This window comes from Mustelus asterias, chromosome 15 (assembly GCF_964213995.1).
Source record: "Mustelus asterias chromosome 15, sMusAst1.hap1.1, whole genome shotgun sequence".
Lineage (NCBI taxonomy): Eukaryota > Metazoa > Chordata > Chondrichthyes > Carcharhiniformes > Triakidae > Mustelus > Mustelus asterias.
In genome coordinates this window covers 31,305,112-31,377,200 of record NC_135815.1, presented here as the reverse complement: position 1 = coordinate 31,377,200, position 72,089 = coordinate 31,305,112, and the positions used below count along the sequence as shown (strand labels likewise).

The 72,089-nt window shown below is 42.6% G+C and overlaps 2 protein-coding genes and 1 long non-coding RNA gene across 4 annotated transcripts; 1 reads left to right on the top strand and 2 right to left on the bottom strand.

Moving 5' to 3' along the window:
• Positions 1 to 29,396: 29,396 nt before the first annotated feature.
• cox7a2l (cytochrome c oxidase subunit 7A2 like) lies at positions 29,397 to 42,708 on the bottom strand. Its single transcript, XM_078229702.1, has 3 exons — positions 42,547 to 42,708; positions 34,032 to 34,169; positions 29,397 to 30,013 (listed from the first exon to the last, which is right to left on the bottom strand). Exons 1-3 carry the CDS (start codon positions 42,616 to 42,618, stop codon positions 29,870 to 29,872), a joined length of 354 nt encoding a protein of 117 aa, XP_078085828.1. The 5' UTR covers positions 42,619 to 42,708; the 3' UTR covers positions 29,397 to 29,869.
• Positions 42,709 to 42,770: 62 nt separating this feature from the next.
• LOC144504437 (uncharacterized) lies at positions 42,771 to 53,939 on the top strand. Its single transcript, XR_013499631.1, has 2 exons — positions 42,771 to 42,901; positions 47,005 to 53,939. It is a non-coding gene; the product is annotated as an uncharacterized LOC144504437 (long non-coding RNA).
• Positions 53,940 to 62,926: 8,987 nt separating this feature from the next.
• On the bottom strand, positions 62,927 to 68,187 carry kcng3 (potassium voltage-gated channel, subfamily G, member 3). 2 transcript variants are annotated; one of them, XM_078230540.1, is made up of 2 exons: positions 67,550 to 68,187; positions 62,927 to 64,078 (listed from the first exon to the last, which is right to left on the bottom strand). In XM_078230540.1, exons 1-2 carry the CDS (start codon positions 68,185 to 68,187, stop codon positions 63,433 to 63,435), a joined length of 1,284 nt encoding a protein of 427 aa, XP_078086666.1. In that variant the 3' UTR covers positions 62,927 to 63,432. The 2 variants fall into 2 exon arrangements, with proteins under 2 accessions (XP_078086666.1, XP_078086667.1); XM_078230541.1 differs by having other exon boundaries at positions 67,580 to 68,187.
• Between the last annotated feature and the right edge of the window lie 3,902 nt (positions 68,188 to 72,089).

Here is a 72,089-nt window from a genome sequence, read left to right as displayed (position 1 = left end):
CTACATTAATGGGGACGAAGTAGAAAGGGTCAAGAGCTTCATGTTTTCTCAGAAGACTAAGGAAATTTGGCATGTCAGCTATGACTCTCACCAACTTTTACAGATGCACCATAGAAAGCATTCTTTCTGGTTCTATCACAGCTTGGTATGGCTCCTGTTCTGCCCAAGACTGCAAGAAACTACAAAAGGTCGTGGATGTAGCCCAATCCATCACGCAAACCAGCCTCCCATCCATTGACTCTGTCAACACTTCCCGCTGCCTCGGCAAAGCAGCCAGAATAATTAAGGAGCCCACGCACCCCGGACATTCTCCCTTCCACCTTCTTCCTTCGGGAAAAAGATACAAAAGTCTGAAATCACGTATCAACCGACTCAAGAACAGCTTCTTCCCTGCTGCTGTCAGACTTTTGAATAGACTTACCTTGCGTTAAGTTGATCTTTCTCTATACCCTAGCTATGACTGTAACACTACATTCTGCACTCTCTCGTTTCCTTCTCTATGAATGGTATGTTTTGTCTGTATGGTGCGGAAGAAGCAATACTTTTCACTGTATGTTAATACATGTAACACAAATAAATCAAATCAAATCAAATCAGCAGTGAAACAAATAGCCAGATAATCTGTTTTTGTGATTTTCTTTTCGTTTATTCTTCCATGCGGTATGGGCGTCGTTGACAAGTCCAGCGTTTGTTGCCCATCCCTAACTGTCCTTGAACTGAGTCGCTTGCTTGGAAGTGGAAAGATTTAAAAGGGACCTGAGGGGTAATATTTTAACACAGAGGGTGGTTTGTATATAGAAGGAGGTGGTAGAGGCGGGTCCAATTACAACGCTTAAAACACATTTGGGCAGGTGCATGGATCGGAAAGGTTTAGAGAGACATGGGCCAAACGCAGGCAGATGGGACTAGTTCAGTTTCGGAAACCTGGTCAGCACGGACACGTTGGGCCGAAGGGCCTGTTTCCGTGCTGTATATCTCTATGACTCCATGATTCTATTTCAGAGGGCATTTAAGAGTCAACCACATTGTTGTGTGTCTGAAGTCACAGGTAGGCCAGACCAAATGAGGATGGCAGATTTCCTTCTCTAAAGGACATTAGTGAAGCAGATGGATTTTTCCGACAATTGATGGTAGATTCATTGCCACCATTGCTGAGGCTGGCTTTGAATTCCAGATTTTATTAATTGAATTATTTGAAATTCCACCCATTACAGTGGCAGAATTTGTTGGGTGGTGAAGTATTGTTGGCTTGGATACCAGGAGAACTCCTCTACTTTTCTTTGAGCAATGCCACAGGATCTTTTGCATCCACTTCAGAGGGCAGACATTCACTCAAAAAATACAGAGTAAGGAGGGATCCATTAAAGAAGAGAAATGAGAAGAAATTATACCTTTTGGTCAGATTTGTGAGAGGCAGAAAGGACCTGACACTAAAATTCTATCGAAGTTCCAATCTCTCTCACTGTATCTCCCTAAATTGGGAGTTCCTGCTGTTTATGTTTATTCAGAACCCACTATTGCACAGCAGCTGGTGTGCAGCCTCTACAGGGGTGGATATGGGCTCCATGGTGGATTTTGAGCCAGACAACTGGCCAAGATCCCAAAAGCTTAAATGAAATCTTATCACAGTGTGGCCCACTCCCTTACTCAGAGTTGGAATCAGAGTGAAACAATAGTAACTTCCTCCCTACTCCCTACAGCACACCAGAGACAGAGTTTCAAGGACATGGAGCAATGTCAGCAACTGTAAACCTCTATCCCGTTCTAATGAGGGCTCCTCTTACTGATCCCTTAATCTTTGGTAGAATCCGCACTAATGAGGGCACCATTAATTATGATTCAGTGATAAATGCCAAGGTCACAACATCAGGAAGTACAAAGGCACTGCCCTTGAAAAATTGAGAAAAAACAAGACTTCACTGCCCCATTGAAAGGCGTTTAGAAAATTGCAACATGCTAATATAGCCATTGCACTTTAAGAGGATTGGATGTTGTGAGGACGGTGGCACAGTGGTTAGCACTGCTGCCTCACAGCGCCAGGGACCCGGGTTCAATTCCGGTCTTGGGTCACCATCTGTGTGGGTTTGCACGTTCTCCCCGTGTCTGTGTGGGTTTCCTCCGGGCTCTCTTGTTTCCTCCCACAATCCAAAAATGTGCAGGTTAGGTTGATTGGCCATGCTAAATTGACTCTTAGTGTCAGGGGAATAGCAGGGTAAATATGTGGGGTTATGGGAATAGGGCCTGGGTGGGATTGTGGTCGGTGCAGACTCGATGGGCTGAATGGTCTCCTTCTGCAGTGTAGGGATTCTATGAATCTATGAGTACTGAGGGTGTGACAGAAGCTGATGAGCATGAGTACAATCATTAACAAAAAAATAAACAATGTTGGGCATTGTGTCGAGTGATTGTTTCTCTGAGCAAGAGAGCCTTTGAAAATAGGGACTGAGAATTAGAGAAAAGGGAGCAAAAAGAAGGAACAAAAACAATCCAGGGAACTATAGCCTGGCATCCATTCGAGGGAAATTACTTGTAGGTATCCAAAGGAAATTATGAATGAACCAGTAGGATTAGGGAACTGAAAGAGGAATCCAGCATTGTTTTGTGGGAGGGAGAGTTAACTCACCTCTTGGAGTTCATTGAAGTCACAGAATTCAAGGAGGCCATTCAGCCCATCGGTATCTGCACCGCTGTCTGAATGAGCAATTCAGTGCCTTTCTCCTACCTTCTCCCTGTAACCCTGCACATTCTTCCTTTTCAGATAACAGTCCAATTCCTTTTGAATGTCTCAATTGAACCTGCCTACACCATAGTCCAGACCTTAACTATTCGCTGCATGAAGGTATTTCCCCAATGCTGCTTTTGCTTGTTAAGGTTAAGTTTATTTATAAGAGTCACAAGTAGGCTTACATTAACACTGCAATGAAGTTACTGTGAAAATCCCCTCGTCACCTCACTCTGGCACCTGTTCGGGTACACTGAGGGAGAATTTAGCATGGCCAATACACTTAACCAGCACGTCTTTTGGACTGTGGGAGGAAACCGGAGCACCCAAAGGAAACCCCATGCAGACATGGAGAGAACATGCAGACTCCACACAGACAGTGACCCAAGGCGGGAATCAAACCCAGGTCCTTGGTGCTGTGAGGCAGCAGTGCTAACCACTGTGCCACCGTACCGCCCCTGCACCAATTACTTTAAATCTGTGCCATCTCATTTTCAATACTTTCATGAGTGGGAAATGTTTCACTCTATCTAAACACTTGGAGCAGGAAGAGCTTGGTGAACATTGTTTATTTAAATTTCTGCAAGGCCAGATAGGAAATTAGTTCACAGGTTGGAAGCTGTGGTATCCGTAGAGTGCTTCTGAAACAGGTGAAACAAATTGATTAGAATGAACCATAGTTCAAGAAAAGGATGGTTGTACATGGAACAATACCAGCAGGTAACAAGTGGACTATCTCAGGGATAGGTCGAGGTTTTTGCTGTACATAAACTCAAATTTACAGATGATGATCAATTGAAAAGGACACTGGGAAATGGGATTAGAATAGATCAGTATTTGATGGCCAGTGCAGATACGATGGGCCAAAGGGCCTCCTTCTATGCTGTAAAACTCTATGACCCTATTTTACCATTTTGATTCTAAGTTCTGGGCGGACTTGAAATTGGGAGTGTTTCAGATCTGACTTTTTGACCCGTTCTGAGGTGCCCCCATACGCACTCTGCCTGAAAAAATATCAGCAAGTCAAAATTGCACTGCACAAGCCTGTGGGCGGGGCTTAACACGCTCGAAACCCGGCAGCTCCAATCGGTGCCTCCAACTGCACATGCACAGAAAAAAAATGATAGAATGCTGCTCCCCTGCCGCATCCCTCCCAAGCCAGATAATGACTCCCCCTGTCCGCCACAAGCATTGTCCCACCCCCACAATATTACTGCTCCCCTTATCCCCCCCACAACCCCCGCCACCCAGACCGATCATGGGCCCCTCCCACCTTCCCTTAGGCCCCATGACTCCATTACAAATAACTGGATCAGTACAAAAGGACTTGGATTTGTTGGGGAGCTCGGCTACTGAGTGGCAGGTGTCATTTAGAGTGGAAAAATGTGGTTTTCTGACATTTGAAAAGGATACAGTGTCAGTATTAGCTAAATAATAATGTTCTACAGCAATGGCATGGGAGAAGAATTTAGCAATATAAACCCACAGATTATTGAAGCTACTGGCAAATTGTGCCACAGCTGTCAAGAGAACCAAAAGGATTTTGGGAAGGCAGCCAGAGAAATTTCAGGAAGCCATTCTGAGCTTGCACAGATTTCCACCAGGTTTCTGTCCAAACCAAAGTTAAAAATGACCCATAATATACTTTACCCAATCACAGATTCGAGGGCATAGCCCCAAATATGGAAGACGGAGGGTGAAAAGACAGTTCAGATGTCAATATTTTACACAGGGGGTGTTCCTTTCAGATCCTAAACATTTCCAGAAAAGGTAGGAAAAAGTGAGAGACAGTATCCTGCTGATTTCCTGAATAAGGGAGAAAGGGACCGAGGATGATGCATTTAATCTGGTACTGGCAGAGCGATTTGAGAAGAAACCAAGTCACTGTAATCAAAGCTTTTACGGGATGTCATATGTTGATAATTTGTTCATAACTACACATTAGCAGATTCTGTCTAATATCCAGGGCCATGACAGACAATTTGTCCGTCTTCAAGATCGGAGCTAGAAACTATAAGCCAACCAGCAGAATCTGTCAGCATGCAGGTCATTGATTTGTGGTTTCCACAACTGAAACGGAGCACCAAGGCTTTGCATCTGAAATCATAAAACATTTGTTCCCCCCCCACCTCCCCACAGATGCCGACGGACCAGTTGAGTATTTCCAACCTCCTAGTTGCACTGAATTACATTCGAAAACAAAACGCAAAAGTTAGTTTCTTAATAACTAAAAGGCAACAGGTGGCCGGCCTAAACAAGTCTGGAAGTAAATTAGATTTACTTCATTTGCTGTAAAGCACTTTTAGTACATTTCTAACACATTCGCTGCAAAAATGGTAAGAATACTCAACGTCAGGCAATGCAACCTTTTACTTTCCAACACGTTATTTATTATCCTGCATTTAGTGCATTCATTCAGCAATGAGTAATGGAATCAGCATCCAAAAGAACATTTGACAACCATGTGAACAGATCACACAAAACAGCTTATTTTATTGACCTGCATGTTCTATAGAAATCCATGCTGATCTGATATGTAATGGGCCTCCATTAAAACCATCTTTAAAACTGATATTGTACAGATTGCAAAGTTCAATTTAAAAATGCACGAAACTCAGAGTACGGTGTCCTGCACAAAAGAGATGAAGAGGGCGGAGCTGACCCAACTGCTTCAAACGTTCCCATTCTTAATACCGCACCATTGACTCCAGAGTTGCAATGACATTTTCAGAACACCAGTGCTAAACGAGCACTCTAACCTGTGTAAGATGTTATTGGTGCAGGCAATTATATCTCCAAGATGTGGTTCCGGTTTGTTTTATTGGCAAGCGGCTCTGAAGCACAGCTTGCCTTTCTGAAAATCCTCTTTCAAACTGTCTCTGCCTTTTCAATTCTGAAGGGAGACGACTCCTGACAATTAACCTCAGTCCAAAGGCTCCGAGTCAGAAGCCAGAAAGCGCACAATTAAGCACACATGGATGGAGCTCTGACATCTTGTCCTACACCACAGAAATGTAAACAGTGTTAACAGTGAGTCACCCCTCACATTGCTTTTCAAGTGTTATTGGTAGCATATCAATGCTCACATGTTAGGCACTCCAATTTAATGTAAGTAAAATTCAGGGCAGCAAGAAAGCTCATTCCTCGTCCCCACTTTAGTAATGATGTGGAGATGCCGGCGTTGGACTGGGGTGGGCACAGTAAGAAGTCTCACAACACCAGGTTAAAGTCCAAAGTTTATTTGGAACGACAAGCTTTCAGGATGTAGGAGCTGCGCTCTGAAAGCTTGTGATTCCAAATAAACCTGCTGGACTTTAACCTGGCGTTGTGAGACTTCTTACTCTGCTCACTTCAGTAACATTAAATTTTTTAACATTTTGAGTTTTATGTTCCACCTGAAAGACATCACCTCCAATCATACAACACTTCCTCTATAATGCATTGAAAGGTCAGGCCCCATTGTACTCAAGGTTTGAAATTGGACTTTTAGTTCGGTTGTTTCGGGGAGTTTTTTCTGCCAGTTTTCCCCCTTCCCCTTTCCTGAAGTCCTCCTTTATTGTGCATGGTTCTATTTGAATACCACTACCCTATCTAAAAGCTATGCGTGAGCCTAAATCGTGGATGTCAGCAGTCTATCTTAACCCAGCTTGATTCTGTCCTGATACCCACAGGTTTCCAGCAAGAGGTCACTGTAATTGATAGAGGGAACCCTCTGTCCAGTCTAATATTCCTGCTGCCAACAGCAGGATGTCCACTGTTGAGGCTAACTAGCTCAGTAAAGAGCAGGGAAGAAAGCTTAATTGGATCCTCTGTCCTGCATGGCTCACATATTACAAACTGAGTCACTGGGGGAACAATCTCCTTTGTTCTAATCATAAATCTCCTTGACAAATAAACAAGAAACGGGTGTCACTGAGAACGGTCAAAGTATGCGTTTGATTTTTGTTCCCAACAAAAATCAAAAGACTACAACTAAACAAGGCGTATGTAAAATGACAAGAGGAAAGAGTCTGAAATTTCATAGCATTTTATCATGTTTTTCAGAGACATCCAAAGGAATTACTTTGAAATGCTATCATATTTGTTATGTGGGCAAATGCAGCAACTATTTTGCATAAACTAGCGTACAACAAAATTGCAATGAAAGGCAAATTAAGGTGTTTTCAGTTCTGTCCATTGAGGATGAAATGTGATGCGATCAGAGCAGCAAAAAGCTAATTTCTCTTCCTAACTTAGTCACATTTAATCTCTAAACATTTAGTTTTATGTTCTGTCTGAAAAGGCAGCACTTCCAACCATACAGCACCTCCTTGATCATAGAATCTTTCTTCCCATGTCTGCGTGGGTTTCCTCCGGGTGCTCCGGTTTCCTCCCACAGTCCAAAGATGTGCAGGTTATGTCGATTGGCCATGCTAAATTGCCTCTTAATGTCAGGAGGACTAGCAGGGTTTATGGGATAGGGTCTGGGTGGGATTGTGGTCAGTGCAGGCTCGATGGGCAAAATGGCTTCCTTCTGGACTGTAGGGATTCTATGAGAATCATAGAATCATTACAGTGCAGAAGGAGGCCATTTGGCCCATCGAGCCTGCACTGACAACAATCACACCCAGGCCCTATCTTCGTAACCCCACATATTTACCCTACTAATCCACTGACACTAAGAAACAATTTAGCATGGACAATCAATCTAACCTGCACATCTTGGGACTGTGGGAGGAAACCGGAGCACCCGGAGGAAACCCACGCAGGCATGGGGAGAACGTGCAAATTCCAGACAGACAATGACCCAAGGCTAGAATTGAACCCTATTACCTGCCGCTGTGAGACAGCAGTGCTAACCACTGTGCCACCGTGCATTGAAATATCAGGTTCCATTGTAGTCAAGATCTGGAATTGGGCTTGAACTCACAACATTTTGAATCAGAGATAAGGCACCAAGTTAATCACCGTTTCCATTGTACACATGCAGGTTATTACTTGAAGGCTGATCACAGTTTGCACCTGCACTTCTGAAATGATGATTAAAAAGAGCTGATTTTTTGATTTTTGGTTTTCTCCATTCGTGTAACATTAATCTTTAACTCACAGCACCTTGTAAATCCTGCAACTCCTTTGATGATTTTGAAATGAAATTTCAAAATGATCCCGGAAAGACATCCTTAACAATAATTGCATATTTCTAATATTGAATATCAAAATTTAGTATTAGAGAAATGAAGAGAACTGTTGTAGGGAAAAATTAGCACAACCTATTATATTTTGCTTTGGTTTAATATTTCTGTCATAAGGTGTTAAAGTCCTTCAGCTTCAATGTGACAATCAAGTGTGACATTTAATCATACTATCGAGAGGAGCCTTTAAACTGCAAGGGGTTTTCTTTTTATTCCTCTGGCTTCTGGATCATGATTATCTCTGAAGATTCAAACCTTTTATCTTCATGCCTCTTTCTGAAAAACCCACTGAACAAACTTTTTGGCCTTTGTGGTTTACTTGCGGCAAAATGTTCATTCTGATAAGTTCAAAAGAACAAAAATGGAAAATGTCACAAAATGCTAATCTGTTAACGTTGTTAACAGAATCGAAGATAACCTTATGACATGTTGAGGGTTGATTGGGAGGAAGGAGACAGCGGCGATAGTGTACTCTGGTTCTAACAAGTGGTGTTCCCTTGGGATCTGTACTGAGTCTTCAAGTCTTCACTGTACATAGAATTAATGACTTGGATGAAGGAACGGAGGAGGATTGTATATCAAATTTTGCAATGGGCAGCAAGTTAGGAGACACAGTAAAATGGATAGTAAAACGGGGGCAGGAACTTACAAAGAGTAACCAGCAAGAATGTGAATGCTTGTTCAATTGAATTTTTCAGAATTGATATTGATAGGCTTTCGATAAGTAAGGATATCAAGGGATATGGCCTAAAGGCAGGTAGATGGAGTTGAATTCCACACGAGCAATGATCTGATTGAATGGAGAAATTGGCTTGAGGGACTAATTGAGGTATTTTTGTTCCTAGCTCTGTTGAACTGAAACCCCAAACCATATCGTGGTGACATCACCCTTTTAAGGGGCAATCCTTTGCACACTACATGATCGAGCCAGAGAGGGCCGCAAGGGAAGTCGGACCAATCAGGAGTGTGAGTGTGCATCCTGGGAGGAGAGGATCTTACTTTGGAGCCAGGCAAGAGAAGAGAGTTGACCTACATGTCAATTTTTTGTTTTATATATATACTTATAATTAGTTAATAAACCCTTTGTTGTTGGAGCCACATTGAGTCGCCTCCAGTTATTACGCTGGCGACAAGGAGAAACTATGTCAGTTGTTGGGAGATTGCAGTGCGCAGTTAGAGGGGGAGGATCATCAAAGCTAAGAAGAAACAGGTACAGATGCCTTTAGAACACCTTTAATTGGGAAGATAGAATCATTTCACCCAGAAGTTGAGAGTTGGGAACAATGTATCGATAGGGTATATTATTTCTTTGAGTTAATGAAATCGCTGTGGAGGAAAAACGAAAGGTGATACTACTCACAGTCTGTGGCCCACAAACTTACAGACGGTGAGGTTCCTAGCATCACCTGACACTCTAGACACAGAGGGCGGGATTTACGGCCTCGCACAAGTGAGACCGGAAATTCCCACCCGAGGTCAACAGACATTTCTGCTGTCTGCCCCTCGCCCACTCCGATTCCATGGCGGGCGAGGCGGTAGAATTCCGGTGAAAGTTTAAAGAAGGTTCCTCCAGAATATGTCCAGAACTCTGGCCCCGTTACACCAGCTTCTGATGAAGCATCAATGATGGAAATGGGGAGAGGCACAAAAAAAGGTATTTGCTAAAGTTGAACAAGCCTTGCACTCATCGACACTACTCATACATTTTGGTCCAACCGAACCATTGGCGGTACCTTGCAATCCATCACCATATGGAGTGGGGGCAGTCTTTTCCCACAAGATGTCAGACAGTATGGAGAGGCTAATTGCATTCACATCAAGAACCTTATCCGAGATTGAGAAGAAGTACTCTCAAATTGACAAGGAGAGTCTGGCAGCAATCCAATGCAGTGAAGAAGTTTCATCAATCTATACATGCGAGGCACTTCACTTTTGTATCCGATCACAAGCCTCTATTAGATTTGTTTCAAGATGACAAGCCAGTGACACCAATTGCCTCTGTGAGGGTACAGAGATAACTCTTGTTGTTGGCTGAGTTCAACTACTCCTTCCAGCACAGACCAGGGATGTGAATATCAAATGCAGATGCACTCAGCCGCCTCCCTCTGCTGCAGCCTCAACCGTCTCCACCTGTGCCACCATAGTGTTAGTGTTGCACCTGCCAGAGACATTGTTGGTTCAGCTGCCCACTTAAAGTCTTAGACCGAGAGGGATCCATTGCTCTCCAAAGTAAAGAGGATGGTGCTACAAAGTTGGTGCTATGACAAGTCGGAGCAAATCAGACCCTACCTGCAGTGTAGGAAGGAGATAAGGTGTGAGGATGGTGTGTTATTGTAGGAGGCTCATGTTATAATGCCACTCCCGAAGGGATGGCTTTTACTTACAGGAATTACACGATGTACATATACCCTGAGCAAAATAAGATGAAGGCGCTGGCCTGCAGCTATGTTTGGTGGCATCAATAAGAAGATTGAAGAAATGGTTAGCCAGTGGCTGAGTTCTTAAACCCAGCAGTCATTGCCACCACCAGCTAAAATGCATCTGTGGGAGTGGCCGGGCCAGCCATGGCCGCGTTCGCACATAGACTTCACTGGACCATTCATGGGATATATGTTCCTCACCCTGGTTGATGCACATTCAAGAAGGCTAGATGTCCACCTAATGAAGTCTACAATGGCCATAGCCACCATTGGCAGGTTGCGACAAATCTTTGCCATTCATGGCATCCCTAAGGTCTTAGTGTCAGACAATGGCACTGCATTTACAGCTGAGGGGTTCTACCAATTTGTCAAGTCAAATAGGATATGCCATGTTCATTCAGCTCCATATCACCCTCCTCGAATGGCTTGGCTCAGTAAGCCATACAAACATGTAAGGCTTCAATGAAAAAGTAAGCTCACAGGCCATTGAATTTACGTTTGGTAAGTTTCTCGTTATCACATAATACTACGTCAAATGCTATCACCTCGGTTACGCCAGTTGGATTATTAATGGGATGATGCCTATGAATCTGCTTGGATTTGTTTTTTTCAGATTTGTCGGGGAAGGTGCAGGCTAGGCAAGCTTCCCAGAACGAACATAATGACTCAAAGAAAAGGGACAGAGCATTCAAGGCTAGTGACCTAGTCACGGCGAGACATTTCATTGGTGGACTGGCCCAGGTGTCGGGAAGGATTGTAGAGAGAACACGACCAGTTTCATAGATGTTAGAAGTACAAGGTCACTGTGTGAAAAAAACATGTGGATCATTTGGGGAAGTGAACTGGGCCTTATCCAGGGACCAACAGGGCTTAGATGTGCCAGCTAAGGATATCTGCGGTTTCTGTTGATTCTAGACAACCCTTGGCTTCTGTAGCTGAGGAGGCAAAAACCACTGGGAGGATGTCGACTTTGAGCTGATGAGTTTGACTTTCTCTTCTGCAGGACCGGATTCATTGCTTGCTGAGGAACCCTGTGTTGAATTGAGGTGATCCACAGGAATCTTGAAGTCTCTGGATCGAATGACTTTGTGACTGGACTTCCTTTAATCTCCCCATGTGACATTGTGCCTATGTATAATGTTGTTTCTCTTTTGTTTTCAGTTATTGGTGAACTCAAAGGTTGGGGGGAGGTGTCTGGTAATGTTGTCCTTTTAAAGTGCGATCCTTTGCGGGCACGTGATTGGGCCGAACCCTATGTAAAAGTCATGAGGGAAGCCAGGCCAATATGAAGTCTAGCTGCGCATCCTGGGAGGATGAGAACTTTCAATGGGAGCCAGGGAGGAGAAGAGAGTGGACTGTGCAGAATTTCTGTCAGACCTTTATCTTGTATATATATTTATATTAGTTAATAAACCCTTTGTTGTTGGAGCCACATCAAGTCTCCTCCAGTTACTTGACCTATTTTCTCATAAAAGTTATTTTTCTTTCTAAATGAGTTATTTGCTGATTTAAAATGCAATCAAATTAGTGGCCCATTAGTTTCTGCAGTGGAATGCCTAATTAGAAAACCTTTTTAAAATTCACTTGCGGGACATGGACATGGTTGGCTAGGCCAGCATTTATTGCCCATCCCTAGTTAACCTTGAGAAAGTGGTGGTGAGCCGCCTTCTTGAATCACTGCAGTCCATGTGCTGTGGGTTGACCCACAATGCCGTTAGGGAGGGAATTCCAGGATTTTGACCCAGCGACTGCGACGGAGCTGCGATATATTTCCAAGTCAGGATGGTGAATGATTCGGAGAGAGGAACTTGCAGGTGGTGGTGCTCCCATGAATCTGCTGCCCTTGTCCTTCTTGATGGAAGTAGCCATGGGTTTGGAAGCTACTGTCTAAGGATCTTTGGCGAATTGCTGCAGTGCATCTTGTAGATAGTGCACACTGCTGCTACTGAACATCGGTGGTGGAAGGAATGGATGTTTGTAGAGTTTTGACTCCATGGCCCCAAATACACAAAGCTCAGTTAGTGAGTTACACTAGCCCTCAGCCAGGCTGTCAGATTAAATACCATGTGGAAATGGTTTGGGAGCAGAAGAACAGCATTTAATGGAGAAAAGAACAAAGTTGGAAACAGCAGGACACCGTGAAGTTTTTTTTAAAAGTGAAGTTACAAGCTATAACACAAGATTTATGGGTTAGGTTTTCACATCGTCTAAATTGAAATTAGTTGAATATCCCAAACTAATTTGCCAAGTGGAAGATTTCAAGTGGATACATAAAGAATGCAGAAAAAAGACCTTTCATAGAATCCCTACAGTGCAGAAGGAGGCCATTTAGCCCATTGAGTCTGCACCGACGACAATTCCACCTATGCCGTAACCCCACATATTTACCCCACTAATCCCTCTGACCTACGCATCCCGGGACACTAAGGGGCAATTTAGCATGGCCAATGCAGCTAACCCACACATCTTTGGACTGTGGGAGGAAACCGGAGCACCCGGAAGAAACCCACACAGACACGGGGAGAATGTGCAAACTCCACACAAACAGTGACGCAAGTCGGGAATTGAACCCAGGTCCCTGAAGCGGTGAGGTAGCAGTGCTAACCATTGTGACACTGTGCAGCCCAGGTGATACTGAGAAGTTGCAATCTCTAAATAATTTACAAATTCCTGATATCATGGGATGAATTAATTTTCAATTTCTCATAAGTTGCAAAGATGGTATTCTTCACAAGCCTATTAACATGACAAAATAAAAATACATTTTATTTACAATAAAAGTGCATTTTACCTTCTCCAGTCATGTGGGATGGCTGGTGTTAATTCTGGCTCTAAAAACGTCACCAAACATTGCAGTTAGAAGTTAACAGGGTCTCTAGCCCTGAGTACAGCTAGACCACTCAGCATCAACTCTTTTTCGGTGTGTGAGCAATTTATTTAAGGACATGTCCCCTTTATTTTATATGTGGTCACACAGTCACGGTAATTTAAAAAGGACTTGCATGGGGACTTCTGGCCCGCTGCTCTGCCAGCATAAAGGGAACATTGCTCGAGGCTAATATTGCTCCTAACAAATAATGTGCTGTAACTTGTTTAATTTGGAATTCTATTACCCAGAGTCTGACTATCTGGCCATTCACTGGAAATGTTAAGAGCAGTGCATTTCGCACTTAATAAAACTGAAAAACTATTACTCCAGCAATCCAGTCTGGGATTTGTTCCATTTGTCAAGGGAGAAGCATTTATCAAACTACAGTATTGGAGCTCCCCCACCCCCGGCCATATAATTCCCTCAACTAATGTCCCTATTTCAGTTAGTGCTGTGCTGATATGGATGGGGGTAATGGGAATAGCTCAAGCAGACCGAATGAAGTTACGCATATTTGCCCCTCAGGTGTTGAGATCCTACTCAGCCCTGTCCCGAAGAACTACATATTCAAATGGATTTGGGATTGTTTAAGGTCGACTACCTTTGCTATGTGCATTATACGAGGAAGACGGATATAGATCTATGTTGGCTGCTTGCGTCCGACTTCCAGACATGACCTAACATGGGGATGTCGTTGCTGCAAAGTTTCCCACACCTCAATTTTCTATATGACCTACATATTCCCAAGGGACTGGCATTGATGACATTTACTGATTCGTGTAGTCTTCAGTCCACAGATGCATAAACATGATGGATGCCTTGTGTTCAGCGGAAATGCTGTGCTCACTTTTCCAGTGGAACAGAACCAACAGCATGAGAGGGCACAGAACTTTAATCTGATGGCAGCCTTCCCAAAAATGCAGCTTTCATTGACGTTACACATACAGCTATCAGAGCTACCAACAAGAGCAGTGTGGACATATATAGAATCATAGAATCCTACAGTGCAGGAGGAGGCCATTCAGCCCATCGAATCCCACCCAGGTCCTATCCCTATATGAATAGGAAAAATATTTATTCCATCAACGTGCAGGTTGCATCAGGCCACAGAAACACAATAACATTAGTTAATGTGTTGCACCCTGCCTACAATCAGGATGCTTTAATTTTCTGACAGTCCATTGTGTGTCATCGCGATTTCAATGAGTAGGAGTAGGTTGCTGGGGAACTTAAAATACCTGCTGCATTCCTGGATAATGATACGACTGAAAAGCAAATGTTGGAAGCCAGACACAGCAAAGCAAACTCCTGCACTGAAAATCTAGTGGTATTGGCACATTGAGGCATCACGGGTGTTGTTACACCTCATTAGGTGCCCTCACATAAGACTGTTTCCTCATCAGCATTCCCACAAGGGAATTCCCAAACTTGATGCTTTTGAATTGCAGCAGAAGAAAATAAAACACAATAAAATGCAGAAGCATCACACTTCTCAGAAATGATAACAAATGCATGGAACAAGAGACAAGAGGGTGGTCCATATATGGAATGAGCTGCCAGAGAAATGGTTGTGGCAGGAACAACAGCAACATTTAAAAAGCATTTGGATAAGTACATGGATGGGAAAGGATTAGAGGGACGTGAGCCAAATGCAGGCAATTGGGACTAGCTGGGAGGGCACCATGGTCTGCATGGACCTGTTGGGCCGAAGGGCCTATTTCCGTGCTGTATTGCTCTGTGACTCTATGAAATCTGAACCGGGACAACAAAAGAAAAACTCTCATTTTAGGGTTTCTTGAATTCCTGACTCTTCCTTCAAGAATTCAGCAGACCAGCCCACAGGATTAATTGTTCACCCTTTCAATATGGGCACAAGCAGCATCAGAGCTGATGTGAATCCAAAAAGAAATCTGAAACACAGGGTGTTAACGTCCATATAATGTTCAAAGCCTCTGATGAGGATTGACTGGCCTTGCAGTGCATGTTCTTTCAACAGCCCTACATTTCTCTACAGAGATTGCTTGGCTCTTGCACATGGACCTAGTTTAATACTTTAAACTCAAATCTTGTTCACAGAGAAAAGCTGAACAGAGAACAGAACCACACTCATTTAACCTTGTTTATTGTCATACAGTGGGAAAAATAAATGGCAATCTCTCCAGGAAATAAATTTCTCCGGTTCAACACACAAGGATTGGGCAAGCATACTTCCCCTTTTCCAATGAACAGCCCCCAGGTGAGGTAATGTGTCCCTGAGCAATGTTATTAAAATTGTTTCAATTCATGAAGCTTGTCCCCCAATATGTTAAAAGTCATTTCCGTGTTGGAAGATGTCTAAAGCATAAGCGTGGTACGGTTCAGAGTATGTAACGTAAGTCACCTTACGGAAAGGTGTATGCTAAATGTCTAAAGACTAACTACATATTATATATAACATTGATGGTATAGCAATGCTGCAGTGGCCATAAAGACAACTCTAACTGACTGCCGCCTGACGTAGAATACCTGCAAGATTCAAGATTCATTACAAAGTTAAACAGCATTGTCTTAAATGCGTAACTGTTGGTTTAACACAGCACGGTGGTTAGCACTGCTGCCTCACAGCACCAAGGACCTGGGTTTGATTCCTGACTTGGGTCACTGTATGTGTGGAATTTGCATGTTCTCCCTGTGTCTGCGTGGGTTTCCTCCCACAGTCCAAAGATGTGTGGGTTAGGTTGATTGGTCATGCTAAATTGACCCTAGTTTCAGGGGGATTAGCAGGGTAAATATGTGGGGTTATGGAGATAGGGTGAGATTGTTGTTGGTGCAGACTCGATGGGCCGAATGGCCTCCTTCTGTACTATAGAGATTCCATGAACCAACTTTAAGGGGATTTTCTATACGAACAATCAACCAGAAAAGGAACAGCTGTATTATGTTTAATATGTCAGTCATTATTTTCCTTTCCAAGTGTAGGGTGGGTGTGGTAAATTGACACCACGAATAGGGTACTGGAATGCATTGTTTAAGTAATGATTTCCTTTATATAAATAAATAAGTTTAACAATAACTGTAACTCAGCAAAAAAGCAATAACAGTAATAACTATGAAAATAGGAGAACTAGTAAAACAGGTCTTGCTTGAAGAACACTCTCTTGCAGACTGAAAAGCCCTCCAAAACCTGCACATGCTCAGAACCTTCAACAGGCACCAATGAAACAATTACACATGAGAGAAGCCTTATAAGAACACCCAATACTCAAAAAGGCACTCTGTAAGAGTGGGTAAGGTGGGTGGGTAAGTCAAATGGGTAAGGAGAGAGGGTGGTAGGTGGATAGGGTGTTGAGGTTTGGGGTCAGGTAGTAGGTGAATAGTCAAAGGGAAGTGGGGAAGTCAGGGGTGGCGGGGTGGGGGTAGTTGGGTGGTTGAGGAGAAATTCAGGAGGTAGGGGGTGTAATCAGGTGGTCGGGGCTAGGAAGTCCAATTCTTCATTGCAAAGTTGAGGTAACATAGACAAGGCAGAATAGACAGTACATATGAAAAATTGACATTCATCAACAATGTTAGCACATTGGCCCTGATCCTCCAGCCTCAGTGCATCCCAAGATATGCTACAGGAATCTCGGAAGTCCAAAAGCAATTGGGAATTACTTGGGAAGTTTGATCTTCCAATATGCAATTCCTCTGTTCCCTGGGACCCTCTGAAAAAGTCTCCAACTTTGGTTTAATACATGGCTAAAGACAGAACTGACCCCCCAAACACACACTGAAGCCCCCTCCACCCAGTCTCCCCATTCAACCCCCGACTCCTTCTCCCGACGACCCGGAGTCCCTCCCAAACACTGACCCACCCCCAACCCCACTCTCCTAACTCAACCTGGCTTGCCCCTACTACCTGAAAAGCCCAACTCCTCCTCTGCCTCCCCCCTTTGACCTGACCTGCTTAGCCTTCACCACCTGACAACCCCCCAAAACACCTCCCTGATCCGTCCTCACCAGTCCAACCACCCCGACTCTCCTCCAACCTGGCCTGATCTCACCACTGTATCCTCTTTCCCACTTACCTTACCGTTCCTACCCACTTGCCCACTTACTTTACCCATCCGGCCCTCTCACCCGCCCTATCGCCAAGCCTATTTACCTTACCTACCAGGCCCCACTACACATTTACCTTCTCAAAAGAAGCTTTGGGACATTGAAACCCTATGGACCAGAATAAGGCAACTAGTGCCGGAAAAGGTGTTGCTTCAGTGCAGATCCTCATCACTGCTCCCTCCAAGGTTTCCTGTGCCACATGGGTTTGGAATCTACGATGGAAGACTGCCCCCAGAAATCAGAGGAAGGTAAAAGTGTGTTTTTATTCTGTTCAGGGTCCAGTCCTGAAGAGAAAGCATGGGCCATTATTTATAAACAGTCAGCAGGATCTTCCAGCCCCCTTGCGATATGTGTTTTCCAGCAGTGAAGGTGGCTCTCTAGTGACTGCAGGTGGGATCTTCCAGTCCCGCTGATGTCCGCGGCGTTTTGCATGGCTTACCCATCCCAATGCCGGGGTACCTTCAGCAGGACTAGAAGATCCCGCCAGCGGTAAGAGCTGGAAAATCCTGCCCCATGTCAACCGTGGTTCAGCAGTGTGATGCCATATCTGTGGTAATTATATACACATGTTTTGCATTTGCAGTGTATATATGTGACTGGGAAAATATAAACAGCTGCAAATTTTGACCCTGCTACAGAATGCAAACTACATTTCCATCCTGGCTATTTTGCTGTGGTCCCACACAATGGGTGGGACTTTTCTTCCTCTCTGTGGCGTGTTTCATGGCGGTGAGATGTGGCACGCCATTCACTCCTGCGCACCGCTCACTGCTGACAGGATCTTATAGTCAACAAAGTTTCCTGTTGAACGCACCCCTCGCTGCCGAGAACATGTGGCAGGGGTGCACCATTGGCAGGAACATAAGATTCTGCAGGCATGAATGGCAGCAAGATTTTGGTGTGTGTGGCCCCAGATTCAGGTTAGAAAATATGAACTATGTTTGTGAATGAGCTGTTGGAATAATTAAAAAGGGAAGAAGCAGCTAAAACTGCAAAGTCATTGGCCGGGATTTTATAGCCCTTCCCACAAAAGTTGTTGCAGAAGTCACCTAACCTGTAAATTTTCAAGTTTTCTAAGCCCCTGAAAATGTCTCAACAGTTTCCCTAATGGTCTCCACACCTGCGATCATCTGAATTCTCTGCGAAACAATGGGCCATCAGACTTCATGACTCCAGGAAGAACCAGGAGCAAAGAAGGACCAATGAAACTCATTATGAGAGGAGGGCGCTGAGGCTTCCCTATCTGTTTTGATGGCTTGATAGCTTTGACGATGGGAGATTGAAGCTCCTTCATTAATATTGCATTGTGTGCCCATAGCCAGCTGTCTCTTAATTGGAACCCCACTTTTAAAAAGCTATGGTTACAAACTTGCCTGTTTGTTACGGTAAAAAGGGGTCTGCAGAATGCACCAAAGACTGCAGAACGTAACATCACCTCTCTCTCACTCTGCTGTGCTGAAGTTCTGGACCCTATCTCCATTACACTTTGGAATACATCACACTGATGCATCCACTTTGGAAAAAAAGACGGATTACAGTTTAAATAAAACTGTCTCCGGAAAAACAACCAGCTTACATCACCTCAAACACCACTGACATTTCAAGGCCAAAGAATGTATTTCTTTTTCACCTTACTTACTTTAACTCTTATCATTTTCATCTCCTCCATCCTTTGACTTGTTCTATTTTGCAGGCTAGTATGTGTATGTTGTGAGGTTCAAGACATGTCTTTACCTTTTTAATAAGACTTATACTTCTACTTGAGTGAGTTTTTTTTAAACAATAAAACTAGCTCCTTGTTAACTCAAGGGATCTGACTGGCTTATTTCTTCATAAAGCTTTACACATGGTCAAGTACATATTGAATTGCAACATCACAATTTTCTAAAAGTTCAAACTCTGTTATAACCAACCTCAGGGGTGGAAAAGAGAGGACTTTATTCACCCATCTGGACTTGATGGTAACACTGTAAATTTTAATATTCACTGGAATCATCTGCCATGCTGTACAGACTCAGCTGATTGTACGAGATACTTACATCAGTATCTTCTCCCATAAACAACACAACTTATGTCTTCATATATAACATAACAAAATAGGGGATTGGTCAGGTTAATGTCTTGGCTTAGAAAATGTTGGCAACAACAAAGTTTATAGGTGGCAATGGAGATCTCGAAACCAGAGGAATTCATACCTTCACTGAGAAAGAAACTCCATGTATCAGCATCAGCCAACACTTGGGCGCTACAGTGGCACAGTGGTTAGCACTGTTGCCTCACAGCGCCAGGGACCGGGTTCGATTCTTGTCTTGGGTCAATGTGTGTGTGGAGTTTGCACATTCTCGCCATGTCTGTGTGGGTTTCCTCTGGGTGCTCCAGTTTCCTCCCACAGTCCAAAGATGTGCAGGTTAGGTGGATTAGCTATGCTAAATTCTCCCTTAGTGTGCCCGAACAGGCGCCGGAGTGTGGCGACTAGGGGATTTTCACAGTAACTTCATTATAGTGTGAATGTAAGCCTACTTGTGACTAATAAATGAATAAACTTCACAAGAGCAAAATAGTACTACAGTTGTTAAGATTTAAACATTAGCATCATTAAAATATGACAATATAAAAAATGTAAAGACTCCTCCTGCATCAGATATATAAATATTTTAAACACTGGATTGACATCATTCACACATGAATCTTGTCTTCATTATTTGTTATTTTCCTTTCATGTTTGTCACTTTTCTTCCTGTTGTTCTATCTTGAAGCTTCGTCAGCACCTTACCCAATTGGACATTCTCATGTGTGAGCTGAGAAAACAAGCAGGAACGTTTTTTTTATCATAAGAAGCATGAAGCCAAACCTGAACCTCTCAACTGATGCTCACATTTCAAACATCGGCTAGAGGATAATGATCGAGTGCAGGAACCCTTATTGATTTCACTCACCTTAACTCAGTCATGAAGGCCAATTGCAACATCTCTACTACCACTCTCAGTAGTTGAGTCAGAGACGATTGTATCCTTTAAGAACATATATGGTTTAGTTTGGATATTTATTATTGAAAGATTATTTGCCTTCAATCACAATAATGAAATATTGAAAATGAATCGAGGAGGAATATTGCCATCAGCGAGGGCAAACTGCACTCTGATCATAGCCTTGCCATTTTAAAAAAGTTCAATACAAAGAACTCAGGTTTACTTCGGAAGATTGTTTTTTTGGATGACCAATATAGTTTGGTAAATCTTAGCCATCCATCCAGAAAGATCCAAATAAGCTATAAAAGTTGAACATCCACAAACATCCTCAGGAATTTAATTGCACAGAACTCCTCTGCAAGTCCACGTTGACCATTTATTAAGCTACAGCTGCAGAGGTGTAACTCTAACCCATCTCCTCTTGACAATTTCCATTATGTTCCTTGCTTAGATATTAGACGAATGGCCCTGTAATTCCTTGGATCATATTTGACCTCTTTAGATATTGCTGCTATATTTGTCTCTAATCTCGAGGATTATCTCCAGTGCCCAGTAAGTCTTTCATAACTACATCAATGACTATAGCTAAACAAATTTCCTCCCTTGTCTCCCACAGAGACAAGGTATAATCTCAGCGACGAAACTCATATTATAGTCATGTTGTTCAGGACAGTGCAAGTGTAATTACTTTAATGCTCACTGTACACTAACAATATCTTGAATCACAAATGAATGGAGCACTGAACTAAGAACAGCAATCACCTGTTGAAGAAATATCCTATTTTAATACTTAAAAGGTAAATGGGCTGAAACAGTGATTTAGGAGGATGCTATGAAAATAATTGTGGAAGAAATGCCTGTAATCAGATAGTCTCCAATTACATTTTCTGTCACTGACTTTTGTTGATTTGAGAAAGTCAAACTCATCTCTCATTCTTTCACATTATAAGTTGCCCTTCAATTTGAGGGGAATTATTTTCTTTTGCAGTAACATTTCAATTGATGTGTAATTACTTGATATCATTTTGCCTTCAGAGTGTTTCAGCTTTCCGTACAATGGGATGGCTGAGACCTTGGTGGTTTCCATGGCAACTCTTTTGTAGTCAAGTTCACAGCGCTCTGTCTATAAATCCTTTCACGTGTGAGCATTTACTGCCCAAAGTAGACATATGCTCACTTGTAAAAAAAATATAACATTGACTTATGTAATAATAAAGTGCTCTCGTGTGCAAAGTAACTGCATACATACCGAAAGCAGAGCTAAGGCAACATCATAAGGCAATAAGCCCAGGAACAGAGAATAGACCGGGGCTTCAAACCTACCAAGTATGTCAAAGTGTAACAACGGGCGAAATGTGGATGCATCAAATATCGACCGACTTTTTAAGAACAAGGTTGTCAATTTTCACTGAATTTTAAAGTGTGGTTTTGTTTATTGGATGGAGAAGAAGGAAAAAAAGGTTCTGATGATCAAGGTGAGCTTTAACAACCTGTGGGACCAAAACATTTGTTCGTTAGTAGCAGCCAATGCCTGCATCAAAAAGTTAAGGGCTGAAAAACTAATTGTCAGATACAAAGCAACGCTCCCCTCATCATTTGCACCACGTTGGATGCCTTACCTGCGAACCTCAGAAGAGCACTAGCTACGAGCATTAATATTTATTTTCCTGGAGCTTTCTGTTCAATGAAAAAGCTCCAATTTAATTTATGCACTCAGTGCAATCCTTTAATTATTCTTACTAAGGAATTTGGAAGTTCAGAAGCTGCATTCTTTGCAGAATTTATAACCCCATCAATGTTAGTTCTCACTATGGGAGGCTCTTTGATAAACGAGGACAAGTAAGCCTAGGACATCAAATGCAAGCAAAATATTATTTAATCTTCCACTGAAGACACTCATTTGCAAACTGCTGGGGAACAGTCTCAGGGGAACACTCCACCTTGTAAAGAGTCGAAATACTTGGGCCCTGGTATTTAGGGGATGGAACACTTAGCCTGTTTTTTTTTGCGGGAGGGGCATTTCTGAAGGAGGGGAAGAAGGGAAACTGATCCAAGAAAAGTGGAGGTCTTACAAGAGGATTATTATCATTTTTTGAATGTAAAACTTCAGTTTCCTGCCTACTAGCCAGCCAGAATGACAGATTGACTGGCTGCCGGTGAGAAAAGCCTGTGGTTAAGGGCCCTATCCATAGAATAGAACCATAGGATCCTTAAAGTGCAGAATGCCATTTGGCCCATCACGTTTGTACCGACTCTCTGAAAGAGCATCTTACCCAGGCCCAGCCCACATCCCCGCCTGTCCCCATAACCCCGCACATTTACCATGGCCAATCCACCAAACCTGCAGACTTTGGAGTGTGGGAGGAAACCGAAGCACCTGAAGGAAATCCACTCAGACATGGGGAGAATGTGCAAACTCCACACAGACAGTCATCCAAGGTTGGAATCGAAGCTGGGTCCCTGGCACATACTCCTTGAAAAGAACAAAAGGTGTTGAATAAAAAGGGACCCTTAGGAACAGGTCTGGGCAATTGGCAAAGATAGTGGGACATCAAGGGTGAAGATCAGAAGAAAAAAATGCACAGCATCCATGGGAAGGGATATAGCAAAGGGATCTTTGTAAAAGATCACAGGGCATGGTGGGAGGTGGTAGTCACACCAACAATCAGGAAAGATTGCAGGGCGTAAGTTTTGGCATCACAGATTTGAAATGAGGGGTCAGCTAATTGAGCCAAAAAATTTGGCTGAGGTGTCAGGAGTGGGGATGGAGGTGGAGCAGAGCTTTAAAGATCACTTACCTGCTTTAGCCGGCTGTTCCTGCTTCCCTTTAGCTGCCAGATTTCCCCAGAGAAATATGGCCTCCAATTGCACTGAGAGAGCCTGATTTAAATATTATAATAAGCTGTCCCACCTCTTAAGAGTAGCGAACATGGCACGCAGCCAGCTGACATCAAAATGGCAACAAGAGCGATGAATTGGGAAGGCTTGTACTGTGTGATTTTTCATTTTTAACTCTCCATATACTCATGGGGGAATTAATAAATCCAACGCCCCATCCCAAGCTGTTAGCCAGTTTTGAGTGAGATATGGCAATCTAACCCAATCCAAAATCTATATGAGGACACAATTCTTCAGGCAAAACTGACTGGCTCGTAAACAGGGGCAAGGATATATTTTCTCCACTCTTCCAGGGATCTGAAACTGACGGTAACTGCCCCAGATAATGAAACACAGACAGAAATAGAACAGAAGTCTTTGGTGTCTGTTAATTTAATACCTGGGCATCCGGTCACTTTGCTAAGGCGGGAAAGTGATGTTTGTATGATAGTTCCTCACAAGTATCATGATGTAGTGTATAGCAGAAAACAAAATTGGAACATCATTCAATGAAAATAGTGGGGCAAATTTCCTTTCCTGCTATGTTGACATTAAGCATCAGCCAGATGGATGTGCGCAAAGCTGATTTGGTGAGAAATTTTTAACAATCTTTACTGAATCTTCCGGAGTTTCTGTTAATTTCAATTACACACAATCCTCTCTGCCAGATTTTCCTCGACTTTCCTCTAGACCTCATGAAAGACCCAATCTCTCTAGCTCTAAATCATTTAAATGATAAAATTCACATTGTAATGCATATAACAATAGGACACTCATTAGAGTGTATAAATCTGCCCTGCTGCATTTAATTAATGTTATTACAATTACGCAGCTCTTCAATGAGGCTATTCCCGATTCAGTCAAGGTTCTGTAAATACAAAGCTGAAAAAAAAAAATCACTTTTTAAGAGCTTCCACTTCACTGAAGGGGCTTCAAGCTAATCCACATACAACAACCTGCTTTGAAAACTCTGCTCACATTTTGACAGCTGTGACAAATTCCACCACAGCAACTGAGACAATCCACAACATTCTAAACAATCGACAACATTCTAAATAATCCACTGCATTCTAAAAGAAAGTCAATTCACCCTATCTCCCAATATCATCAAATCTTATAAAGTTATAAAATTGTAACAAGGTGTCTTTATTTGTGTACTCCAATCCTCTTGCAAAATGGGTCTAAATATCATTTACTTTCCTAATTACTTGCTATACCTGCATGCTAACTTCCTGTGGTCCTGGTATTCCTAATCGCCATCCATACTGCCTCTACTTCCTGATTTTCTGAGCCAAGATCTTTTCGCATTAATGTTTTTTCAGCCTTTTGTTGTCAAGGCTATCCCTACTCTTTTCCCATTTGGCTCCTCACAGAATAAAGGAAAAGTTGCTGCTGTGAAGCAGGCAGAAAAGAAGCGGAACTCTCTCAAGAACCGGTCTTCTCTGTTCTGTAAGGAATGATAGGGAAGAGAGCCAGCCAAACCATTTAATGGGGTTGTATACAAGGATCTCTGGTATTCTGGATCGTCCAGGAGAAGGGGAATTCATTGGGATGTTCTTTGCTGATTTTAATTGTACTGTACTTGGATAAGTCAAGCAGTATGGAATAATTTTTACAGATGCACCATATAAATCATCCTTTCCAGATGTATCAGAGCTTGGTATGGCTCCTGCTCTTACCAAGACCGCAAGAAACTATAAAGAGTTGTGAACATAGCCCAGTCCATCACACAAACCAGCCTTCCATCCATTGACTCCATCTACACTTTGCGCTGCCTCAGAAAAGCAGCTAGCATAATCAAGGACCCCACGCACCCCGGACATACTCTCTTCCAACTTTTTCTATCGGGAAAAAATACAAAAGTCTGAGATCACATACCAACTGACTCAAGAACAGGTTCTTCCCTGCTGCCATCAGACTTTTGAATGGACCCAACTGATATTATGCTGATCTTTCTCTACACCCTAGCTATGACTGTTACACTACATTCTGCACCCTCTCCTTTCCTTCTCGCCTATGTACTCCATGAATGGTATGTTTTGTCTGTATAGCGCACAAGAAACAACACTTTTCACCATATACCAATACATATGACAATAAATCAAATCAAATGCCAGAGGACACTGGAAGTTTCGACCTGGTGTTGGTAGAAGTGGTGAACTTTTACTGGAGAGCTGGAAGCGACATTGGACTTTCCCTTTAATGCTACATAACGTCAGTAGCTTGGGAAAAAGTAAAATAATTTTGGACGACATATTCTGGTTGTGCTTATTGGTCAATGCGAAACTTACCTTTTTCTTTAGTTTGATGTACCAGCTGCCTGTTAATTAATGTTTGATCTCTGTTGATTTTAGTTTGCTTGTTACAGTAAAAGTCTTAAAAAGTGAAATCTTGTCCTTTGGTTATTCTTGTTGGTGTTGTGGGGGATGCCATTCTTTTAAAAAGTTAATTTCTGTCAACGGGGGCTGTAACAGCTTAAATTGCTTCCATTCACAAAAGCACAATTAATCTGCACCTTGGAAGTATTTCTAATTTCCTTTCATACAAATAGTATGGTCTGATGGAAGGTCAATGACCTGAAATGTTGATTCTATCCTCTCTCCGCAGATGCTGATATTTCCAGCATCTTCAGCTATTTCAATTTTCCGGCATCCACGGTGTTTTGTTCAGTTAAACAGTGGAACAAAACTGTAGGAAGTGGAGAGCGCTAACGTTAATTGGGCCGGTATTGACATTTAATCTTATTCCTAGTTAGAACACTGTGACGGTCCTATTTTCCGGAGTCATAGAATCATACGGCAGGCAATGAAATGGAAAATACTGAATAATAAATATGGGAGAAAGTGTTACTGCTACCCAACAACTAAGCCACAAGCCTGCATTAGTGTATTATGAGGCAGGTCATATTTCTACACTTCCAGTATTCCAGCAGATCATTCTTGCATCGCTGCTGTTACAATTTTAATTGATTTGCTTTTTCAAAAAAAAAATTCCATCAGCCTCCAGTCAAGCAAACTATAACTTAATTTGTTTCAGCCTGAAATGATACCACTAGTCTCACTGTATATGTAATGTTAAAAGCTGAAGGGTCACTTATAATTATTCAACATTAATAATGTAACATCTCAACGCACTTCAAAGGTGAAGTCCAACAAGAAACAGCAGCACAAGTGATATTATGAGGGGTGAATGAAGGCCTGCTGTGAGAAATAAGTTTGAAAGGAAGAGCAGCAGAGATGAAGGGTTTAGGGAGGGCATTCCAAAGTGTGCTTCGCTTTAGTTGCAGAGCTTTCAGCCTTTGCCCCACAGGAAGATGTGAGGCAGAGAAATTGCAACGGAAAACAGAATAAGAGTCAAACACTTGATTTAAATCACCCACATTGCTACTCGAGCCCATTAATGCTGCCTTCAACTGCAAACTTTCCGCAACACCTTATTCTTCAGCATCTGAAGGCTCTAGCTCCCTATCCCATACCACGTCCCACACACCTGCCATCACCATAGATTCCCCACTCTCAAATTGCTGATTTCAGATTTCTCATACATATTTCCAAATCCCTTCATGGCAATGCCTGCCATACCTCCACAATCTTCTGCAGCCTGTCATCACTAATTGCAACCTCTCATCCTCCTACTGCTGTAGCTTCAATGTTTTCTCTAACCTAACTGGTGATACAATTTTTAACCTTCACAAAAAACAAACTGGAATTATGCACTGTTACCAACTCTCTCTGCCTTCTTGAAAGACTACCGCCGGAATTCTCCACAAAGTCGGAGCAGGCGAGGAGCGGACAATGGGAAGGTCGGTTGACTTCGGGCAGGATTTTCCAGTCTCATAATAAGAACATAAAAACTAGGAGCAGGAGTAGGCCATCTGGCCCCTCCAGCCTGCTCCGCCATTCAATAAGATCATGGCTGATCTTTTCATGGACTCAGCTCCACTTACCTGCCCGCTCACCATAACCCTTAATTCCTTTACTGTTCAAAACTCTATCCATCCTTGCTTTAAAAACATTCAATGAAGTCGCCTCAACTGCTTCACTGGGCGGGAATTCCACAGATTCACAACCATTTGAGTGAAGAAGTTCCTCCTCAACTCAGTCCTAAATCTGCTCCCCCTTATTTTGAGGCCATGCCCCCTAGTTCTAGTTTCACCTGCCAGTGGAAACAACTTCCCTGCTTCTATCTCATCTACTCCCTTCATAATCTTATATGTTTCTATAAGATCTCCCCTATTTCTTGGGTCGGGTGAGGCCGTAAAATCCCACCATACATCTTTAAGTATGCCCATGGTCACCACCGAAATCTTCTACAATGCTTATTCTACAATGCCCTTTGCCATTTTCCCACTGGAACGGTTTCACTACATTAAAAAGACATTATGATGCTGAGTTCGCTGTTGAAAGTATTATCTCAAAAGCCTTTACATGCAATTGAACCCGTACGTACAGTTGAGCATTTGATGTATCATCTGGATATGACGTTGAGAAATATTAACACTATTAAGAGTCCCATCTGAAACATTACGATAACTTTTAAGTTTTCAGTTGTTGATGTGCAATAGCTGCATTTTTATTTCAGCATAATATCCTCTGCCCCTATTGCATGCGATGGAAATTAGGATCTACATATAAAAGCAAAGGACCGAACTGTGAAAATATATGAAACCTTGCACACATACAAATACGAAAGGCTGCCTGGCTCAACGATAAAAAATAATTACTGCAGCAACAGATGCAGATACCTGTAAGCTGTTATACAGTGGAACTTTAAAGGGTAGTATGGATTTACATACAGAGATCATCAATTCAAAGTCATCTATCACACTAACAATCACTGTTCCCAATTGGTCAAGAATATTGGTAGTTTATTTCACACATTACAGGACTGAGTTTGTTACACATATATATCAAGATCTCAAGCTCTGAATCAGTGTCTTAGTCACCATGCATCTTGCTGTTACCATTTAGACTGAAAATGTCAAAATTTCTAATGTCAAATGCACATTTTTGAATCAGTCATAAAAGAATACTGGATGATGTTTTACAATAGCCAACTGTGTTCTTTTTATAAAGGACATTATTCCTAATGCTGAGGAGTGTTTAAGACATGGTCAGAAGGTAAAGAATGTGGTACACAAAAAGGAACTTACTGCTAATGGTGTTTTTTTCTTAATTTCATACTTAAACAATTTGCTTTAAAGAATCATAGAATTTTACAGCACAGAAAGAGGTTCTTTGGCTCACAGCGTCTGTGCCGGCCATCATGCACCTATCTATTCTAGTCCTGTTTTTGCAGCACTTGGCCAGTAGCCTTGCATTCTATGGTGTTTCAAGTGCACGACCAAATGCTTCTCAAACATAGAGAGTTCCCACATCTATCCCCCATTCAGGCAGTGAGTTCCAGATTCCCACCACCCCGTGGGTGAAAAAGATTTTCATCAAATCCCCTCCAAATCTCCTGCCCATTACCTTAAATCTACGTCCCCTGGTTATGGAGCTCTCGACCAAGGAGAAGAATTTCTCCCTATGTCCTTCGTAATTTTGTACAATTGTCCCCCCTTCAGCCTTCTCTGCTCCAAGGAGAACAACCCCAGTCTAACCAGCCTCTCTTCATAGCTGAAACACTGTAACCCTGGCAACATCCTGGTGAATCTCCTCTGCACCCTTTCTAATGCAATCACATCATTCCTTCGTGGGGGAAGAAAAAATAAGCTATTTTAATCTCCATTTTGTCCACCTCAGGTAAGTTCCCAAAGTTTGAATAAATGGTGAAACCTATTTTCTGAACTCAATCAACCATACTTCTGTCTAGCATCAAAACTGCAAAGACTGCATCTCTTTGTTGCGCGTAAACATTACTTGTGGTTATTGCCCCAAAATGAAAAGTAGATTATCAACCTTCAGCAAATGCATGGCTTTGACAAAATCTCAGCTACAACAAACAAATACTAAAGATGGACAGTTAACACCTCTAGTCAGGCCAAGCAGAGAAGTTGCAGGAAGATATTCTTAGCCACAGATTTTATTGCCCTTTTTTAAAAAAGGTAATGGTCAAAAATGTTATGGCATTTATCTCCACAACCAAGATAGTCAAGAGAAAAGTTTGCAATGCTGACATTTAAGCAAGTGTGGCCTTGCTAGCAGCAGTCATCTTAACAAAGTGCAACGTGACAGGCTCCAAGAGCAACATTTTTAAAAATTTGTGTAACTGGACAGATTAATTTGCTGTTTTGGTGACAATTGTGCACAAAGATTATATGCAAAAGATCTGAGGAAACATTACCAAAAATCATTGTCAGAGCTTTATTTTAGCAGCAGAGACACAATTGCAATTGCAGAAAGATTTACACCAGATCTTATGTTCATGATGGTGAATATGAGAGTTCCTCCTGGGTTCCTCACAGGTCCTGATGGTCTTTGGGGCAAGTGTAAGAACTTTCATATTCCACCATCTGCGGCACTGTGTTCTATTCATCCTACTCACTTCTAAATACATTTTCTTGAACACTTTGCATGATTCAATGTCAATTTCTAATTAACCTGATCGTTATTTTTTCAGCAGCGTCCCAGGCCCTGAAATTCTCACCAATAGTCACAGGATAAAACTGATTGAAACAAACCGCAGTCAATCTCACGTACAAACATTAGAGAAACTGCTGCACCAGGAAATAAAGCTGGAACGGCTTATAATTGTACAATGAGTTAGATGCCAGTTCTTGAGTTGAGGATTTCAGAAGTGCCAGTCACATCAACAGATTCTGCTCAGTTCTGCTTTTTGGGCTGGGCTGCCATAAAGAGTGCTACCAAGCAGTAAATGGCCCCTCCAACCGTCAATGCCATTGTGGTCCTATATAGTAGTCGATCAGGGACGCCTCGCTTTAGATGTACAGGCAAACCATCTGGCTTCTGGAGAGCAAAGATGATAAAGGCTTGAAATTAACAGAGTCCCCAACATGCACATGTACACAAATTAACACTACAATCACACTCATAGAAAATGTCCCTTACCAATGTTCCCTCAACATTGTGTGGCTGTTCAGTAATCTGGAAGCTCTCACACAGGCTGTGTGCAAGTTAGCCCCTTTTAACTTACCATGTACGTGCAGCCAGGCAAAAATATTTTAACATCCCACGCACAATAAAAAAAAATATTTAGAGAGAGCAGCGAACACATCCTTTGGGAGTAGCAATCAATGTACTACTGATGGTCCTGCCAACTTTTATAGTTAGACAAGCATGGGAGTATCACAGTCCAAATAAATATTGGAGAGGGGGATGGGGGGGGGGGGGGGGGGGGGGTGGTTTGGAGGCAGAGATTTCCAAATAAGTCTTTTAGATGATCCGATTTGAAAATAGATTAACTGAATTTCTGGGGTTTGATGTAGGTTTACAATCTGGAGACATCTAAAGTAAAGCCAATCTCTGTTGTCTCAGCTATAACTGTTCTAGTTGTTGAAGAATGAACAATTGCTTCTCTTTGCTATATGGTGACTGTTTTTTGGTTTAAATGTGCCTATAAAATGGTGCCGTTTGAGTAATAAATGGTCATAAATGTGGTCTCTTAATTTCAAAATGTGTGACACTGACAAATGGCAGGTGTTGTTAAGATGTGGAGATGCCGGCGTTGGACTGGGGTAAGCACAGTAAGAAGTCTCACAACACCAGGTTAAAGTCCAACAGGTTTATTTGGTAGCAAATACCATAAGCTTTCGGAGCAATGCTCCTTCACGACACACGACAGCGCAGAGTCGCTGAGCAGAAACTGATAGCCAAGTTCCGCACACATGAGGACGGTCTAAACCGGGATGTTGGATTTATGTCACATTATCAGTAACCCCCACAGCTTGCCTCCTGGACTTGCACAATTTCACAAGCTGTACTGTCTGGAGACAATACACATCTCTTTAACCTGTGTTGAATGCTCCCTCCACCCACATTGTCTGTACATTTAAGACCTGGCTGGCTGTAGAGATTTGCATTCTAATCAGTATTCTGTAATTTGATTTCTGTGTCTGTGCCCTGTTTGAGAACAGAGACCACTCCATCTGACGAAGGAGCATTGCTCCGAAAGCTTATGGTATTTGCTACCAAATAAACCTGTTGGGACTTTAACCTGGTGTTGTGAGACTTCTTAAGGTGTCGTTAATACAGAGAAGGACTGCATAAAATAAAGGAAGACACTAATAAACTTGCCGAAAGGACATGCCATTGGAAAATAAACTCTAATATAGATAAATTTAACATCGTACATTTTAGTCGGAAGGATAAGTATATACTCTTTGGAAAATAACAATCTAAATGAGGTAGAGAAGTAGAGGGATCTGGGATCCACATACAGTTTAAACATTCACAAATGGGGTTACGTGATGGGACCTCCCCCTTCACCTTTTTTGACCATCAGCGAGCGGAACGATACAGTGGAGAAAGCCACCATTGGGGCCAATCCCACCCGACGAAAACCGGAGTGGAAAATCCTCCCCAATCTTTCTAACACTTCCTCCTCAATTATAAATTGACATGAGGTAAAACCTTTTTTATATAACGAATAGTTAGGATTTGAAGCATATTGGCTGATAACAAGGTGCATGTACAAAGGGAATTAGATAAATACTTGGAGAAAATTTTTTTGCTGGGATATGGAAAAAGAGTAGGGAAGGAGTAATAACTGGATTGCTCCTTGAAAGAGCTAGAGCAGACTTGTTGGGCTGAATGGCCTCCTTCTGTGCTGTATATATCTATGAGCCTGAAAGCACAGATGAATATAATCACAAAAAGCAAGCATAGCACTAAGGTTTATTTCTCAAGGAATAGAATTGGAAACTAGAACCATCATGTTAAACTTGCATAGAACCGTGGTTAGACCACTGAGCATTTCTGGCCTCCATATTCTGGAAAGGATTTAGAGACATTGAAGGAGTGAGGTGTTATACCAATTAGGAAAACAAATAGGTCTGAGGTATTTTCTCTCGAAAAGATTGAAGAGTGATCTCATAGAGGTCTTTAAGATGATGAAAGCAAATGCCAGGGTAGATTTTAGGATAATAAAAGCAAAATACTGCAGATGCTGGAAATCTGAAATTTTAAAAATGGAAAAACTCAGCAGGTCTGGCCGCATCTGTGGAGAGAGAAACAGAGCTAACATGAAGGAAAGAAAAGAGAAATGTGCTGACAGAATTAAGGGTGGGAGGAGGTCTGTGTGGAGCATAAACACAACATGGGCCAATTATGCTGTCTGGCCTGTTTCTGGGCTGTAAGGATTGGTATTGCTCATTCCCTAGCCTGTTCCCAATTGCCAGCCTCGTTTACAATCTTTACATGATCTTTCCAGCAGTGTCAAAACAAACTTACTCAGTAGCTGATAGAGAGCTTTGATTAAATCAGTACCTTGTGAAACCAGTTTCAGTGAGAGCACTTACAGCAACAAATACTAAAATAAGCCTGGGCTCCAACAGTAAAAGAAAGTGCACTTAACAAGCCAAGAAACCAGTACTTCACAATGGTGTGGTATTTACCATCTGAGAAGGCTAGCTATTGAGAAGTTTCCATTTCTAAACAAAAAATAAAACCAGCATCAAGGGGTTTACAAATCTCAATGTTACAATACAGGTTCCAGCTCAGACCTGAAATTGACAAGAACTTCAGTGTTCCCAAGAGATCTGTTTTAGTTTTGTGCTCGCCCAAATTCAATTTGTTGTCAATTATTTTGTCTCCTACAATCCCTCCAGTTAATCGCCAACCTTCACAATTCCCTTGGTTCACTTGGAGTGGGACTTGAACGTACAACCTTCACTCTCAGAGACAAAATGCATCCACAGAGCCTAACAAACACCTGTGGTTTACAACTGCAAAGGGGATTGTAGCAAAAGCTCCATTCTTTTAAAATAAGCCAAGAGCTGAACCGGGTGGGACCCGACAGTAGTAACTGTTGACATACATCCTTGTAACAAAACTGTAGCTTCGTACTCAGCTCTGTACTGCCTGATTAGTGTGTAGAACAATTCCACATCTGCGCAGCTCAAAAGGAAGGTCATTATCACCATCAATTAGCACACCAGTCACTTTTCACAGGTTGCTGAGTTTGAAGAAGGAAACCTTTAAAGGGTTATTTCAGAATAATGACCATCTGTCTGCAGTTTAAAAGGGGTAGAAAATAATCATCCTGCAGAATTTAGACATGAAATTTTGGCAAATTAAAATGTCAACACCACAGGCAACTGAAGAGGAACTCGGCTATGGAGATTTCAGAGAACCCCCTACAGTTGTTCTTGAAGACAGGCATTATAATTGCTAAGCACTGAAAAATAACACTGCAAAATGCACCCAGTTGACTGAAGAATGATTAAGAATCTGCAGAGTCTACTGTGCACATTGCTGAAATGGCATCCAGTACGATGTAGCTCAGTGATCTGTAATATGTCTTTTGGCTTGGTCTGTATTGAATAATAAGAAGAGTTTATATTAAATGTTCTCCTGCATTCAATTTGAACAAATGAGAAGGAAGGACAAAATAGATGTGTGGAAATACAGTGGAGGCCGATTGCAGTTAAAGTGCAGACACATTGCAGGAGCATCCCATCTAATCTGGCCAAAGTCCAGACTCAATCCATGAAGTTTAAAGAACTATATTGAGACATTAACCGCTTAAGTTTCCTTTCATGAGGAAAAAAATCATTACATTTGCAAAAGAATTCTTACAACAGCAGACACATTTTCGCTTAATTTCTTTCAGAGCAACAGATAGACACCCAGTAACAACTGCTACACAACTACAGTTAGAATTTCATACATACAGGATGAAATGAACATGACTCCGGAGGAGAAACAAAAATCAGCTTATACCCAAGATGACTCCTTTATCATTTACCAAACACAAGTAGATTGTCCTTATCCATAGTGAAAAACATTTTGGAATTTGGATTCATACCTGAAAAATCCGCTGGAAATCAGGCACTTTATTCCGTCCTAAGAAGTGAGCTCCTCCCCCTTCCAATTCTGATACTGATTTTGTTGGAGTGGCAAAAATCATAGTAGGGGATTCTGTGGAAACCAGAGGCTTCAAGCCCTACATGAATGATATAAAAAAAACAATGCAAGACATGACTACACATTAAGTATACTGTGCAATTTAAAGATAAAGACAATGGATTCATTAGAGCAGGACTGTCAAGATTTGGTCTACATGGTCACATCAGCGCACATCATGGCGGGGAGGGCACATAAAGACTTAAAATCCACGTACCTATGAATTTACATAAATTATGATGCTAACATAACATAAATTCTGATTTGGAGTTCATCCACCAATAGAGCGAGGAGGAGCCCAAACCAATCTCCCAACAAATCAGAAGATGACAAATAGGACCACGTGGCATTGAGAGAAACATTAAAAAATCAGTGAAGGAGTAGGCCATTCGGCCCTTCGAGCCTGCACCACCATTCAATATGATCATGGTTGATCGTGCACTTCCAGTATCCCACTCCTGCTTTCTCTCCATACCTCTTGATCCCTTTAGCCAGAAGGGCAACGTCCAGCCCCCTCTTGAACATATCTAACAAACTGGCCCCAACAGCTTTCTATGGTAGAGAATTCCACAGGTTCACAGCTCTGAGTGAAGAAGTTCTTCCTCATCTCAGTCCTGAATGGCTTACCCCTTATCCTTAGACTGTGACCCCTAGTTCTGGACTTCCCCAACTTTAGGAGCATTCTTTCCACATCAAGCCTGTCCAGTTTCATCAGGATTTTATATGTTTCTATGAGATCCCCTCTCAGTTTTCGAAATTCGAGTATAGGCCCAGTTGATCCGGTCTCTCTTCATATGTCAGTCCTGCCATTCCAGGAATCAGTCTGGTGAACCTTCGCTGAACTCCCTCAATAGCAAGAATGTCCTTCCTCTGACTAGGAGACCAAAACTGCACACAATATTCAAGATGTGGCCTCACCAAGGCTCTGTATAATTGCAGCAAGACATCTTTACTCCTCTACTCAAATCCTCTTGCTGTGAAGGCCAGCATGCCATTAGCTTTCCTCACTGCCTACTGTACTTGCATGCCAACCTTCAGCGACTGTTCCATCATGATATCCAGGTCACGTTGCACTTCCGCTTTTCCCAAACTGCCAGCATTTAGGTAATAATCTTCCTTCCTGTTTTTGCCACCAAAGTGGATAACCTCACATTTATCCACATTATATTTCATTTGCCAAGTATTTGCCCACTCAGCCAGCCTGCCACTCTGAAAAAGACTGTTTATTCCCACTCTGCTTCCTGTTGGCCAACCAGTTCTCTATCCATGTCAATACATTCCCCCAATACCATGAGCTTTAATTTTGCTCACTAATCTCTTGTGTGTGGGATCTTGACAAAAGCTTTTGAAAGTCCAGATACACAACATCCACTGATCTAATGGTTAGATTGCCCCCAGGCAGCATCAGTGAATAGGAATTACTAGTTAGTCACACATGGCTATAGTGACGTTTATTTAGCAGCATGCACTAATTTTAATAGAAAACTACTTGAATACACTTAAATAATACAGGCTGAAACAATAGTTCACATGTATATCCGTACTTCATAAACATCTACCACCACTCGGTAACAAAGTAAAGCTCTCAGAGTATTTCATTTTTGGTTGTGTCATTTATTCAACAAATGCACAAAAAAGGCTAAAATACAAGAATATAAATGTGAATGAATATTGAGATCACATAGCCAACTAATACTCAATTTTATTTACTAGTCAGATATGCAAGCTGATATATATGGATTCCTAATTAGCAGCTATTCTCAGGCCATGGATTGGACTTCCCTATCTTAAGGGACTCTATGAAGCAATGTTTGGCCTGAAATGAAATTCTCCACATAATAAAATTATATTAGCCGAGCAAAGTTACAATTTTTGGATGAATAGTTTGATTTACTCTCTAGCTAAGAGACAGCGACATTTCCTTTGCTATATTAAAAAAAAACGTACATGCAACAGTTACTTTAACCTCTCTTTCACTGATGCCAGGACAAGAAACAGATCCAATGGCCCATGAAGTCAATTCTGTTTTGGTTAACTTTTGCACTTCGTTCTTTTTAATCCCAACTCCTTTTTTTTCTTTCCATATTCTGAATACTCTCTTACTTCAAAAGTAATTATCTCTGTCTTTTAAATAGTAATGATGTGGAGATGCCGGCGTTGGACTGGGGTAAACACAGTAAGAAGTTTAACAACACCAGGTGTGGCTTTTGCTACCAAATAAACCTGTTGGACTTTAACCTGTTGTTGTTAAACTTCTTACTGTTTTAAATAGTAATCAGCTTTGCATTTATAGTCTTTTGCAGCAGTGCATTCCAAGGTCTCAATCTTTGAGACTGAATTTGCCCCAGGTTTACTTTTAAACAGTTCAGTTCCTATTCAAGATCATCATCCCTTGCTCAGAATTTTCCACTGAACAGAAGAATCAATTCCTCTATCCACTGTCAAACAATAGCCTTCACAGAGCCATACTGATTCTTTCAAATCATCTTACACATTTCTAAATTGGGATTCAAAAAGCAGAAGAAATGAGTCATTTAAGTAGAGGAAATGAGCCATTTATTGCATTGCGTAATGAAAGGCCACCTTTAAAAGGAATATTCCAAATGGGACATTTTCAGATTTAATTGGAGAGACTCAATAGTGAATCAAATAGTTTGTACAACTAACCCATTCTGTTGTAAAAGAAAAACTGGTGTTTCAAGTTTAATTAAACATTACTTATTCTGATCTGTCATGTGTCTCATCCCCTCATATTTATTACGCTGTTTTATTGTCAAGAAAGTGAGGTTGCAACATTCAATGCATATCGATGATATCTACAGCAGGATTGCTCAAATTTCCAAAAGATGTACCAGTTTTTTGCAATCACCTCATGACTGGTCAAAAAAGATTGAACAGTGCATGCAAATAACTGATTAGGTAGATAGATCAAAGAAGAAAGACTTAAATGTTTGGGTCTACTGTATCTTCAATGAACGATACATCTGAAACACTGGCCAGGATTTTGCGATAGTAACAACAGTGGAACTGTCAGCATTCACCATTAATACTGCTCTGAAGCTGACAGCAGCTTCTGGAGTCTGCATATGCACAGTTAAAGGTGGAAATTCGGAGGCTGCAGTCAGCGTTGTGACACTTTCCCAAAAGGATCGATGTTGGAGTTCACACAGACTACAATCAAATAGAAAGCCCTAAACCAACAAAAACTTGCCCTTTAGTCCCACTGTAAAAACCCTTGAAAGTTAGACCTTAACGAATGAGATCTCTTTGCGTTAACAATATACCAAGTTAATTATTACAGAAGAGCTTCACAAATGCTAAAAAAATAACTTCACATTTGTTGAATGTTATCATAATGAAAACAAAATTAGTTTTAAAATGTTATTTTTTGAAAAAGTTTATGATTTTCAGCATCCATCTCAGTCCCATGTGTATGACCCAAGAATTTATTTTGCTCTCTGCAAGAGAAATGGACTGTAAAATTCAAGTGCCGTGGTGTATTTTATCTCCTAATTTGCTGTCTGTGACAATACTTCAATGTGATTATCTGTTTACCCTGTTTGATTACTTTGTTGCCTGGACATCTCTTTGCCATGGCCCCATACTTAAAATCTGGAAAGAGGAAATCCATGCCACAGAGATCTTTGTGAGTAGCTTTGTTCAATGAGTGCTATCGCTTTGCTGCTGACTGCAAAATCCATGCCATAACTTTCTTGTTAGAACAATCAAAGAGATTTTACAGGCTTCTTATTACATTAAGTTCACACGTACAGACCAAGACTTTCATAGGTAATTACAACTTTAACAGATTGTCAACTTTTTTTAAAGCCCATAAATGATTATTACAACTACCCACAAGCTAATTTATAAACTCCTGAAGAATAAACCTGAATATCAAAAGCATCTTTGCCATCTCATTAAATGCATCCTTTGATGCCCAAGAGACAAATAGCAGCCTAAGTGGCAATAAAATGTGTCTTTTTGCCTGATGTAGTACCGAGATACTGGAAGAGGATGCAGAATGGAGTAACCATCAAAAATACAAAGGTTCATTTAAATTTTACAGTCCATTTCTAACTCATGCATGTTAACCTGAATGGCAGTGCTTTTCCAGTACATCACAACCCTTTAACATAAATATACAGCAAGGCGTTCTTCCCCAACAGTAATCTGGATTAATTCATCCAGTAATCTGAGAGTAATAAGGGGGATCAGGGGTTATGGGGAAAAGGCAGGAGAATGGGGATGAGAAAAATATCAGCCAAAGCAGACTCGATGGGCCAAGTGGCCTAATTCTGCTCCTATGTCTTATAGTCTTATAAACTCCAATCAAACTTCCTCATTTCCAACAAATCCATATTGGGTATCATGTTAAAACTTACAAAACACTTTTACACAAACCAAGGGAAATCCAAGTTTTATAGGGATCAAAAATGTCAAAGAAATTACAACATAGATTGAAGTCATTTGTCCTCCTATCCCTTAGTTCCCCAAGAATCCAAAAATCTATAAATCTCTATTTTGAATATACTCAATAATTGAGCATCCATGCATCCCTGAGCTATGAAATTTTGCAGATTCACAACCCTTTGAGTGAAGAAATTTCTCATCTCAGTTCTAAAGTTTTTTTCTTTTTTTCTTAAATATCAAACATGCCTACTGCTCTATCACCCGCCCACACTTTGGCAAATCAGACCACAAGGCTGTGCTCCTACACCAGGCTTACAAGCAAAAACTGAAGCGGGAGAATCCATCAAAGAAAGTCATGCAATGTTGGTCTGAGGAATTGGATGATCTCCTACGGGGCTGCTTGGAGTCAGTGGACTGGTCAGTATTTAAAAACTCTGCAACCAGCCTGAACGAATACGCCACTACAGTAATTGACTTCATTAGTAAGTGTGTAGAAGACTGTGCCAAAGAAGCAAATTATGAAGTGCTTCGAAAGGTTAGTCATGGCACGAATCAATTCCAGCCTCCCAGACTACCTGGATCCACTACAGTTTGCCTACCGCCACAACAGGTCCATAGCAGACGCCATTTCCCTGGTCCTGAACTCAACCCTGGGATACCTAGATAATAAGGACATCTACGTCAGACACCTGTTTATTGACTCTAGCTCAACCTTCAACACTATTATTCCCATGAAACTCATTTCCAAACTCCGTGGTCTGGACCTCGGCACCTCCCTCTGCGACTGGATCCTGAACTTCCTAACTCACAGACCACAATCAGTAAGGATAGGCAACAACACCTCCTCCACAATCATCCTCAACACCAGTGCCCCACAAAACTGTGTTCTCAGCCCCCTACTATACTCCTTATACACCTATGACTGTGTGGCCAAACTCCCCTCCAATTCGATTTTCAAGTTTGCTGACGACACCACCGTCGTGGGTCAGATCTCAAACAATGACGAGACAGAGTACAGGAATGAGATAGAGAATCTGGTGAACTGGTGTGGTGACAATAATGTCTCCCTCAATGTCAACAAAATGAAGGAGATTGTCATCGACTTCAGGAAGCGTAAAGGACAACATGCCCTTGTCTACGTCAATAGGGACAAAGTAGAAAGGGTCGAGAGCTTCAAGTTTTTAGGTGCCCAGATCACCAACAACCTGTCCTGGTTGCCCCATGCCGACACTATAGTTAAGAAAGCCCACCAACGCCTCTAGCTCTCAGAAGACTAAGGAAATTTGGCATGTCAGCTACGACTGTCACCAACTTTTTGCACTATAGAAAGCATTCTTTCTGGTTGTATCACAGCTTAGTATGGCTCCTGCTCTGCCCAAGACCACAAGGAATGACAAAAGGTCGTGAATGTAGCCCAATCCATCACGCAAATCAGCCTCCCATCCATTGACTCTGCCTCAGCAAAGCAGCCAGCATAATTAAGGACCCCACACATTCTCTCTTCCACCTTTTTCCTTCGGGAAAAATGAAAAAGTCTGAAGTCACATACCAATCGACTCAAGAGCTGCTTCTTCCCTGCTGCTGTCAGACTTTTGAATGGACCTACCTTGCATCAAGTTGATCTTTCTCTACACCCTAGTTATGAGTGTAACATTACATTCTGTACTCTCTGCTTTCCTTCTCTATGAACGGTATGTTTTGTCTGTATGGCATGCAAGAAACAATACTTTTCACTGACTGTATATGTGACAATAGTAAATCAAATCAAATAAATGGCCAACCACTTATTCTGAGTCTGTGACCTCATGTTCTGGATTCCAAACAAAAGGAAACATCATCACAGCAGCTACTTATCAAATATGTTGCACTATTCCACATTCCAGGAAATAAAGACCTAGCTCACCCAACTCTCCCCTTATAGATCAATCCTTTCATCCCAGGAATCAATCCAGTGGACCTTCATTGAACTCCCTCCCTCTAAAGTAAGTATATCCTGCCTTAGATAAGGAGACCAAAATCATATACAGTTTTCCAGTTGTGGTCTCACCAAGGCCCTTTATGATTGTAGGATTTCTTCACTCCAACATTCCAATTCCGTTACAATAAAGGCTGACATACCATTTGCCTTCCTAATTATTTATTGTATCTGCATGTTAATTTTCAGTGATTTGTGTACATGGTAACTCAGGTCCCTCTGAACACCAACATTTCCCAGTATCAAATTATTTAAGAAATCTTGCTTTGCTATTTTTCTCATCAAAGTGGATAATTTCATGCTTCTCCACATTGTATTCCACCAGTCTTGGTTTTGCTCATTCACTCAGCCTATCCACATCCCTTTGCTGCCTCTTTGAATCCTCCTCTCAGGTTACTTCTCCACCTAACTTTGTGTCATCAGCAAACATGGATACACTACACGTCTTCTTCTAATCCTATCCAGCCATCTCGAAAGTGCAAACATAGAATGAGGTGTGTACAAGATCAAGGTGGTCTTATCAGCAACTGTCCCCAATGATGAACAACCCATCACTCTTCCTGCATTCGCTTTCAAAACAAACCACAGTTAGGACATTCAGGTGAAAGAAACTTCCACTTTCCCTCCCTCAGGACATCCTAAAACACTTGCAGTCAATAAAGTACTTTCACGTGTAATCACTGTTATAAAGTTGGGGAGTTGGTAGACTGGCTGCAGTAAAATCCCAAAGCAAACAATCTATTTGAGATAAATTTTAGCCAGGGCCAGGCCAACTCTTTCACATGTCTGATTTTTCACCCAAGAGGGCAGGTATCTATTGCCCATCCCTGAGGCCATTTAAGAGTCAACCACATTGCTGTGGGTTTGGAGTCAGTACAGCAGATTTCCTTCCCTAAAGGTCATTTGTGAACCAGATGGGTTTTTTTTACAATCAACAATGGTTTCAAGGTCATCAGTAGACTTTTAATTCCAGATTTTAATTCAAATTTCACCATCTGCCATGGTGGGATTCAAATCAAAGTCCACAGAGCATTGCCCTAGGTCTCTGGATTACGACAATATGACTACACCATTGCCCTCAACATCAGAGGTGAAAACTGCCACAACCTCGCTGTGGATGACAACAAGGATGGCAGGGTCAAGGCAGGGTGACCCCAAAACTGGCCAGTCTTCCACATCAAAGAGCCATCAATGACCGAGTATTACAAGGTGGCACATTCCAAGGTCTAGGCCTACTTCCTGAGGCATGCACTAAAATTTGAAGGTGACAGAGGCCATAAAGGCTCAATGAGGAAAGGCCACTGTCCAAAGCCCGCTGGCCTTAATGTAACAAGGGGTTGGAAGCCATGTAAAATTCCTCAGGTTGGACATGAAATTATTGTAAATGCAACTGATAGTTGTAAAGTGTGGCGAGGGACAATGGAGTGTCACATACTTTACTGAAAGAAACTGTTTAGGGCAGCAAAGTGGCATAGTACTTAGCACTGCTGCCTCACAGCACCAGGGTCCTGGGTTCAATTCCGGCCTCAGGTCACTGTCTGCGCGGAGTCTGCACGTTCTCCCCGTGTCTGCATGGGTTTCCTCCGGGTGCTCCGGTTTCCTCCCACAGTCCAAAGATGTGCAGGTTAGGTGGATTGGCCATGATAAATTGTCCCTTAGTGTCAGGGGGATGTCAGGGTAAACATGTGAGGTTACGGGGATAGGGTCTGGGTGGGATTGTCGGCTTGATGAGCCGAATGGCCTCCTTCCGCACTGTAGGGGTTCTATGATTGGTTTTGCATTTTATGCATTGAATTGAACTGTTATGTCATGTAATTTTGGAGGGGAGGAAGGGGAAGAAGCCAAGGTGACCTTTGGTTCTGAGCGGTGGCGCCCTGCTTCCCCCTGTGTGCCTGGGCTCTGTCCCGGTGACTGTGTCCTCAGTGCAGAGGCTGAGGCTCTGCTCCTGCAAGGTCAAGCCTGGCAGCGCGGCTTTCACAGCGGCAGCGGCGGCGGCGGCCACCGACAGTCGCCCCCGCTCCCCTGCTCCTACCTGCGGGCAGTAGGCAGCCGGGCCGGCCCCGGCGCTCAGCCGCTGTGTGAAGCCGTTAAACTTGTAGAACATGACTGGCTGTCTCCTTCCCCGCGTCTCCGGGCAATTCCTGCGACAGAATGGGGTCCATCCCCATCCGGTCGCCGCCGACAGACATCATCACAGGTGTCTCCGCACCGCCTGCCTGTGTCTCGTTGCCATGAAGAGAACCCCCCACTCTCTGGTGGGAATGGGGGTAGTTTATTCCTTACAGGTCGGATAGGACAGGAGGTGATGAATTTTTTTTCTATAGTGCCTTTATCCACTGAGGCTGTTGTGTTGAATCCAATAAGTTTGGAGGAGAGGTGACTGCAAGGTAAGTGGCTAATTGATAGCTGCAGGGGAAGTTGGAGATGTTGTTTTTGTGTTTGAGTTTAGGGGTATGCACCACCTCACTCACACTGGCCTTTCAATGTGAGGCTAATATTAGAGGTTACCAATCTATGAGTCTTTTTTTGTTCATGAAAGCTTGCCAATCAAAATAATTCAATCTGTCCCAAAGAATCAAAAAAAAAGAAAATGCTGGAAAACATTAGCAGGTCTGACAGCATCTGTAGAGAGAGAGAATAGAGCAAACAATATTGACTTGAAATGTTAGCTCTATTCTCGCTCCACAGACACTGTCAGACCTGCTGAGATTTTTCAGCATTTTCTGGGGGGTTTTCAGATTCCAGCAGCATTTTGCCTTTATCTGGCCCAAAGAATGTTTGCCAAATAATCATAGGACGGTCAGAGCACAAAAGAACATCATTTGGTCCATTATGTCTCTATTTTGGCCCTCCAAATGAGCAATTCACCTGCTACCATTCCCTACCTCCCGATAGGCCTGCAGTTGTTTTCCTTCTCCGGTAATGAGCCAATTTCCTTTTGAATGCCTCTGTTGAAGGTGTATTCACCACATTCTGAGACAGTACTTTCCAGATCCTGACCACTCGTTGCTTTGGAAAGGTTTTACTTCAAGTCACCTTTGCCTCTTGTGCCAGTTACCTTAAATCTGGTACTTGATCCTTCTATCAGTGAAAACAGTTCATCCTTATCTTTCCAGACCGTTCCTGATTTTGTATACCCCTATTAAGTTTCCTCTCAGACTCTTCTGCTTCCAGTACAGTCCTAATTTTCCAAACTATCTATGTAACTTTCAACAGTTCTCAATAATGTTTTCTGCAACCTTTTGAATGCCTTCACATATTTCTTAAGTGTGGTCCCCAAAACTGGAAGCAATATTCCTGTTGAGGCCAAACCTGTAATTTATACAGGTTTAACATAACTTCCATGCTTTTGTACCCTATGCCTCTGTTGACAAAGCCCAGGAAGCCATAGAATTCCTACAGTGCACAAGGAGCCCATTGCATCTACGTCATTTGTTCTTAACAAATACATATTAGCTTTCCTTTAAATAACCTGCATTCATCCAAGTGCTATTTTAGCTTTGTCCAAATTATTGGCCAGAATAATCCAGCCTCCCCCTCCACCCCTCACAGATTTCCCTTTGGTGGGGCTGCAAGCCATTGAAATTGCCGTTCACCTAGCTGGGACCAGAAAATCCTGCTGGCACGAAGGACTGGAAAATTTCAGCCATTATCTCTAAAAGCCCCTGCATTGCCCTGCCCTGCATTGCCCTGCCCTGCATTTGTCCTGCATTGCATTGCATTGCCCTGCATTAAGGTTGAACTGACTGAGATGTAGTTGCTGGGTTTATCTTTGAACAAGGATGTAATACTTGCAATTCTCCAGGCCTCTGGCACCTGCCTGACTCTAAGGGAGATTGGAAAACTATGGCCTGCTTCTGTGCAACACCTTGTACCCGGGAATATTTAATACCCAGTCATCCCCTTCTTTGAGCCATGTCTTTGTTATCACCACAACATCATGCTCTGTGGGTTATCTGGATCTCCAACATTATTAACCACACTGTGCATTCACATACAAGTGCTGTAACCCTAATTTAAACTATTACTTTCCCTTTATTCTGAACCAACCTAATACTTTACCAAACCACTTACTAAAGCACTCTAATCGAAAAGTACATTTTCAGCAGCAGATGGCAATACAACAATTGTTTCAGTTGAATCGATATACTTGCATTTTTCATAACCATGTCTTTGGGCTGATTATAAATAATCATATTTTCCTGTACAATTTAATGAAAACTGGTGAGCTCTAAATGAGCGAATCATGTACTTGCCCGGAACCTCTGTAAGGTACTTTTTAATTAAGGGGACATGGTGGTGAAGTGGTAATGACATTGGACTAGTAATCTAAAGACCCAGACTAAAGCTCTGGGGACATAAATTCTGGAATATAAACCTGGAATGTGGTGAGACTAGATACATTTTTGTAAAAATGTATCTAGTTCACTAAAGTTCTTTAGGGAAGGAAATCTGCCATCCTTACCTAGTCTGGCCTACATGTGACTCCAGACCCACAGCTAATTCTTAACTGCCCTCTGAAACAACTGAGCAAACCATTCAGTTTAAGGGCAATTAGGAATGGGAAACCTGGCCTTGCCAGTGACGCTCACATCCCCTGTATCGATAAATTTTAAAAAGCATGTCTTACATAGTAATATGTAAGACAAGCTAAGACCTCAGCACATAATCTAGGCTGATGTTTCAGTGTGGGCCCCCACTACCCCCATAATCCTGTGCATTTACCATGGCTAATTCATCTAACCTACATATCTTTGGACACTAAGAGGCAACTTAGCATGGTCAATCCACCTAACCTGCACATCGTTGGACTGTGGGAGGAAACCGGAGCACCTAAAGGAAACCCATGCAGACACGGGGAGAATGAGCAAACTCCACACAATCACCCAAGGCCAGAATTGAACCCAGGCCCCTGGCGCTTTGAGGCAGCAGTGCTAACCACTAATTCACCTGAGTCAGTATCATTAGAAAATGACTAAGTAGGTTAACAAGGCCAAAAAAAAAGCATTGCCATACATTTAATGAGAAATAGAGTCAAAAAGTAGAGAGGTTTTTAATCTTGCGTAGAACTTTGGTTAGACTGCATTGAGTACCAAAGAACATTGTGTACACATCTGGTCTTCAGATTACAAAAAGATATCAGGCACTGGAGAAAGTGCAAAAGATATTTACAAGCATGATGCCAAAACTAACAAGTTTTCACCATCAGGAAAAACTGAACAGGCTGGGGCTCTTTTTTCAGAAAAGGAAAGGCTGAGGGGTGACCTAGTAGATGCCCTTAAAATGATGAAGATGTTTAATAGGGTAGACATAAAGAAGATGCTTTCATTTGTGAAGCACTATAAAATCAAGGGTCATAAATACAAAATAATCACTCATAGATCCAATGAAGAGTTCAGGAGAAATTGCTATATCCAGAGAGTTGCTAAAATCTGGGACCTGCTACCCTACGGAGTGGTTCAATCCAATTACTTGGATCATTTTTTTAAAAAGTCAGATAAGCACATGAGAAAAATATAGAGAAATGTGGGGGGAGGCTTGTGTGAAGAGCATAGACACTGGCATAGACCAAGTGGCCTGCTTCTGTTCTGTAAACTGAATGTAATGACTCACACTGCCCAAAATCTAGCTATGTTATGTACCTGATCTGGAAAGGGTATTAGTGTCTTCTGCATGTCTCCTTCATCAAGCTCTCCAAAGGCAGACTGAGCCAATTATTGGTGATATGGGGCTTGATATGAACCATTCAAGCAGTTTTATTTCAAAAACATAATGAAATAGAGCAACAGTTTTGATCAGATGCACTTATTTCAGTTGGTACACTGCCTTCTTCACAGAATGATACCAAATAAAAAACAGTATACTTTTCCACGTCATTGGGATGTATTGTTTGACTTTAACCACTTTCCAATTATCCTCCAGAATTTCTAAGCTCAGCAAAGGTCCTCACAGTGTCCATTTATAAAAACACAACTACCTCCAAGCCTGATTTCAAGGTCAACAGGTAGTTCAATGAACTACCTCTACCCAACAACTCAAAAGTGGAATCTGCCAACCTAACTTGGCAAAGCCACCTATGCCATTTTTGTAGCTGTTGTGAATGAGATTGATTGCTAGAATGTTAAGCTACCTTTCACTGTCTCCAACATGCTATCTCAGCCAGGACACCTGCATCTTAAGCTAGATCCCTGCCTTGCTGCCCTGTGAATTTGGCCAGGTGTGCAAATGTTTCGTTCAATAATAATATGTTGAACATAACTTACCAAGGTAGGCCCCACCCCAACCATGATAGTCAACTGGTCATTCATTTCACTGCTGTTTTTGGGAGCTGTGTGTGTGAGAATTGGCTGTCACATTTGCCTGCACAACAGTGCCTAGAATTTAAGAGTAGTTCATTGGTTGTGAAGTACTAGTGATGTCTTGAGAATTTGAAAGATACTAAAAATGTGTAAGTCTTTCTTTAGATTTTTAAAAAGCTATTTATTCACAGAATATTGATGTGACTGACAAGGCTGAGAAGATGGTGGTGAACTGCTGCTACCTGCATTGGGAAGGCACTCCTGCAATGTTCTTAGGCAGCGAGCTCCAGAATTTTGACTCTCTCTTCTTCGGCAGGGCCAGAATATCCCACCAACAGGAAGGGCCATTAAATCCCACCCTAAGATTCCATTCCATAGCATTCAACAGTCCCTGAAATGAAGCCACGATTTCTGCCTCTACTACCCTTCCAACAGATCTTTTCAATGTTTTTATTCACTCTCTGTGAAGGAGAACTTACTGATCCAAAGTCTGCCTTTTAGTTATTTGAAATTGGTCTCCCTTGCCTGACTGATGGCATCCTTGAAGTTGAATGGAAATCGATTTCCCTGTATTAACCTTTGGCAAGTACTATAACCTGCATTAATTTATTAACAACTGCAGAAACATATGGAGATTATGCTTTGGAATGAGCCAGTTTCATAAAACATATAAGCGCCTTCCCTCCCCTGTGGCAGAAGGACGCCGTATTCCCTCAAGAAAACCTATTTAAGTGGAGGCAGCTTGTAATTCCTGACATACTGAAGCATGTACAGATCAAAGAGAAAGAGGTGAGCCCTACTGCCAAAACAAATGGCCTTTGGGGTTTAAAGTTGGCACATTGAAGGTAACTTTGAGAGACATTGATTAATGGTTTACTTTCCTGCTTTCTACTTGGCATTGCCTACTTGTTATTTGTTGCAGTTTTCTGAATATGAAATTGGAGCCCATCTGGAGGTGAGGTGCCTGAACTACCACATAGGAAGCATGAAAGTGATGGATAGAAAAAGTGTACTACTACACAAATGTATTTTAATACTGAGCAGATCTACTGTCAGAGGATGGGTTACAGCTTGTGGGACTGAGATGTGGAAATTGGGGGAGGGGTGTACATCTCCATTGAAATAATTTGGAAAGCGGGGTCTTGAGAATTCTGCCATTGGAGAAAATATCCTTTGATTTGTCCTGGGAAAACAATTGATTAGTGCTTCCTTTGCCTATTGCAGCAGAATAGCATGGCTGTATATTTAATTATATAATATTGTGCTTTTATAGAGTACAATATATATATATCAGCACATTACGTAATTCTTATTTTGAACCCAGAATATTTGCGTTTGTTGTAAAGAAAAAGTTATGGATGAAAGATTTATGAAAAATATGTTGGACTATTTGATTGCTTAGCATTTTGGTTTCACTTTGGTATGATAGGTTTTCATAACTTCTGATAATTGCAGAGTTCTGGTATGTTGCTTCTGAAATAATTTAGACTTGTTTGAGTGATTTGATTCAGTCTGTTTTGTTTATTGGTAGATTTTTATGGGTACAGTACTCATAATTACAGAGTTCTGATCTATTGTCATTTTAGTATAACATCAAAGTGCCCAGCCAAAGTGTGATATTTGAAAAGTGAGATCAAATTAGAACACTAAGTGTGACTTGAAACCCATTTAGCGTAAGTGTGAACATCCCTGAGAGATGCCACCAGTTGTGCAACAGACCCCTGCAGGGAGACCAACTGCAGTACCATTTATATGGCTGACTGCACAGTACCAATTTGTTCACCAGAGCCACAGACAAGTTGGTTGCGCACTTCTCCCCAGTCTCAAACATGTTGCGGTAGCTCCCTTGCAAGGAGTACAATACATTCAGCAATTGCTGGAGAATGCATTTTTCTTTGAAAAGCTTGACCTAAAGTCTACATTACTGACCTCCTCTTCAGCAGAGCTGGAATCTGATCTGAATCTCCAATGAGGCATTTCCTAAGGTGTCTATCCCACCTGTTCACTTTTGCTCTATTAATGTCAGGTTAACATGCTATCTGAAGTTACAAAAATAAAGTTATAGTGCTTGCTTAAAAGCTTAGTTGAAAGTCCACTTAAATTAATTCTCCAGTTCATACTAAATCATTTCAAAAACACTAAAATTGAACTACTATAGTATTTTGCACAGACACAAGTTCTCTATTCAACTGAGGATAATGGATAAATGTCTGGAATTCAAACATAAAGAAGAGCTGCAAAAATTGATGTTGCGTTTGAAGTCTCAGTTGTTTTCTCTGTCGCACACAAACTGACAGCCTTTCTGATTTTAAAACAGTAATCCGTACAAATTAACTTCCACGTTGAAATTTGTCTAGGAATTGGAAATGAAAATGGGCAGATCCACAATATCAGTTTTATGCTCAGACTACTCATTACTTTCCCACACACAGTCTGTTTCCTAGGTCTGTGTGCGTGCACACACATTTTTTCTCATGTGTAATCCCCTAAACACATACCTGCCCTTACTTTTCCATACACTTTCTCAGCGATACAAATAAAACATCTTTCCCACTTATACAGGATCTAAATGAGACATATTTTCCGTAAGAACCTAAGAAATAGGAACAAGAATAGATCATATTTCCCTGTCAGCCTGCTTCACTATTGAATATGATCATGGCTAAACTTCTAAGTTAACTCCACTCTCCCACCCTAATCCCCATAGCCCTTGATGCCATACTACTAACTTTTCCTGAATTAATTCTCATTATCCAAATAACTAATAATTTTGTCCTGAATTATTGTCTCTAAAGATTTTCTAACCTTGGCAGTGACAAAGCTTTTAGAGATACTCTATGACAAATTGCCAGTCACTTGGGCCAGTGTAGATTAATTAGGGAAAGCCAGCTCAAATTTATTTACAGAAAGTCATGTTTTGATGAGAATAACAGAGAGGGTAGAAGGTCTTGTGGCACAGTGATACAAAGAAAATTACAGCACAGGAACAGGCCCTTCGGCCCTCCAAGCCTGCACCAACCATGCTGCCAATCTGAACTAAAACCTCCTACCCTTCCGGGGATCATATCCCTCTATTCCCATCCTATTCGTGTATTTGTCCAGATGCCCCTTAAAATTTACTATTGTATCTGCTTCCGCTACCTCCCCTGGCAGCAAGTTCCAGGCACCCACCACTCTCTGCCCAAAAAACTTGCCACGTACATCATAGTGCTCCTGCTGCTGGACTAGAAGCTTTGGGCTTGAGTCCAATGCTTAACTTGTTGGCCATTGAAGGAACATTCATAATGCAGTTCAACAGGCAGATAAACAGCTTGGAAATTCTTCCATCACTTCCCCACTATTCTCCAAAGGGAGAAACAGTGTGGGTGGGAAGATACGCTAAAGAAGAACAGAGCGGCTTGATGACGGTAAAGTGGTTGGTGTGGAGAATGTAGACTTCCAAAAGGCATTTGATAAAGTGCCACGTAGTAGACATATGAGAGAAATTGAAGCCCATAGAATAAGAGAAATAGACAGTAGTGTTGAATGATTGTTTTGTGGACTGGAGGAAGGTATACAGTGGGGTTCCACAAGAGTTGGCAGATGGACCAGTGTTTTTCTTGGTATATATTAATGATATAAACTTGAGTGTACAGGGCACAATTTCAAATTTTGCAGAAAGCACAAAAGTTGGATGAGTTGTGAAGTATGAAGAAAATAGCATCCAACTTCACAGGACATAAAACAGGCTGATGGGATGGGCAAACATTTAATGCAGAGAGGTATGAAGTGATATATTTGGTATGAAGAACAAGGAGAGGCTATATAAAATAAAAGGCACCGTTCTAAAGGAAGTGCAGGAATACAGAGGGGCACAAATCATTGAAGATGGTAGAGCAGATTGAGATTAAGAAAGCATATAGGGATCCTGAGCTTTATAATTGAGACATAGAGAACAAAAGCAAGGAAATTACGATGAGTGTTTATAAGACTTTGACTCAGTCTCAACAGGAGAATTATGTCCAATTCTGGGCACTAGACTTTAGGAAGGATGTGAAGCCTTTAGAGAGGCAGAAAAGATTCATGAGAATGATTTCACAGCTGATAGACTTTGGTTACATGGATAGATTGGAACAGCTTTGTTTTTCTCCTTAGAGAAGCTTGAAAGGAGATTTAACTGTGATGTTCGAAATAACGAGTGATGTAGATAGATTGAAACTGTTCCGATTGATGGAAGGGTTGAGAACCAGAGCTTACTGCTTTTAAGGTGTTGGCAAAAGCACCAACAGAGGGGAAACTCTCTTTGTTTATGTAGTGACATAACTTAAGAAAAGTTAAATGTTTCAAAGAACAAAGAAAATTACAGCACAGGAACAGGCCCTTCGGCCCTCCAAGCCTGCACCGACCATGCTGCCCGACTTAACTAAAACCCCCTACCCTTCCGGGGACCATATCCCTCTACTCCCATCCTATTCATGTACTTGTCAAGACGTCCCTTAAAAGTCACTACCGTATCCGCTTCCACTACCTCCCCCGGCAACGAGTTCCAGGCACCCACTATTCTCTGTTTAAAAAAAATCTGCCTCATACATCTCCTTTAAACCTTGCCCCTCGCACCTTAAACCTATGACCCCTAGTAATTGACTCTTCCACCCTGGGAAAAAGCTTCTGACTATCCACTCTGTCTATGCCTCTCATAATCTTGTAGACTTCTATCAGTTCTCCCCTCAACCTACGTCATTCCAGTGAGAACAAAACAAGTTTCTCCAACCTCTCCTCGTAGCTAATGCCCTCCATACCAGGCAACATCCTGGTAAATCTTTTCTGTACCCTCTCCAAAGCCTCCACATCCTTCTGGTAGTGTGGCGACCAGAATTGAACACTATATTCCAAATGCGGCCTAACTAAGGTTCTATAAAGCTGCAACATGACTTGCCAATTTTTAAGCTCAATACCCCGGCCGATGAAGGTAAGCATGCCGTATGCCTTCTTGACTACCTTCTCCACCTGCATTGCCACTTTCAGTGACCTGTGTACCTGTACACCCAGATCCCTTTGCCTATCAATACTCTTAAGGGTTCTGCCATTTACATGCAACACTTTTTTTTTGTCTAGAAAGTACAAGAGCCAGACTCACAAACAACAGCTTGAGGCAAAGACTCTTTTTGTAAAATAAGAATTTAAAACTGTATAATCTTTTAGATTTGAAACTTTGCCTGAAAAAAGCTATTGAAATTCCTCCTACAGCTTTTAGAAAACATAATTTGGAAAAATTAAAGGAATTTAGAAATCCTGTTCAAAAATATAGGAGAGGTTTTCAGTTGCGTAGTGAAAGACTTACCAATTCACAATAGGAAACACAGCACTCTGCATGTATTCCGATCTCTGCAGCAAGCTATTTGTAAGCGTTGCAGTGACAGGTGTTAGAAAGTATCAGCTGTGAACCCATATCTTTGAGTGAATCCTTTAAGTAAAAATCTTCATGAAAATACTCCAAAGCATAAGATATAACTTTGTTTTTATTTATTTTGTGGGATGTGGGTGTCTCTGACAAGGTCAGCATTTATTTTCCATCTCGATTTGGTCTTGAGAAAATGATGGTGAACAGCCTTCCTGGAAGATGCTCCCACATTGCTGTTCGGAACAAAATTCTAGAATTTTGAGTCAACAATGATGACGGAACCATAATACGTTTCCAAGTCAGTATGGTGTGAAACTGGGAGAACTTAGAGGTGATGGTGTCACCAGACACCTGCTGCCCTTGTGGTTAGAGAGAGATCGTAGGTTTCAGAGGTGCTGTCAAAGAAGCCTTAGAGAGTTGCTGCAGTGCATCTTTATTCGTAAGTTTATTCATCTTATTTTAAATATGCTTTTATTGTTTGTTTTTTGCATGAGAAACCTGAGTGATTTAATTTTTAACAAGTTTGCATAGAACTGATTTATAATCAATAACCTTAAATTACAGTAGATTTTTTACATATCAGCCAATGTGTTGCTAATTAAGCATAAAACAAGCAAACATGAAGAAACAGCTTGTCACTGAGTGTGGCTATTCAGAGTGTGAACTTGAGAATTTGGTGAGTATGGGATTTTGAGCTTTAATTTTAAGGGTTAATCTCTTTTTCAAGTCTAGTCCAGTTTACATTTAAAATTTAACTACAATTTACTGTTAAAATGTCTTTCAGTCTTAGTCATGGATAAACAAGTTCTCTACTGGAGAGACAGTTGCAATTCGTTAATTAGATAGCTACTTTGAACTGGCATCATGATGATAGGGATTATGATTAAGTAAGATATGCCTATAACTTCACCAACAAACCAAACAAAATATTGCACTGTTTGAAGAGGACTTGTTTTCTCAAAGCATACATGAAAAGATATTGACCAAAACCAGCTTCCACGAGTCACTCTCTGAGATTATAAAATAGCCTTTTCTGGAAACTTACAATGTGGATTGCAGATTTGCTGACGTGTTCCTTGTGGAATTCCACATTTGTGGGTGTACGGTTCACTTCAAAAGGGACTCTTGAATAGAAGGCTTTAAAAATGCAAACTGCTGAACTTTAATCAACTGTAATTCTGTCAAGACAATGGAAACTGCTAACCAGCCAGATACCCAAGAGGCATTCAAAATCCCTTGTGGAGGATGAAGTAACCCTATCTCCTTTTGGCTTCTACTATCTTAAAATGTGTCCAAAGTTTCTGAAATGAAATATCAAAAAATGCAATTGCCTGTTCGACCACGAGAACTGCAAGACATGTTAATCAAATTCCTCCTTGGAATATACTGAAAGGGGGTTTAAGAATTGATTTTGCCAAGCTAGAAACAGAGAGAAAACAAAAACTTCTGGATACACAACTGGATAAGGACTCGCGCGCGCTCTCTCTCTCTGTAAAGTTAAGATTCACTCCAACAAGGTGTAGGTTACCTGAACTTCAATTCAACTCCATGATTTTAAAGGAGACCAACTACCTACAAACAGCAGCAACCTTCGACAATCTACAAATCAAGGACAAGCAAAGAACTTAAGCATATATTCTTTTAATTTATTGGACTCTTAACTTTTCTGACTCGTGTTGTGCCTTTTATTTTTTTCCTTCGGGTTTTAGTAACTAATAAACTTACTCTTTCTTTGACTCAAGAAAACCTGGTTTGATTGGCTTCTTATTAACAAATAAATATATTGGGAATGGAGAAGGCATTTACAGGGAAAATAAATTTTTAAAAACCTTTTGTTATGACCAACCAAGGGGACCAATTCACTCCTCCTCACCCGGTTGTAACACTGGTTTATCTAACCAGCAATGCTGACTCATCTCCTATAGAGGGTGGGGATGCCTTTCGCTTGAGAAGTTACTTAGAGACTTCAAGAAAGAGCGCAAGAGTGGTGGGTCAGGAACTTTGTGATAGAGCTGGCCCAGTTGTGGCTCCAGAGGGGACTAGCCAAGTTCTGGGAAAATCGATTGTAACGTTACAGGAAAACAAGTAGTTGATTGGTCAATGATTATTTTACTCATTTACTTTTCAAAACTTGGGTAATTTTGTTAAGTGCAAGGTTTGGGTTAGTCATTTTACCATAGCTGTAAAGCTTATTATGTTGGCTGTTGAGTCCTATATATATCTTCACTGGAGAATTTCAATCAGGCTAAGTAGAACATTTATTGAAATAATAAGAATGTTGCATAGGCAGGAATAGACACTTTAATTCAAATGTAATCAATACAATAACTATTTAATTAATTAAATGCTTGTAGACGCATGTTTGATCCAAGGCAAACACATCTGCAGTAAATGTCTGTGGTTGGAGAAACTTAAGGTTCAGAGTCATTGAACAGGAGGCTGAGCTGCAGACACTGCAACATGTCAGAGAGGGGGAAGTTGCCTGGACACTTTGTTCCAGGAGGCAGGATAGGGTCATCTGATTGATCCATGGACACTGAGAAAATAATGGTCGAACTGGGCAGAGTCATGAAAAGGGAATCATGTTTGACAAACCTGTTGGAATTTTTCTCAAGATGTAAGTGGCAGAATAGATAAAGGAGAACCATTGGATGTGTATTTGCATTTTCAGACAGCTTTTGAGAAGAGGTTAGGAAATTAAATTTGCGGGCATGGATTGAGGATTGGTTAGAGCAGAAAACAGAGTAGGAATAAATGGGTCATTCCCAAGTTGGTAGGCTGTGACTAGTTGGGTGCCACAAGGGTGCTTGGGCACCTACTATCACAATCTGTATATCAATGATTTGGATGCAGGGGCCAAATGTAATACAGGTACTGTACTCCATAACTGAGAAGCTCAGGACTGGATGTGTGCAGGATATGGGGACTTTCTGGATTTTGGATAGGGTGGTGTGGGGGGAAAATAGGATAGTAATTAACTAAAACTTAAAGCTGGGCTGATTTCTCCACCAAGCCGTATCCAGCCAGGTTGAAAAGGGTTGAGGGGTGGACCAGCCTGCTTCTGCACTGTTAATTCCAACATGAAGCATATAAGGCCAGACCCAAAGAGCAGGAGATCAATGTGCCTGGATACAGAGTGTACTGGAAGTAGCCCTCCACTGCCAACACTTCACACAAAATAAATCTTTTAAATTTAAAAGCAAATGCTAAAAGAACTAAAGGGTGATGGTAGGGAACAATAAACCACGCAGGGGGCCATCACTGGAATTCTGTACTTCGACCCTTTGTTAATAAAAGGCATAATGCCTGATGGGGTTGTACAGTAGTTTCCAGTGTGGATGTGTTACCAGCTTTGAACTTAGCCAGTTTTCAGGTGCTTCCGGATTTTGGGATGCCGGATATGGGGTCCGGTACCTGTACCATAGAATCCCTACAGTGCTGAAGGAGGCCATTCGGCCCATCGAGTTTGCACCAACCCCACCCAGGCCCCATCCCCGCTTAGTTACCCTGCTGATCCCATTAACATCACGGGCCACTAAGGGTTAATTTAGCATATCCAATCAACCTAACCTGCACATCTTTGGCCTGTGGGAGGAAACCTGTATTTCCAAGTTTGCTGATGACACAAAACGAGGTGGAAATGTGAGTGGTGAGGAGGGTGCAATGGAACATTAAGGGAATTTTGACAGGCTAAATGAGTGGGCAAGAATATGGTGGAGGGAATATAATGTGTAAAAATGTGAATGCATCCACTTTGTTAGAAAAAACAAAAATCTGAATATTTCTTAAATGATGAGAGATTGGGAAGTGTTGATATCCAAAGAGACCTTGGTATCCTTGATCATAAAGCACTGAAAGTTAACATGCAGGAGCAGCAAGCATGTTCAGAAGGAATATGGTATGTTGGCCTTCATTGCAAGAGGATTTTGGTACAGGAGCGAAGAGGTTTGGCTGCAGTTTTGATGCGATTGCACCTGGAGTAATATGTATCGTTTTTGTCTCCTTACCTAAGGATGGATCTCCTTACCTTACCATGGGGGGAAATGCAACAAAGACTGATTCCTGCACTGATGGAATTGTCTTATGAGGAGGGTTTGAGGAAACTGGGCCTGTATTCTTCAGAGCTTAGAACAGTGGTTCCCAACCTTTTATATGGCATGGCACACCTCTGGACTATAAAAAAAGCTTTGAGACACGCCTCTTATTCTCTCTCTGTCTTCTGCCCTGACTGGGAACTTCATTTTTCACTTCTCTCTGTCCTGTTGTCTGTTTTTTTTTTAACTTCTCCACATCTCTCTCGCTTCTTCCAGGGTTTTTGCGCCCTTTTTGAGCTATCGCTTTCTGTGTAGGCGCATGGGAATTTACTTCAGCTCCAAATCCTTTTGGTCCCGGATATGGCCCTGGCCGACATAAAAAATCAAAACCACGTGTGAGTGGCTCTTTCCCAGCTGGCACATGCACGGGAGGCCCAAGATTAATCCGGTCTTGGAGATGCCAACCACCGAGCTAAAGACAAAGATTTGTTTTAGTTTAATTACATGAATTTTGAATCCTTTTTCACGGCACACTTGAGGGGTCTTCAGGGCACACCAGTTATTTAGAAGAAGCACTGGTTTAGAAGAAATGAGAGGTGATCTCATTGAAGCATGCAAAATTGATTTAGGGTTCAACAGGGTGGATGCAGGATGATTCCCCAGGGTGGGGAGGTCTTTAACCAGGGGGCACAGTCTCAGTATAAGAGGTCAGCCATTTAGGCCTGAGATGAGGAGGAATTTCTTCACTCGGGGGATCGTGAGTCTAGAATTCTGTACCCCAGAGGGATATGGAGACGAGTCATTGAGAATGTTCATGACAGAAATCAATAGATTTCTAGATATTAAATATATCATATGAAATGCTGGAAAATGCCATTGGGGCAGAAGATCAGCTATGAATTAGTTGAATGGCAGACCTGGCTTGAGGGGCCAATGGCCTTCTGTGTTCCTATGTTCTTCCTAATTTATTCAGCCAGACAGCTCAAAATGCAAAACATTTTGCTCATGATTTTGCTTAAATTTGCTCATAAGATGGTGTGATGAAGGAATATATCAGAAGTTTGATGTCTGATGTGTGATGAACAGGAGGCACATGCAATATTTGGGATGCCTTTTAGTGTGACCATATCCAAAGTGAGGGTGAGTGCATCATTCAAAGGGAAAGGATGAAGTGGCAATGGAGGTGAGGATCTGGTAGGCAGCAGGAGTAGTGGAAAATTGATTTGGTTGTGAACAGACGGGAGGAAGTGTATGTGATTGGGGATGAGATAAGAATGGGAAAGGAGTCGCTGTGGGTTACATTTTCCCCATAATTTCCATCCCAGATTAAAGCGTATCTCTTGTCACTTCTCCTGTCTGAAAGGAAATAAGTGAAAAGAAGAAGAGAATGGAGAGAAGCATTGAAATGTTAAGAGAGAAGGAAAAGAGACAGAAGAGTAGCAACAGATAGAGAGCAGCAACATAAAAACTGAGACAAGTGAGAGAGACCAAATTCTCTGACTTACTACGTGCAATGCAATATATTGAAAATCGAGGTCTGACATTTCCACACAGTTACTCCTGATTCCCACCAGAACATCGGTGGAAATTGGCAAAAACCCTGAAAAAATGGTGGCAACTTTCCCTTCAAACTTATGGTGGGACTTTAGGATGTGACCTGTGGAAATTTTTCCCCTCTGCGATGCACACATATCTTGTCAACTATTTCCATTCGAAGTTCCAATGTCTCTGTTTATAATGAAAACTGCTTGAGGCACAGCAGCAGAATGACATATTACTGGAATAGCCATCCATAGGGCTGGCCTAATGCTGCAGACATGATGTGGAGATGCTGGCTTTGCTACCAAATAAACCTGTTGGACTTTAACCTGGTGTTGTGAGACTTCTTACTAATGCTGCAGAAACATGGCTTCAAATCCCAATTCTGGTGGCTCACTAGCACCTCACCAAAGGCAATTGAGGATGGACAACAAAAGCCGGCCTTATTAACACTGCTTACATCCCAAGAATAGCATGCTGTAATTACACCGTGCCGGCACAGTGGTTAGCACTGCTGTCTCACAGCGCCAGGGACCTGGGTTCGATTCCCGGCTTGGGTCACATTCCACCTGTGTCTGCATAGGTTTCCTCCGGGTGCTCCAGTTTCCTCCCACAGTCCGAAAGAGGTGCTGGTTAAGTGCATTGGCCATGCTAAATTCTCCCACAGAGTACCCAAATAGGCACCGGAGTGTGGCGACTGGGGGATTTTCACAGTAACTTCATTGCAGTGTGAATGTAAGCCTACTTGTGACTAATAAATAAACTTTAACTTTACACCCTTCTCCCCAAGCGAACCTAACCATTCCCATTGTAAATGTATAGATATGGGAATTCATGATAACGTTGAATTCTGCCAGCCTTAGTCTACCTTGAGCCTGCTAACCCTGATTCACCTGAAGATTAGAATATTATTCTGTCACCACACGGTAGCTATGGAGAATGACAGGTGTTCTTGCAATTTTAATATGACGGTTTAGAAGTTAATTTAGAAGGTAATTTCCAAACTCCGGGAAGGAACTTTGTTTAACCATTATAGCAGATGACAGGTATCTCCACAAATACTCAACTAAGAAGTGGGATGGCAGAATTGAAATCCAGTTCATTAATAAATCTGAAATTAAATGCTAGTCTCATTAATTATCACAAAATGACCAGGTTGTCATAAAAACCTATTTGGTTCAGTAACGTCCTTCAGGGATTGAAATCTACCTTCCTTATCTGGTCTGGTTTACGAATGACTCCAGATCCATAGCAATGTGGTTGACTCTTAGCTGTCTACTGAAATGGCCAAGCAAGCACAGTGGCACAGTGGTTAGCACTACTGCCTCACAGCATCAGAGACCTGGGTTCAATTCCCGGTTTGGGTCACTGTCTGTGTGGAGTTTGCACATTCTCCCTGTGTCTGCGTGGGTTTCCTCTGGGTGCTCCGGTTTCCTCCCTCAATCCAAAAGATGTGCAGGTTAGGCGAATTGGCCATGCTAGATTCTCCCTCAGTGTACCCGAACAGGTGCTGGAGGGTGGCGACTAGGGGATTTTCACAGTAACTTCATTGCAGTGTGAATGTAAGCCTACTTGTGATTAATAAATAACTTCAACTTTAAGCCACTCAGTTGTACTAAACCACTGTAGGTGTACATATATCACATGGACTGCAGCAGTTCCAAAGGTGGCTCACTAGCACCTTACCAAGGACAATTGGGGATGGACAACAAAACCCAGCCTTGTCAGTTATGTTTACATCCCAAGAAAAACATGCTGTAATTACACCTTTCTCCCCAACTGACCCTGACCATTCCCATTTGGGAATTCATGATAAGATTATAAAAAGTTTGAGTTTTGCCTGCCCTAGTCTACCTTCAGCCTTCTAACCCTGACTCACGTGAAGATTAGAATATAATCCTGCCATCTCACTTTATTTAGGGAGAGTGACAGGTGTTCTTTGCAATTTTACAGTTTGGAAGTAGTGCATTTAGCACGTAATTTCCAAACTCCGAGAAGGAACTTTGTTTCACCATTATAGCAGATGACAGGTCTCTCCACAAATACTCCAATTAAGAACTAAGTTCAAGAAGTGACCTTTCCTGAAACTGTTTTCAGTCTTACTTTGGCACTTTCTTTGAATGTTGTTTATATAGTCCACAATCATCCCATATTTGATTTTTTTTTAAATATAGAACATAGAACAGTACAGCACAGAACAGGCCCTTCGGCCCACGATGTTGTGCCGAGCTTTATCTGAAACCAAGATCAAGCTATCCCACTCCCTATCATCCTGGTGTGCTCCATGTGCCTATCCAATAACCGCTTAAATGTTCCTAAAGTGTCTGACTCCACTATCACTGCAGGCAGTCCATTCCACACCCCAACCACTCTCTGAGTAAAGAAATCCTAAAACGGTGCATGTCCAGGTCATATATATGTAAAGAGAACAAATGATTCCGTGACAGCCGCAGGCTCGTTATAGCAAATAATTTTAATACTTTAAAATAAATTTTTCTGTATACATTGTAAAACAGAATATCAAGGACCAAAATAAGCAAATATCTTTCACAGGAGTCTGAAACTGACTCGAATTTGTGTTGCATTGTGAATGGGGCTGAAATCTACCGGAGCTTTCTCGCTGTTTGCCAAACCTGAGCCGAGGTGACCCGGCCAATCCGAGGCCAGTCTGCAGCCAGTCTCCCAGGACGGGCTCTGGTCCAATATTGAAGTGTTTTCACCTCCCAGCACAATCCAGGGCAATGTCTGAATACTGTGCAGCAACTCCCAGGGAATCATTCAACTCGATTCTATTTGAATTGTATTTTAATTGCAACAACTGTTGGAATCATTCCAAAAGGAACTCCAAAAAAATTGTTAGATCTTCAAAATTTCTCAAAATACCCAGTTTCTTTGCAATTGTGGAAGTGCTAAAATCAGGACCTGGGCTGAAACCTCTAGTTACTCTCTGCAGCCTCCTTTATACACTGGATTATTAGAAGAATTCACCTGCAGTCTGCGTCTCGGATCAGGGAATCCGGACAGAGCTTTGTCGGAGCCAAATGAAAAGAGGATAATCCTGGAGCAAGTGGTTTCGGGAGCCAGTGCTCCATCTGCGGTTTAGTAACTTTCCCACATTAGCTTTTTTGGTACCTCACTGAGTTTTATGGCAGGACGTGGGGTGGTGTCACGTATTTCAAACCTTGTGTGAAAGATCTTGCCCTAAGATATGCTCGGAAGAGATGAAGAATTCTGGCTTCTCCCCCCTCCCCTTAGAACCATAGAACCATAGAAAATTACAGCTCAGAAACAGGCCTTTTGGCCCTTCTTGTCTGTGCCGAACCATTTTATGCCTAGTCCCACTGACTTGCACTTGGACCATATCCCTCCACACCCCTCTCATCCATGAACCTGTCCAAGTTTTTCTTAAATGTTAAAAGTGACCCCGCATTTACCACTTTATCCGGCAGCCCATTCCACACTCCCACCACTTTCTGCGTGAAGAAGCCCCCCCTAATATTCCCTTTAAACTTTTCTCCTTTCACCCTTAACCCATGCCCTCTGGTTTTTTTCTCCCCTAGCCTCAGCGGAAAAAGCCTGCTTGCATTCACTCTATCTATACCCATCAAAATCTTATACACTTCTATCAAATCTCCCCTCAATCTTCTACGCTCCAGGGAATAAAGTCCCAACCTATTCAATCTCTCTCTGTAACTCTTCCTCAGCCAATTTCAGGAAGACAGTAAGGGATGTTGCCAAGTTTCAGGTCTAATGAATATCCAATGATGAAACGTTCTGTCCCTTCCTACTGCCCATTGAGGTTGGTACAATCATAGAATCCTACAGTGCAGAAGGAGGCCATTCGGCCCATCGAGTCTGCACCGACCACAATCCCGCCCAGGTCCTATCTCCATAACCCCATGCATGTACCCTAGCTAGCCCCCCTGACACTAAAGGGCAATTTAGCATAGCCAATCCACCGAACCCACACATCTTTGGTGTCCATATGCGGGTGATACAACCTAACCGGATGCTGGGACAATTCCAACAACTGTCCGGTTCTGGTTTTGAATCTAACTTCAGGAACAAACCGAATACATTGTCCGCAATCCGCCCGCTAAAATTCCAGTGACGGGCGGGATGGGAGAATTCCGGTCAATGTGAAACCCCATTGACAGTCGGGCGGAAATTTCCGGCTTTTAGACCAGCACAGCCGGACAATTCCGCCCATTATTGTCTCGGTTGCCAGGGCTATTTGGGGGAAACTTGGTTCCAGGTTGTCTCCTTCCCATTTCCACTCCCAATGGACCCGAGACTCCCTGAGCACGAATCACATCCTCCTCGGAGAATCAGCATAATTTGGGCCAATCCGACGGGTGGTTGGAGTAGTCCAATTGTCTCCTCAACGTCACTGGGATTCAGGGACATGCTGGCAGGAAACGAGGGCTCTACCTGGCATGTAACTCATGCTACACCTAACCTAGGAGCCCTAGAAGCATGGGGACAATTGTTCATTCCCCGCCCACATACCGAGTACCCACATGTGCCAAAAAACCAATCATTTGATTCTTGTTTTAACCCTCTGGCCCTCTGTTTGCTGCATGCGAATCAACTCTTGTCCAGCCCCAAGACTAGAAACTTCTTCAGCAAAGAAGACTGGGAATTTGACTCGGAGTATAGTGGAGGCATTTGTTCGAAATACTTGATAGAAACTACTAAAATACTATTCCCGCTAAAGAATAAATAGGTTCCCTCCTCCCTAACCTTTGAACGAAGCATCTAATTCTGCCCATGCTAAAAGGAGCGTCGCTTTTGGCAAACCTTTTGCCCTAAGACTACAATATACTGTTCGTCCTCCTCCGCCACTGGCAAGGCTGCTCTGTTTGGACATTAGCAGCCGCCCCAGTCTCCATCCACACCATGTATATTTTTCCCATGGAGTTTCGTGTCTACTCCTCCTGGTCCATTCCACAGCCGTGACCAGAGGCTTGGTGTGCGCTGCCTTAGGTAAGTTGTAATTGGGTTCACGGAACTCGCTGTTTTAAATGAGTTTTAAGTATCTGTCCACTGAAAAGGCCAAACCCCAAACAAAATAAGACTTTAACTTTGCGGTTGCAGCATTGGGCGGGAGCGGCTGTCAGTGAAATGGCCACATTTCTCAGCCCACTCTCCTGATGGAACATTCAATCTGCAACAAACAATCTGCAGCAAGTTTGAAACGTCCCTGCCCCCGATCCGCTTCCTCCCCCCTCAGCAAGTTGGCTTTGTTTGTTTACAGACTGTGAGCCTCTGGGCTGACCCTGGAAATCAAAATGTTTACCAATCTCTTGTTTATCTTGTTGTTCAGCAGATGGGGACAGTTTCAGATTTGCTGAGCCGACACTCGGCCGCGCCAACTTTATCAATTCCCCCGGAGTTAAAGTCAATTAATTAGTTTGCTGTAAAACCATGAATTTTGTATGCACCGCGGAGGTCTCCAAATGAGGGTCTTCCGGCCATAGATACCTCAACCTGGATGAATGGGTCAGTGCACAGCCGCTGGGGAGGGTTTTTTTTTCCCAATCGCTTGCTCACACGGGATCGCAATAAAGTCTGCAGCACAGCAACGGGGCCGTTCGGCCCCTCTGCTCTGTGCCGCCCTTTCTTTTCTACAGCAGCCTCTTCCCGCGTACTGGAACTCACTCCCATCAGTTCAGATACTCCAGTGATAAACTCCTGCCACAGCGAGCCGACCGGAATTTCAGCTCATGGTAACAGTGCACGAAGCTGTGGTAGATGAAAGTGATGGGTAGCGCCAGCAGGACGATGCCGCTGACCACACACATCCCCCCGAGGATCCGGCCGGGCACGGTGAATGGGTACATGTCCCCGTAGCCCACCGTGGTCATGGAGATGATCACCCACCAGCAGGAGGCCGGGATGCTGGCGTAGGCTGTGTTTTTGTCTTCCAGGTCCAGTCCGCTCTCCAACAACTGGGCGAGGGCGCCGAAGATGGCCATGGCCACGCCGATAAACACCAGCAGCATGACCATCTCCTTGTAGCAGCGTTTGAGAGTCAAGCCCAGCGTCTGCAGCCCAATGAAGTGGCGAGCCAGTTTGATCACCCAGAAAATCCTCATCATCCTCAGCACCCTAAGGGTCACCCCAGCCCGCTGGAGCTGCGAGTTCTCGCCGGTGAACAGGGACATCAGCACCGAGATGTAATAGGGCGTGATGGCCAACAGGTCAATGATGTTCAGGGGCTTTCTCACGAAATCACACTTGTTCTTGGAGACGAGGAACCTGACGATGCACTCGGCGGTGAACCAACCCATGCAGATCGCCTCGATTATCCTGCACAGACCAACGAGAATGACAAAGTAAAACAAGCAATTTAGGGATTGAGACACAATGTGATGCACAGTAAAAAAAAAAGCCTGGATGAAATGCCAAAGGAACACAGATGGTAATAATTAACTACATAACAATCACCCACGCAACGCCACCATTACCACTAAAACATGTGACATGTACAGAGGAAACCCAATGTTTACCAGGCATTGAGGCTGCAATATCAGAGTGACCAAACCTTTCTGAAACAAAAGAAGGGGACAACTGGACCATGGGATTTGGGGCGGGTGGGGTGGTTCTGTTGACGAATTGAGAAGAGGTTTAGAGCACATTTCTAAATTCTGAACCTATGCAGTTGTCTGGAAGTTTGAGATATGTTTGAAGTCATTTTTCATAATGTACTTTTTATAGTCTTTTACTGAATAATCTCTTCTAATATTTTTGCTGGTGGCGGGGGGACTACTGGCGATGGCCATAACAGCGAGAGCGGAAGGCGAGTGGAGTTTGTAACTTAATAAAAACTACGGATGCTAGAATCTGAAACCCAAAGAGAAAAATGTTGGAAAATCTCAGCAGGTCTGGCAGCATCTGTAAGGAGAGAAAAGAGCTGACGTTTCGAGTCCAGATGGCCCTTTTGTCAGAGCCCAGACCTGCTGAGATTTTCCGGGATTTACAACTTTTCTTGTGGAGTCACACATTATACTCGCGAAGCTGGCCAACTTTCAGACTTGCAGTCCCGCTCAAATCACCCAACTGTGGCTCCCAGACTCGGTCTCCCACCAGGAATACAGTACAAAAGGCGTCCCTTAATCACGTCGGACTAAATAGTCAAAATAAGGGCAATCATCCCTTTAAATACAGGACAGTTGGTCATCCTGATCAAAGGTGTCCCGCTATCTCTGCCAGAGTGCAAACTATTGCAAGTGATAGTGGAGTACATGATATTTGACATGGAGGTTCCCGATCGGGAAGGGGCTCTCCACACAGTCGAACCTGTATGAAATTAATCAGATTCAGTCTGAACGGGGGACCAAGTACAAGGAACAGAGAGACGGTCCTGATCGTTGCAACACATCTGTAAGTTGATATCTGAGCTTCGGTGTTCCCCTTCTTTTCTAACCTCAAGACTTTTCGCGTTTCACCCAATTGTGCTTCTATCTCGGTCACAGTAACTTTTTTAAAAGGCGCGTTCCTTTCAAATGTGTCTTTTGGTCTTGGAAGAAATCTTGGACCGTCTGCAGTGCGAAAGAAACCCGAATTTAGTTGCAACATCTGGCACGTCAAACACGCCATTAAATTTGCGCTAAACTAGTTAGTCACGCTTTATACTTTGATTCCATCCCCGATCAACAATTGGATTTGTTTTTACAGGGCAGATTCCTATGTGTATTCCAGGAAAGACGTCAAACTTGCCCAATATTAAGTCGTGGGCTATGTTTAACTGTAAAGCTATACAGAAAATCAATAGTTTTTTCAACAATCCACTGACGTCCCAACGCATTTCACTACAAGTTAAGTACATTGGAATTGTCCTAATGTGACAACCAGTCTCCTACACATAGATGGCCGAATAATTTATTTTAAGCATCCATTGAAGGATAAATATTGGTCAGGACACCAGGAGAACTCCCCACTCTTCTGGGGAAAAGCCTGTGAAATCTTTAAATCGAGAGGGCAGAGAACGTCTTAGTCTAAAGTCTAATCGGAAACATAAGAAACTAGAAGTAGGAGTAGGCCATTCGGCCCTTCGCCATTCATTATGATCATGACTGATCATCACATTTAATATCCTGATCTCTCCCTTACCCGCACATCCCTTGATCCCTTTAGCCCCAAGAGCTATATCTAATTTCTTCTTGAAATCACAACGTTTTGGCCTCAACTGCTTCCATAGAAAAGTGGCACGTCCGACAGTACAGTAAGCGCAATCGGCAAATTTACCCAGAGTATGGTGCCACAATTGGGTCGGTTTGCTTCAAAGGCCAAGGGGTCATTTATATATCCACAGCTTCAGTGGTGTAGCACTTCTTCAGTACCTGAAAACTGCAATGTCATTATATTGTGTGCTCAAATCTCTCTGGTGGTGGGACCCGTAAGTCACAGCCTTCTCCCCAAAGGGGAGAGCAATATCCTGAGCGGTGATTTTACTGTGTTTTAATCACCGACAGATTTTTACGTTAATTTGACATTGTGTCAGCGCATCTTGGCCAAATAGGAAAGAAAGAGGACCTGGAAAGTGCCAATCATTTTGGAGACATTTGGAGTATATTTTATAACGTGACGCCGCACATGGATTTTGTTTGGGAGTAATTTAAAGGGCATAATAAGGAAATCTGTGAACTGCAATTAAGCAGCCAAGAGGCTCTTGAGTGTAGGCAGGTTTTTAAGCATGTCGATTATTATTTAGCGCCGAGAGTTGTGTGGAGAGGAATATTTTACGGTACTCTGGACCATGGTGTCATTTAGTCCAAAATGCAATAGGTTTTGTATCTTATTGACTTTTCCAGGTGTTTTTGCGTTAGTTAAGCGGAAGGACTCATTTGCTGGCGTTATATAAGCGGCAGGCACTTTGTTCTGCTTGAGATTGTCCCTGTTAACAGCGAGCATATAAACTAGAATTGGAAGAGAACACGAGTTGTATGAACAAGATTTGAGAGATGTACGAGGCAAATTTTTTACACAGAGGGTGGTGGGTGCCTTGAACTCGCTGCTGGGGGAGGTACTGGAAGCAGATCCGACAGTGACTTTTAAGGGACGTCTTGACAAACACATGATTAGGGTGGGAATAGAGGGATATGGTTCCCGGAAAGGTAGAGGGTTTTAGTTCAGTCGGGCAGAGTGGTCGGTGCAGGCTTGGAGGGCCGAAGGGCCTGTTCCTGTGCTGTAATTTTCTTTGTTCTTTGTTCTGTTTGTGTGGAGAGATTCATTTTTCGGGGGAAGCTTGCTTTTCGCCAGCATTCAGTTAGAACCCGAGTTCCTAATTGAAATACACCAATTGTATGGAAAAATAGAATTGAATATTGGCCACACACCCTCAATCCCATCCAATCCATGTTCAATGCTGCACATTAAAAATAATTACAGACCTCAAGTTGGAGAATGCGGCGGAAACTTCCATCGATGTTTGTTTATATGGGGGGCGGAGGTGCGACTTAAGACCACCAAAGCTCTCTGACCTGGAAGCCAGTGAGCTAAGGCTGCCACCTTTAGAGAAAACTGAAAACAGCCCACTCCTATTTGCATGTGAAACTGACACTCTCTAAGTGTGAATAGCAACAGCGTGAGCGGTAGGTGGGAGGGGAATTGTGCTTTGTGAAGTTTCGCTTGCGGAGTGGAGTCAAACATTCTGAAAGGAGACACAACAGAATACATTACATATATAAATAAAATACTTTGAAACCGCATTCGTGGACAAAGGACATTCACATCCACTGAGCCACTCAACACCATAATTTAAGAAGGAGTTATAGATACCCTGATGGTCCCATTAAATGTTCTGTGTACCTGTGCTCCTCCACACTGTTGTTCTCGGCTGTTTTCCAGTCTGGGAGTGTGCTGGCGCACAACACCACCATGGAAACGATAACAAATACCACGGACACGGTTGCCAGGATCTGGGCAGCCACAGACGAGGTGGGCTCCTCAAAAGTCCTCCTCATCCGATCCAGCCACTTCCTATTAGACGGCGAGTTCTTTTTCAACTCTTTTTTCTTCTGCTTTCTCAGCTCCTCTTCCTCCTCGGAGTAGAAGGTGTAGGTGTCGGACATTCTGTCATCCAAGCGCTTTTGGCAGCAATATTCGAGGTTCGAGCGGTCCAGACCCCAGTAAATTAACTCGTTGTAAAAGGACAGCTCGCACATGTGGGGGACAAAGCGGAGCTTCCCGTACTTGACGTAAAGCATGATGAACCCAAAAGCCTCGGAGTGCCTGTCAAAGAAATATTCATTCCTTTCCTGGTCATAGTCGTCGCACACTTCCAGCACCTCTTTCTCGGACACACAGCTGTGAAGCCTGCTGACCCTCCTCAGGGGAAAGTCCTTGATCACGTCCTTGGGGAACGAGTAGCGGGTCCCCCCAACGTTCAGGATCAATGGTCCGCTTCCAAACTTCATCTTCGAGCAACCCCCGAGGCTGGGCGGACTTTCGGCGAACGGGGGTGCATGGGCGCAGCGCCTGGGGACTTCGCCCTCACCGCTGGAGCACTGACTTGCGCCGCTCCTCCGCCGGTCCCGCTCGAGTTTGCGGCGCCGACCAGGTGAAAAAGTTGTCAGTCATGTTCACTTGGGGCTCAGCGTTTTCCTGGGCGCGGCTGTCCTCCAGCGATGCTGGAGGGAAGGAGGAGGGAAGGGGGGGGGGGGGTTCAGTTACTGGCTGGGTGCTGAAGCTGTTGTGTGTTGGTCCTTTCTAGTCTCTCCTCTCTCTGGTTTCAGCCCCACACACAGACACACAGGCTGCTTAGCGAGCAGGGCTCCGGCACTGGAATGACGCGCCCGAAAGGTTTCCACTAACCACAGCGCCCCTCCAAACACAACCCGCAATCGACAAACAAGACTCTGTAATCTCACATCCTCGGCACTGATCCGGGCTCGCACGTAATGTACACCTACATTCTGACTTCCTTATTTGGACCAGCCTGTGTTTACAACTCTTATTGAAAACAATGATGCTCTTAATAAGTAACGAGAACGCTTCCAATGCCTTAATTCATTGCATCTCACTCAAGTTCCCTTTAAATAAAACGCATCCTCTGTCTTTGCTGGACTTTCTTTTGGGTTTTCAATCCAATCCAAATGCTATTAAAGTTGGAGCCACACAGCGAAAGTTAAAATAGCACTTTTACCCTCCCCTAATGTGCGCTTCGTTCCTACAACGTGCTCAGCAAGAGGAACAAAACGCCGAGAGTTAACGTGTTAATCTGGGCAGTGACATCCATAGACTGACACTGATTCAGTGTGTGAGTTTTTCGATGTCTCTGTCACACCGAGGAAGTGTTAACCCAGCGGAATATCTCTTTTGTAAATCAGATCGCAGACGGACAAGTTCCTGTCCTGGCCAGAATCTCCAGAGTCAAAGTGACGACAACTTAATTATTCGAAGTCTCTGATTTTAGTGAGGAATGTTACATTGACAATCGAATAGATGCATTCGATTAAATGGAGAAGGAGGACTTGTTGTCGACAGACCTCGAACCATCAGCAGATACTTTGTTGGAACATAATGGTGGAACTTTCCGCTGAACGCGCCCTGGCCAATACATGTATGGCTGTTTATTTTTTTTCCCCGAGGGAAAGTACAACCGACCATAGTTCCGATGTAATTTCCCATTGCAAACACAAATAAAACATACTTGCAATAAAACCAAAGAATAGATAGCAGATAGTAATTGAAGGGGCGGTTCAGCGGCAAAGGAGCGATGGTCCGCCTTGTATTCAAAGCAGTTCAACTCACATCCAGATCGGGGGTACTTCGGCAGGAGGTGGGTGAAATCCCGCGCACATGCAGTGCCACAGTTGGAGGCACTCATCTATTTTCAGGGAGTGACAAAGCGTCAGAAGATCAGGAAAATAATACGAAGAACGAACATCGCCCTCCACATTTTTGTTGTCCTTTAACCCACCAAGTTCATTTAGGAGACAAGTAGTTTTCGTAAAATACGCTGATCATTTTTCCCCTTCGAGCAGGCATGGATTTTAACAATGTGATATAAAGTACATTATTAAGAATTCAAAATCTATATATCTTTTGCTTGTTGCAATGCTAAGTCATTCAGGACTACTCAATTCGTGCTTTTAATACATTTTTAACGCTTATTTATTAGTGTCACAAATAGGCTTACTATTAGGCTTACACTGCAATGAAGTTACTGTGAAAATCCTCTAGTCCCACACCCCAGCGCTTGTTCAGGTCAATGCACCTAACCAGCACATTTGATACTTTCTGCGGCTATGGTACAATGGCAACACAGCGTAGACTGTAGTGAAGTGTAAAGCAAGAATTGATCACCCACTGCAGCTGCTAAGCCACCTTATGTCTTAGATTTTCCTTGCCTCTGCAATCATACAAAAACAGCAGAGTGGGGACAGCAGCACACACCCCTCCTCCCCTATAATCAAATTCTTTAGTGTAGGTTTAGCTGTAAAGTGTGACCTATAGACACACAGTGATGGGAAGTGGGTGAAGCGAGCAGTGCAGTCACATTGGAAGTTGTAGTCCTTCACTTGCACGTTAGTGATCCTTAGATGACATTTGTTGTTAGATGTACCCTGAAGCAGCATCAGCATTAGGCAGCACTACATGACAACTCGGCTATTTAGCACAGTTGGCCAGTTTTCATCCGAGGGACCAATAAAATGAGACCTAAACAAAGCCTGATTCTTACCTTACTGCCCAACATACCATAGCTGGAAGAAACTTCATCTTGTGACAAGAAGTTACAGAAGAGTCCAAGTTTGGGCAGCACGGTAGCACAGTGGTTAGCACTGCTGCTTCACAGCTCCAGGGACCTGGGTTCGATTCCCGGCTTGGGTCACTGTCTGTGTGGAGTTTGCACATTCTCCTCGTGTCTGCGTGGGTTTCCTCCGGGTGCTCCGGTTTCCTCCCACAGTCCAAAGATGTGCGGGTTAGGTTGATTGGCTATGCTAAAATTGCCCTTAGTGTCCTGGGATGCGTAGGTTAGAGGGATTAGTGGGTAAATATGTAGGGATATGGGGGTCGGGCCTGGGTGGGATTGTGGTCGGTGCAGACTCAATGGGCCGAATGGCCTCTTTCTGTGCTGTAGGGTTTCTAAGATTTCTAAGTAGTCATTTTGGGATTTTTAAAGGCCTTTTTTTATTCAGTCATGGGACACGGGCGTCACTGGCTGGCCAGCACTTATTGCCCCTCCCTAGTTTCCCTTGGAGGGCGGTTGAGAGTCAACCACATTGCTGTGACTCTAGACTCCATGTAGGCCAGACCAGGAACGGATGGCAGGTTTCCTTCCCTAAAGAACATTGGTGAACCAGATGGGCTTTTCCGACAATCGACAATGGTTTCATGGTCATCAATGGATTCTTAATTCCAGATATTTTTATTGAATTCAAGTTCCACCATCCCCCATGGTGGGATTTGAACCTGGGTCCCCAGAACATTAGCTGACTTTCTGGATTAATAGTCTAGCATTAATACCACTCAGCCATCACCTCCCCCAGTATCCACGATTTAACAGAGAGGAGTAAAGATTTACTCAAATGGAATAGGAGTCTTAAAATAAGTCAAGGGGACCATCTTAAAGCCTTTATAAAACTCTGGTTCAGCCTCAGCAGGAGTATTGCATCCAATTCTATATTTGAAAAGATGTAGAGACATGAGAGTTGGGGTGGAAAAGGTTTTCAAGAATGGTTGTAGAGGTGAGATAGTTCTGTTATGTGGATGGTTTGGCACAGTAAGAAGTCTCACAACACCAGGTTAAAGTCCAACAGGTTTATTTGGTAGCACGAGCTTTCGGAGCGCCACCCCTTCATCAGGTGAGTGGAGAGTTGGGTTCACAAACATGGCATATATAGACACAGACTCAATTACAAGATAATGGTTAGAATGCAAGTCTTAACAGGTAGTCAAGTCTTTACAGGTGCAGGCAATGCGAGTGGAGAGAGGGTTAAGCACAGGTTATCCATCACATTGTAGATGGTTTGGAGAAGCTGGGGAGTTTCCTCTTTAGAGAAGAGAAGCTTGAGTGGTGATTGATCGAAGTGTTCAAAATCATGAGACACTGAGGCAGAGTAGATAGAGGGTAAACTGTTCCCATTAGCAAACCAGAGAATATCGAATTAAGGTGATTGGCAATATAAACAACATGAGAAAAACCTTTTAATGCAGAGTGGTTAGGATTTGGAGTGCACTACCCAAGTGTGTGGTGGTGGTGGCAGATTCCATGGTGGCTTTCAAAAGTGAATTGGTTAAGCAAGTGAAGAGAAACAAATTGCAGGGCTTTGAAGAAGGACGGGGGTGTGGGACTAGCTGAGTTGTTTTTGCACAG

What these genes read in the sequence shown, in the direction of transcription:
- cox7a2l (XM_078229702.1), bottom strand. Translation starts at nt 42,618, where the DNA reads ATGTTCTACAAGTTTAACGGCTTCACACAGCGGCTGAGCGCCGGGGCC. An exon ending in CGGCTGCCTACTGCCCGCAG is followed by an intron (nt 34,170 to 42,546) that starts GTAGGAGCAGGG and finishes TCATTCATGTAG; the next exon opens with GGCTTGAAGCCTCTGGTTTC. An exon ending in ATTTCCAGCGGATTTTTCAG is followed by an intron (nt 30,014 to 34,031) that starts GTATGAATCCAA and finishes TTTGCTCTCCAG; the next exon opens with AAGCCAGATGGTTTGCCTGT.
- kcng3 (XM_078230540.1), bottom strand. Translation starts at nt 68,187, where the DNA reads ATGAAGTTTGGAAGCGGACCATTGATCCTGAACGTTGGGGGGACCCGC. An exon ending in CATTTAATGGGACCATCAGG is followed by an intron (nt 64,079 to 67,549) that starts GTATCTATAACT and finishes TGGTCTGTGCAG; the next exon opens with GATAATCGAGGCGATCTGCA.